The sequence below is a fragment of the Pseudophryne corroboree genome, assembly GCF_028390025.1.
Source record: "Pseudophryne corroboree isolate aPseCor3 chromosome 11 unlocalized genomic scaffold, aPseCor3.hap2 SUPER_11_unloc_2, whole genome shotgun sequence".
Taxonomy (NCBI): domain Eukaryota; kingdom Metazoa; phylum Chordata; class Amphibia; order Anura; family Myobatrachidae; genus Pseudophryne; species Pseudophryne corroboree.
In genome coordinates, this window is record NW_026967478.1 from 707,035 (window position 1) to 779,123 (window position 72,089).

The 72,089-nt window shown below is 39.3% G+C and overlaps 11 non-coding genes across 11 annotated transcripts; 2 read left to right on the plus strand and 9 right to left on the minus strand.

Moving 5' to 3' along the window:
• Window positions 1-6,230: 6,230 nt before the first annotated feature.
• TRNAN-AUU (transfer RNA asparagine (anticodon AUU)) lies at window positions 6,231-6,304 on the minus strand. Its single transcript has one exon. It is a non-coding gene; the product is annotated as a tRNA-Asn (tRNA).
• Window positions 6,305-9,737: 3,433 nt separating this feature from the next.
• Window positions 9,738-9,811, minus strand: TRNAN-AUU (transfer RNA asparagine (anticodon AUU)). The gene has a single exon. It is a non-coding gene; the product is annotated as a tRNA-Asn (tRNA).
• A 2,265-nt stretch (window positions 9,812-12,076) lies between these two features.
• TRNAN-AUU (transfer RNA asparagine (anticodon AUU)) lies at window positions 12,077-12,150 on the minus strand. Its single transcript has one exon. It is a non-coding gene; the product is annotated as a tRNA-Asn (tRNA).
• Window positions 12,151-16,754: 4,604 nt separating this feature from the next.
• Window positions 16,755-16,828, minus strand: TRNAN-AUU (transfer RNA asparagine (anticodon AUU)). Its single transcript has one exon. It is a non-coding gene; the product is annotated as a tRNA-Asn (tRNA).
• A 2,264-nt stretch (window positions 16,829-19,092) lies between these two features.
• TRNAN-AUU (transfer RNA asparagine (anticodon AUU)) lies at window positions 19,093-19,166 on the minus strand. The gene has a single exon. It is a non-coding gene; the product is annotated as a tRNA-Asn (tRNA).
• Window positions 19,167-28,451: 9,285 nt separating this feature from the next.
• On the minus strand, window positions 28,452-28,525 carry TRNAN-AUU (transfer RNA asparagine (anticodon AUU)). The gene has a single exon. It is a non-coding gene; the product is annotated as a tRNA-Asn (tRNA).
• A 3,434-nt stretch (window positions 28,526-31,959) lies between these two features.
• On the minus strand, window positions 31,960-32,033 carry TRNAN-AUU (transfer RNA asparagine (anticodon AUU)). Its single transcript has one exon. It is a non-coding gene; the product is annotated as a tRNA-Asn (tRNA).
• Window positions 32,034-34,296: 2,263 nt separating this feature from the next.
• TRNAN-AUU (transfer RNA asparagine (anticodon AUU)) lies at window positions 34,297-34,370 on the minus strand. The gene has a single exon. It is a non-coding gene; the product is annotated as a tRNA-Asn (tRNA).
• A 2,263-nt stretch (window positions 34,371-36,633) lies between these two features.
• Window positions 36,634-36,707, minus strand: TRNAN-AUU (transfer RNA asparagine (anticodon AUU)). The gene has a single exon. It is a non-coding gene; the product is annotated as a tRNA-Asn (tRNA).
• A 24,366-nt stretch (window positions 36,708-61,073) lies between these two features.
• On the plus strand, window positions 61,074-61,147 carry TRNAN-AUU (transfer RNA asparagine (anticodon AUU)). Its single transcript has one exon. It is a non-coding gene; the product is annotated as a tRNA-Asn (tRNA).
• A 2,264-nt stretch (window positions 61,148-63,411) lies between these two features.
• On the plus strand, window positions 63,412-63,485 carry TRNAN-AUU (transfer RNA asparagine (anticodon AUU)). Its single transcript has one exon. It is a non-coding gene; the product is annotated as a tRNA-Asn (tRNA).
• The last annotated feature ends 8,604 nt before the right edge of the window (window positions 63,486-72,089 follow it).

Sequence of the window (72,089 nt, forward strand, 5' to 3'; positions counted from 1 at the left end):
TAGACATTGAAATGAGGATGCATCTTGCTGCCTTTCCAATGAAGCAAGTTTAATTTAGTAATAGGTGAAAAACCATCCTTACAAAGGTGTTAATCAGAGATTTGGCTTTGTGGACACTTTTCAGAGAACAAATTTGTTAGCATAAAAAAAAAGCCAGAAAATAAAGAGCTGTTTAATCACTCAATTGGATTTTTCTGCCAGCATATTTTTTTTCTCTGCAACCCACTGCTAAATTGTGCTTCCTAGCTGTTTTTATAAAATCACTGAATCAAATCTAACTCTGATTACATCAGAGAAGGCCAGGTACCCTACACCATAACAGGGGGTTTGAAATTTTGACTTGTCTACTTAAAGATCACCAAAATCTGATAACAAGGTCAATTAGGTCCCTGGGTGGGATTGAACCACCAACCTTTTGGTTAATAGCCGTACATACTAACTGATTGCGCCACAGAGACACTTTGCAAAAGTCCATACTGACAAAGGCTAATAAGCATTCATCTAAAACGTTTCCTAGAAAAACTTTAAAAAGTCAATAATCTGGAGAGTTTTTGTAAGATGTTTCTTCCATCAACCAACGAAGAAACACATTGGTACTTTCCCATGATGAGTGAGTGCTTCAGGATCTCTTGCACTTACATGTGCAGCAGAGTACTGCAATGGAAGCATGCTGGGCCCATAACCCAGAGGTAGGCAGATTGAAACTATCCTCTGCTATATGCATTTTTTTTTGTTAATTAAAGTAATCCAAAACTGGGATTGATATTTTGGCTCTTTTATTTTTACTTAAAGTACAATAACTTTTACCATTTTAATTTGTTTTAATAGTATATTGACAGTATTGTTTTCTTTCAAAAATCCACTTCATTTTCTTTACCCTATTATTAAAATGGTAATTGACAAAAACAAACTACATTGTCACCAGAAGAGCAATACAAAATGTACAAGTGATATATTAAAATCATCTTTCCAGCTTGAATTTCAATGATGCATTGGGGCAACGATTTTGTGAGAAACATCTTCACCCTTAAATAAAGATTTTCTTAATTCCTTACCTGTGTGCTAATTAGATATCACCTTGTTTTCACATTAAACAGACTTCCACATGAGAAAGCAGCAAGGATGCAGTGGTGTTAATGTTTCCTGGTGTCAACCTGTATTATTTCAGTAGACATTGAAATGAGGATGCATCTTGCTGCCTTTCCAATGAAGCAAGTTTAATTTAGTAATAGGTGAAAAACCATCCTTACAAAGGTGTTAATCAGAGACTTGGCTTTGTGGACACTTTTCAGAGAACAAATTTGTTAGCATAAAAATAAAGCCAGAAAATAAAGAGCTGTTTAATCACTCAATTGGATTTTTCTGCCAGCATATTTTTTTTCTCTGCAACCCACTGCTAAATTGTGCTTCCTAGCTGTTTTTATAAAATCACTGAATCAAATCTAACTCTGATTACATCAGAGAAGGCCAGGTACCCTACACCATAACAGGGGGTTTGAAATTTTGACTTGTCTACCTAAAGATCACCAAAATCTGATAACAAGGTCAATTAGGTCCCTGGGTGGGATTGAACCACCAACCTTTTGGTTAATAGCCGTACATACTAACTGATTGCGCCACAGAGACACTTTGCAAAAGTCCTTACTGACAAAGGCTAATAAGCATTCATCTAAAACGTTTCCTAGAAAAACTTTAAAAAGTTTATAATCTGGAGAGTTTTTGTAAGATGTTTCTTCCATCAACCAACGAAGAAACACATTGGTACTTTCCCATGATGAGTGAGTGCTTCAGGATCTCTTGCACTTACATGTGCAGCAGAGTACTGCAATGGAAGCATGCTGGGCCCATAACCCAGAGGTAGGCAGATTGAAACTATCCTCTGCTATATGCATTTTTTTTTTGTTAATTAAAGTAATCCAAAACTGGGATTGATATTTTGTCTCTTTTATTTTTACTTAAAGTACAATAACTTTTACCATTTTAATTTGTTTTAATAGTATATTGACAGTATTGTTTCCTTTCAAAAATCCACTTCATTTTCTTTACCCTATTATTAAAATGGTAATTGACAAAAACAAACTACATTGTCACCAGAAGAGCAATAAAAAATGTACAAGTGATATATTAAAATCATATTTCCAGCTTGAATTTCAATGATGCATTGGGGCAACGATTTTGTGAGAAACATCTTCACCCTTAAATAAAGATTTTCTTAATTCCTTACCTGTGTGCTAATTAGATATCACCTTGTTTTCACATTAAACAGACTTCCACATGAGAAAGCAGCAAGGATGCAGTGGCGTTAATGTTTCCTGGTGTCAACCTGTATTATTTCAGTAGACATTGAAATGAGGATGCATCTTGCTGCCTTTCCAATGAAGCAAGTTTAATTTAGTAATAGGTGAAAAACCATCCTTACAAAGGTGTTAATCAGAGATTTGGCTTTGTGGACACTTTTCAGAGAACAAATTTGTTAGCATAAAAAAAAAGCCAGAAAATAAAGAGCTGTTTAATCACTCAATTGGATTTTTCTGCCAGCATATTTTTTTTCTCTGCAACCCACTGCTAAATTGTGCTTCCTAGCTGTTTTTATAAAATCACTGAATCAAATCTAACTCTGATTACATCAGAGAAGGCCAGGTACCCTACACCATAACAGGGGGTTTGAAATTTTGACTTGTCTACTTAAAGATCACCAAAATCTGATAACAAGGTCAATTAGGTCCCTGGGTGGGATTGAACCACCAACCTTTTGGTTAATAGCCGTACATACTAACTGATTGCGCCACAGAGACACTTTGCAAAAGTCCATACTGACAAAGGCTAATAAGCATTCATCTAAAACGTTTCCTAGAAAAACTTTAAAAAGTCAATAATCTGGAGAGTTTTTGTAAGATGTTTCTTCCATCAACCAACGAAGAAACACATTGGTACTTTCCCATGATGAGTGAGTGCTTCAGGATCTCTTGAACTTACATGTGCAGCAGAGTACTGAAATGGAAGCATGCTGGGCCCATAACCCAGAGGTAGGCAGATTGAAACTATCCTCTGCTATATGCATTTTTTTTTGTTAATTAAAGTAATCCAAAACTGGGATTGATATTTTGTCTCTTTTATTTTTACTTAAAGTACAATAACTTTTACCATTTTAATTTGTTTTAATAGTATATTGACAGTATTGTTTTCTTTCAAAAATCCACTTCATTTTCTTTACCCTATTATTAAAATGGTAATTGACAAAAACAAACTACATTGTCACCAGAAGAGCAATACAAAATGTACAAGTGATATATTAAAATCATCTTTCCAGCTTGAATTTCAATGATGCATTGGGTCAACGATTTTGTGAGAAACATCTTCACCCTTAAATAAAGATTTTCTTAATTCCTTACCTGTGTGCTAATTAGATATCACCTTGTTTTCACATTAAACAGACTTCCACATGAGAAAGCAGCAAGGATGCAGTGGCGTTAATGTTTCCTGGTGTCAACCTGTATTATTTCAGTAGACATTGAAATGAGGATGCATCTTGCTGCCTTTCCAATGAAGCAAGTTTAATTTAGTAATAGGTGAAAAACCATCCCTACAAAGGTGTTAATCAGAGACTTGGCTTTGTGGACACTTTTCAGAGAACAAATTTGTTAGCATAAAAATAAAGCCAGAAAATGAAGAGCTGTTTAATCACGCAATTTGATTTTTTTGCCAGCATATTTCTTTTTCTCTGCAACCCACTGCTAAATTGTGCTTCCTAGATGTTTTTATAAAATCACTGAATCAAATCTAACTCTGATTACATCAGAGAAGGCCAGGTACCCTACACCATAACAGGGGGTATGAAATTTGACTTGTCTACTTAAAGATCACCAAAATCTGATAACAAGGTCAATTAGGTCCCTGGGTGGGATTGAACCACCAACCTTTTGGTTAATAGCCGTACATACTAACTGATTGCACCACAGAGACACTTTGCAAAAGTTCATACTGACAAAGGCTAATAAGCGTTCATCTAAAACGTTTCCTAGAAAAACTTAAAAAAGTCAATAATCTGGAGAGTTTTTGTAAAATGTTTCTTCTATCAACCAACGAAGAAACACATTGGTACTTTCCCATGATGAGTGAGTGCTTCAGGATCTCTTGCACTTACATGTGCAGCAGAGTACAGCAATGGAAGCATGCTGGGCCCATAACCAAGAGGTAGGCAGATTGAAACTATCCTCTGCTATATGCATTTTTTTGTTTGTTAATTAAAGTAATCCAAAACTGGGATTGATATTTTGGCTCTTTTATTTTTACTTAAAGTACAATAACTTTTACCATTTTAATTTGTTTTAATAGTATATTGACAGTATTGTTTTCTTTCAAAAATCCACTTCATTTTCTTTACCCTATTATTAAAATGGTAATTGACAAAAACAAACTACATTGTCACCAGAAGAGCAATACAAAATGTACAAGTGATATATTAAAATCATCTTTCCAGCTTGAATTTCAATGATGCATTGGGGCAACGATTTTGTGAGAAACATCTTCACCCTTAAATAAAGATTTTCTTAATTCCTTACCTGTGTGCTAATTAGATATCACCTTGTTTTCACATTAAACAGACTTCCACATGAGAAAGCAGCAAGGATGCAGTGGCGTTAATGTTTCCTGGTGTCAACCTGTATTATTTCAGTAGACATTGAAATGAGGATGCATCTTGCTGCCTTTCCAATGAAGCAAGTTTAATTTAGTAATAGGTGAAAAACCATCCATACAAAGGTGTTAATCAGAGACTTGGCTTTGTGGACACTTTTCAGAGAACAAATTTGTTAGCATAAAAATAAAGCCAGAAAATAAAGAGCTGTTTAATCACTCAATTGGATTTTTCTGCCAGCATATTTTTTTTCTCTGCAACCCACTGCTAAATTGTGCTTCCTAGCTGTTTTTATAAAATCACTGAATCAAATCTAACTCTGATTACATCAGAGAAGGCCAGGTACCCTACACCATAACAGGGGGTTTGAAATTTTGACTTGTCTACTTAAAGATCACCAAAATCTGATAACAAGGTCAATTAGGTCTCTGGGTGGGATTGAACCACCAACCTTTTGGTTAATAGCCATACATACTAACTGATTGCGCCACAGAGACACTTTGCAAAAGTCCATACTGACAAAGGATAATAAGCATTCATCTAAAATGTTTCCTAGAAAAACTTTAAAAAGTCAATAATCTGTAGAGTTTTTGTAAGATGTTTCTTCCATCAACCAACGAAGAAACACATTGGTACTTTCCCATGATGAGTGAGTGCTTCAGGATCTCTTGAACTTACATGTGCAGCAGAGTACTGCAATGGAAGCATGCTGGGCCCATAACCCAGAGGTAGGCAGATTGAAACTATCCTCTGCTATATGCATTTTTTTTTTTGTTAATTAAAGTAATCCAAAACTGGGATTGATATTTTGTCTCTTTTATTTTTACTTAAAGTACAATAACTTTTACCATTTTAATTTGTTTTAATAGTATATTGACAGTATTGTTTTCTTTCAAAAATCCACTTCATTTTCTTTACCCTATTATTAAAATGGTAATTGACAAAAACAAACTACATTGTCACCAGAAGAGCAATACAAAATGTACAAGTGATATATTAAAATCATCTTTCCAGCTTGAATTTCAATGATGCATTGGGTCAACAATTTTGTGAGAAACATCTTCACCCTTAAATAAAGATTTTCTTAATTCCTTACCTGTGTGCTAATTAGATATCACCTTGTTTTCACATTAAACAGACTTCCACATGAGAAAGCAGCAAGGATGCAGTGGCGTTAATGTTTCCTGGTGTCAACTTGTATTATTTCAGTAGACATTGAAATGAGGATGCATCTTGCTGCCTTTCCAATGAAGCAAGTTTAATTTAGTAATAGGTGAAAAACCATCCTTACAAAGGTGTTAATCAGGGACTTGGCTTTGTGGACACTTTTCAGAGAACAAATTTGTTAGCATAAAAAAAAAGCCAGAAAATGAAGAGCTGTTTAATCACTCGATTGGATTTTTCTGCCAGCATATTTTTTTTCTCTGCAACCCACTGCTAAATTGTGCTTCCTAGCTGTTTTTTATAAAATCACTGAATCAAATCTAACTCTGATTACATCAGAGAAGGCCAGGTACCCTACACAATAAGAGGGGGTTTGAAATTTTGACTTGTCTACTTAAATATCACCAAAATCTGATCACAAGGTCAATTACGTCCCTGGGTGGGATTGAACCACCAACCTTTTGGTTAATAGCCAAACACACTAACCGATTGCGCCACAGAGACACTTTGCAAAAAGTACATACTGACAAAGGCTAATAAGCATACATCTAGAACGTTTCCTAGAAAAACATTAAAAAATCAATAATCTGGAGAGTTTTTGTAAGATGTTTCTTCCATCAACCAATGAATAAACACATTGGTACTTTCCCATGATGAGTGAGTGCTTCAGGATCTCTTGCACTTACATGTGCAGCAGAGTACTGCAATGGAAGCATGCTGGACCCATAACCCAGAGGTAGGCAGATTGAAACTATCCTTTGCTATATGCATTTTTTTTTGTTAATTTAAGTAATCAAAACTGGGATTGATATTTTTGCTCTTTTATTTTTACTTAAAGTACAATAACTTTTACCATTTTAATTTGTTTTAATAGTATATTGACAGTATAGTTTTCTTTCAAAAATCCACTTAATTTTCTTTACCCTATTATTAAAATGGTAATTGACAAAAAAAACTACATTGTCACCAGAAGTGCAATACAAAATGTACAAGTGATATATTAAAATCATCTTTCCAGCTTGAATTTCAATGATGCATTGGGGCAACAATTTTGTGAGAAACATCTTCACCCTTAAATAAAGATTTTCGTAATTTCTTACCTGTGTGCTAATTAGATATCACCTTGTTTTCACATTAAACAGACTTCCACATGAGAAAGCAGCAAGGATGCAGTGGCGTTAATGTTTCCTGGTGTCAACCTGTATTATTTCAGTAGACATTGAAATGAGGATGCATCTTGCTGCCTTTCCAATGAAGCAAGTTTAATTTAGTAATAGGTGAAAAACCATCCCTACAAAGGTGTTAATCAGAGACTTGGCTTTGTGGACACTTTTCAGAGAACAAATTTGTTAGCATAAAAATAAAGCCAGAAAATGAAGAGCTGTTTAATCACGCAATTTGATTTTTTTGCCAGCATATTTCTTTTTCTCTGCAACCCACTGCTAAATTGTGCTTCCTAGATGTTTTTATAAAATCACTGAATCAAATCTAACTCTGATTACATCAGAGAAGGCCAGGTACCCTACACCATAACAGGGGGTATGAAATTTGACTTGTCTACTTAAAGATCACCAAAATCTGATAACAAGGTCAATTAGGTCCCTGGGTGGGATTGAACCACCAACCTTTTGGTTAATAGCCATACATACTAACTGATTGCGCCACAGAGACACTTTGCAAAAGTTCATACTGACAAAGGCTAATAAGCATTCATCTAAAACGTTTCCTAGAAAAACTTTAAAAAGTCAATAATCTGGAGAGTTTTTGTAAAATGTTTCTTCTATCAACCAACGAAGAAACACATTGGTACTTTCCCATGATGAGTGAGTGCTTCAGGATCTCTTGCACTTACATGTGCAGCAGAGTACAGCAATTGAAGCATGCTGGGCCCATAACCCAGAGGTAGGCAGATTGAAACTATCCTCTGCTATATGCATTTTTTTGTTTGTTAATTAAAGTAATCCAAAACTGGGATTGATATTTTGGCTCTTTTATTTTTACTTAAAGTACAATAACTTTTACCATTTTAATTTGTTTTAATAGTATATTGACAGTATTGTTTTCTTTCAAAAATCCACTTCATTTTCTTTACCCTATTATTAAAATGGTAATTGACAAAAACAAACTACATTGTCACCAGAAGAGCAATACAAAATGTACAAGTGATATATTAAAATCATCTTTCCAGCTTGAATTTCAATGATGCATTGGGGCAACGATTTTGTGAGAAACATCTTCACCCTTAAATAAAGATTTTCTTAATTCCTTACCTGTGTGCTAATTAGATATCACCTTGTTTTCACATTAAACAGACTTCCACATGAGAAAGCAGCAAGGATGCAGTGGTGTTAATGTTTCCTGGTGTCAACCTGTATTATTTCAGTAGACATTGAAATGAGGATGCATCTTGCTGCCTTTCCAATGAAGCAAGTTTAATTTAGTAATAGGTGAAAAACCATCCTTACAAAGGTGTTAATCAGAGACTTGGCTTTGTGGACACTTTTCAGAGAACAAATTTGTTAGCATAAAAATAAAGCCAGAAAATAAAGAGCTGTTTAATCACTCAATTGGATTTTTCTGCCAGCATATTTTTTTTCTCTGCAACCCACTGCTAAATTGTGCTTCCTAGCTGTTTTTATAAAATCACTGAATCAAATCTAACTCTGATTACATCAGAGAAGGCCAGGTACCCTACACCATAACAGGGGGTTTGAAATTTTGACTTGTCTACTTAAAGATCACCAAAATCTGATAACAAGGTCAATTAGGTCTCTGGGTGGGATTGAACCACCAACCTTTTGGTTAATAGCCATACATACTAACTGATTGCGCCACAGAGACACTTTGCAAAAGTCCATACTGACAAAGGATAATAAGCATTCATCTAAAACGTTTCCTAGAAAAACTTTAAAAAGTCAATAATCTGGAGAGTTTTTGTAAGATGTTTCTTCCATCAACCAACGAAGAAACACATTGGTACTTTCCCATGATGAGTGAGTGCTTCAGGATCTCTTGAACTTACATGTGCAGCAGAGTACTGCAATGGAAGCATGCTGGGCCCATAACCCAGAGGTAGGCAGATTGAAACTATCCTCTGCTATATGCATTTTTTTTTTGTTAATTAAAGTAATCCAAAACTGGGATTGATATTTTGTCTCTTTTATTTTTACTTAAAGTACAATAACTTTTACCATTTTAATTTGTTTTAATAGTATATTGACAGTATTGTTTTCTTTCAAAAATCCACTTCATTTTCTTTACCCTATTATTAAAATGGTAATTGACAAAAACAAACTACATTGTCACCAGAAGAGCAATACAAAATGTACAAGTGATATATTAAAATCATCTTTCCAGCTTGAATTTCAATGATGCATTGGGTCAACAATTTTGTGAGAAACATCTTCACCCTTAAATAAAGATTTTCTTAATTCCTTACCTGTGTGCTAATTAGATATCACCTTGTTTTCACATTAAACAGACTTCCACATGAGAAAGCAGCAAGGATGCAGTGGCGTTAATGTTTCCTGGTGTCAACTTGTATTATTTCAGTAGACATTGAAATGAGGATGCATCTTGCTGCCTTTCCAATGAAGCAAGTTTAATTTAGTAATAGGTGAAAAACCATCCTTACAAAGGTGTTAATCAGAGACTTGGCTTTGTGGACACTTTTCAGAGAACAAATTTGTTAGCATAAAAAAAAAGCCAGAAAATGAAGAGCTGTTTAATCACTCGATTGGTTTTTTCTGCCAGCATATTTTTTTTCTCTGCAACCCACTGCTAAATTGTGCTTCCTAGCTGTTTTTTATAAAATCACTGAATCAAATCTAACTCTGATTACATCAGAGAAGGCCAGGTACCCTACACAATAAGAGGGGGTTTGAAATTTTGACTTGTCTACTTAAATATCACCAAAATCTGATCACAAGGTCAATTACGTCCCTGGGTGGGATTGAACCACCAACCTTTTGGTTAATAGCCAAACACACTAACCGATTGCGCCACAGAGACACTTTGCAAAAAGTACATACTGACAAAGGCTAATAAGCATACATCTAGAACGTTTCCTAGAAAAACATTAAAAAATCAATAATCTGGAGAGTTTTTGTAAGATGTTTCTTCCATCAACCAATGAATAAACACATTGGTACTTTCCCATGATGAGTGAGTGCTTCAGGATCTCTTGCACTTACATGTGCAGCAGAGTACTGCAATGGAAGCATGCTGGACCCATAACCCAGAGGTAGGCAGATTGAAACTATCCTTTGCTATATGCATTTTTTTTTGTTAATTTAAGTAATCAAAACTGGGATTGATAATTTTGCTCTTTTATTTTTACTTAAAGTACAATAACTTTTACCATTTTAATTTGTTTTAATAGTATATTGACAGTATAGTTTTCTTTCAAAAATCCACTTAATTTTCTTTACCCTATTATTAAAATGGTAATTGACAAAAAAAACTACATTGTCACCAGAAGTGCAATACAAAATGTACAAGTGATATATTAAAATCATCTTTCCAGCTTGAATTTCAATGATGCATTGGGGCAACAATTTTGTGAGAAACATCTTCACCCTTAAATAAAGATTTTCGTAATTTCTTACCTGTGTGCTAATTAGATATCACCTTGTTTTCACATTAAACAGACTTCCACATGAGAAAGCAGCAAGGATGCAGTGGCGTTAATGTTTCCTGGTGTCAACCTGTATTATTTCAGTAGACATTGAAATGAGGATGCATCTTGCTGCCTTTCCAATGAAGCAAGTTTAATTTAGTAATAGGTGAAAAACCATCCCTACAAAGGTGTTAATCAGAGACTTGGCTTTGTGGACACTTTTCAGAGAACAAATTTGTTAGCATAAAAATAAAGCCAGAAAATGAAGAGCTGTTTAATCACGCAATTTGATTTTTTTGCCAGCATATTTCTTTTTCTCTGCAACCCACTGCTAAATTGTGCTTCCTAGATGTTTTTATAAAATCACTGAATCAAATCTAACTCTGATTACATCAGAGAAGGCCAGGTACCCTACACCATAACAGGGGGTATGAAATTTGACTTGTCTACTTAAAGATCACCAAAATCTGATAACAAGGTCAATTAGGTCCCTGGGTGGGATTGAACCACCAACCTTTTGGTTAATAGCCATACATACTAACTGATTGCGCCACAGAGACACTTTGCAAAAGTTCATACTGACAAAGGCTAATAAGCATTCATCTAAAACGTTTCCTAGAAAAACTTTAAAAAGTCAATAATCTGGAGAGTTTTTGTAAGATGTTTCTTCCATCAACCAACGAAGAAACACATTGGTACTTTCCCATGATGAGTGAGTGCTTCAGGATCTCTTGCACTTACATGTGCAGCAGAGTACAGCAATGGAAGCATGCAGGGCCCATAACCCAGAGGTAGGCAGATTGAAACTATCCTCTGCTATATGCATTTTTTTTGTTGTTAAATTAAAGTAATCCAAAACTGGGATTGATATTTTGTCTCTTTTATTTTTACTTAAAGTACAATAACTTTTACCATTTTAATTTGTTTTAATAGTATATTGACAGTATTGTTTTCTTTCAAAAATCCACTTCATTTTCTTTACCCTATTATTAAAATGGTAATTGACAAAAACAAACTACATTGTCACCAGAAGAGCAATACAAAATGTACAAGTGATATATTAAAATCATCTTTCCAGCTTGAATTTCAATGATGCATTGGGTCAACAATTTTGTGAGAAACATCTTCACCCTTAAATAAAGATTTTCTTAATTCCTTACCTGTGTGCTAATTAGATATCACCTTGTTTTCACATTAAACAGACTTCCACATGAGAAAGCAGCAAGGATGCAGTGGCGTTAATGTTTCCTGGTGTCAACTTGTATTATTTCAGTAGACATTGAAATGAGGATGCATCTTGCTGCCTTTCCAATGAAGCAAGTTTAATTTAGTAATAGGTGAAAAACCATCCTTACAAAGGTGTTAATCAGAGACTTGGCTTTGTGGACACTTTTCAGAGAACAAATTTGTTAGCATAAAAAAAAAGCCAGAAAATGAAGAGCTGTTTAATCACTCGATTGGTTTTTTCTGCCAGCATATTTTTTTTCTCTGCAACCCACTGCTAAATTGTGCTTCCTAGCTGTTTTTTATAAAATCACTGAATCAAATCTAACTCTGATTACATCAGAGAAGGCCAGGTACCCTACACAATAAGAGGGGGTTTGAAATTTTGACTTGTCTACTTAAATATCACCAAAATCTGATCACAAGGTCAATTACGTCCCTGGGTGGGATTGAACCACCAACCTTTTGGTTAATAGCCAAACACACTAACCGATTGCGCCACAGAGACACTTTGCAAAAAGTACATACTGACAAAGGCTAATAAGCATACATCTAGAACGTTTCCTAGAAAAACATTAAAAAATCAATAATCTGGAGAGTTTTTGTAAGATGTTTCTTCCATCAACCAATGAATAAACACATTGGTACTTTCCCATGATGAGTGAGTGCTTCAGGATCTCTTGCACTTACATGTGCAGCAGAGTACTGCAATGGAAGCATGCTGGACCCATAACCCAGAGGTAGGCAGATTGAAACTATCCTTTGCTATATGCATTTTTTTTTGTTAATTTAAGTAATCAAAACTGGGATTGATATTTTTGCTCTTTTATTTTTACTTAAAGTACAATAACTTTTACCATTTTAATTTGTTTTAATAGTATATTGACAGTATAGTTTTCTTTCAAAAATCCACTTAATTTTCTTTACCCTATTATTAAAATGGTAATTGACAAAAAAAACTACATTGTCACCAGAAGTCCAATACAAAATGTACAAGTGATATATTAAAATCATCTTTCCAGCTTGAATTTCAATGATGCATTGGGGCAACAATTTTGTGAGAAACATCTTCACCCTTAAATAAAGATTTTCGTAATTTCTTACCTGTGTGCTAATTAGATATCACCTTGTTTTCACATTAAACAGACTTCCACATGAGAAAGCAGCAAGGATGCAGTGGCGTTAATGTTTCCTGGTGTCAACCTGTATTATTTCAGTAGACATTGAAATGAGGATGCATCTTGCTGCCTTTCCAATGAAGCAAGTTTAATTTAGTAATAGGTGAAAAACCATCCCTACAAAGGTGTTAATCAGAGACTTGGCTTTGTGGACACTTTTCAGAGAACAAATTTGTTAGCATAAAAATAAAGCCAGAAAATGAAGAGCTGTTTAATCACGCAATTTGATTTTTTTGCCAGCATATTTCTTTTTCTCTGCAACCCACTGCTAAATTGTGCTTCCTAGATGTTTTTATAAAATCACTGAATCAAATCTAACTCTGATTACATCAGAGAAGGCCAGGTACCCTACACCATAACAGGGGGTTTGAAATTTTGACTTGTCTACTTAAAGATCACCAAAATCTGATAACAAGGTCAATTAGGTCCCTGGGTGGGATTGAACCACCAACCTTTTGGTTAATAGCCGTACATACTAACTGATTGCACCACAGAGACACTTTGCAAAAGTCCATACTGACAAAGGCTAATAAGCATTCATCTAAAACGTTTCCTAGAAAAACTTTAAAAAGTCAATAATCTGGAGAGTTTTTGTAAGATGTTTCTTCCATCAACCAACGAAGAAACACATTGGTACTTTCCCATGATGAGTGAGTGCTTCAGGATCTCTTGAACTTACATGTGCAGCAGAGTACTGCAATGGAAGCATGCTGGGCTCATAACCGAGAGGTAGGCAGATTGAAACTATCCTCTGCTATATGCATTTTTTTTTTTGTTAATTAAAGTAATCCAAAACTGGGATTGATATTTTGGCTCTTTTATTTTTACTTAAAGTACAATAACTTTTACCATTTTAATTTGTTTTAATAGTATATTGACAGTATTGTTTTCTTTCAAAAATCCACTTCATTTTCTTTACCCTATTATTAAAATGGTAATTGACAAAAACAAACTACATTGTCACCAGAAGAGCAATACAAAATGTACAAGTGATATATTAAAATCATCTTTCCAGCTTGAATTTCAATGTTGCATTGGGTCAACAATTTTGTGAGAAACATCTTCACCCTTAAATAAAGATTTTCTTAATTCCTTACCTGTGTGCTAATTAGATATCACCTTGTTTTCACATTAAACAGACTTCCACATGAGAAAGCAGCAAGGATGCAGTGGCGTTAATGTTTCCTGGTGTCAACCTGTATTATTTCAGTAGACATTGAAATGAGGATGCATCTTGCTGCCTTTCCAATGAAGCAAGTTTAATTTAGTAATAGGTGAAAAACCATCCCTACAAAGGTGTTAATCAGAGACTTGGCTTTGTGGACACTTTTCAGAGAACAAATTTGTTAGCATAAAAATAAAGCCAGAAAATGAAGAGCTGTTTAATCACGCAATTTGATTTTTTTGCCAGCATATTTCTTTTTCTCTGCAACCCACTGCTAAATTGTGCTTCCTAGATGTTTTTATAAAATCACTGAATCAAATCTAACTCTGATTACATCAGAGAAGGCCAGGTACCCTACACCATAACAGGGGGTATGAAATTTGACTTGTCTACTTAAAGATCACCAAAATCTGATAACAAGGTCAATTAGGTCCCTGGGTGGGATTGAACCACCAACCTTTTGGTTAATAGCCATACATACTAACTGATTGCGCCACAGAGACACTTTGCAAAAGTTCATACTGACAAAGGCTAATAAGCATTCATCTAAAACGTTTCCTAGAAAAACTTTAAAAAGTCAATAATCTGGAGAGTTTTTGTAAAATGTTTCTTCTATCAACCAACGAAGAAACACATTGGTACTTTCCCATGATGAGTGAGTGCTTCAGGATCTCTTGCACTTACATGTGCAGCAGAGTACAGCAATTGAAGCATGCTGGGCCCATAACCCAGAGGTAGGCAGATTGAAACTATCCTCTGCTATATGCATTTTTTTGTTTGTTAATTAAAGTAATCCAAAACTGGGATTGATATTTTGGCTCTTTTATTTTTACTTAAAGTACAATAACTTTTACCATTTTAATTTGTTTTAATAGTATATTGACAGTATTGTTTTCTTTCAAAAATCCACTTCATTTTCTTTACCCTATTATTAAAATGGTAATTGACAAAAACAAACTACATTGTCACCAGAAGAGCAATACAAAATGTACAAGTGATATATTAAAATCATCTTTCCAGCTTGAATTTCAATGATGCATTGGGGCAACGATTTTGTGAGAAACATCTTCACCCTTAAATAAAGATTTTCTTAATTCCTTACCTGTGTGCTAATTAGATATCACCTTGTTTTCACATTAAACAGACTTCCACATGAGAAAGCAGCAAGGATGCAGTGGTGTTAATGTTTCCTGGTGTCAACCTGTATTATTTCAGTAGACATTGAAATGAGGATGCATCTTGCTGCCTTTCCAATGAAGCAAGTTTAATTTAGTAATAGGTGAAAAACCATCCTTACAAAGGTGTTAATCAGAGACTTGGCTTTGTGGACACTTTTCAGAGAACAAATTTGTTAGCATAAAAATAAAGCCAGAAAATAAAGAGCTGTTTAATCACTCAATTGGATTTTTCTGCCAGCATATTTTTTTTCTCTGCAACCCACTGCTAAATTGTGCTTCCTAGCTGTTTTTATAAAATCACTGAATCAAATCTAACTCTGATTACATCAGAGAAGGCCAGGTACCCTACACCATAACAGGGGGTTTGAAATTTTGACTTGTCTACTTAAAGATCACCAAAATCTGATAACAAGGTCAATTAGGTCTCTGGGTGGGATTGAACCACCAACCTTTTGGTTAATAGCCATACATACTAACTGATTGCGCCACAGAGACACTTTGCAAAAGTCCATACTGACAAAGGATAATAAGCATTCATCTAAAACGTTTCCTAGAAAAACTTTAAAAAGTCAATAATCTGGAGAGTTTTTGTAAGATGTTTCTTCCATCAACCAACGAAGAAACACATTGGTACTTTCCCATGATGAGTGAGTGCTTCAGGATCTCTTGAACTTACATGTGCAGCAGAGTACTGCAATGGAAGCATGCTGGGCCCATAACCCAGAGGTAGGCAGATTGAAACTATCCTCTGCTATATGCATTTTTTTTTTGTTAATTAAAGTAATCCAAAACTGGGATTGATATTTTGTCTCTTTTATTTTTACTTAAAGTACAATAACTTTTACCATTTTAATTTGTTTTAATAGTATATTGACAGTATTGTTTTCTTTCAAAAATCCACTTCATTTTCTTTACCCTATTATTAAAATGGTAATTGACAAAAACAAACTACATTGTCACCAGAAGAGCAATACAAAATGTACAAGTGATATATTAAAATCATCTTTCCAGCTTGAATTTCAATGATGCATTGGGTCAACAATTTTGTGAGAAACATCTTCACCCTTAAATAAAGATTTTCTTAATTCCTTACCTGTGTGCTAATTAGATATCACCTTGTTTTCACATTAAACAGACTTCCACATGAGAAAGCAGCAAGGATGCAGTGGCGTTAATGTTTCCTGGTGTCAACTTGTATTATTTCAGTAGACATTGAAATGAGGATGCATCTTGCTGCCTTTCCAATGAAGCAAGTTTAATTTAGTAATAGGTGAAAAACCATCCTTACAAAGGTGTTAATCAGAGACTTGGCTTTGTGGACACTTTTCAGAGAACAAATTTGTTAGCATAAAAAAAAAGCCAGAAAATGAAGAGCTGTTTAATCACTCGATTGGTTTTTTCTGCCAGCATATTTTTTTTCTCTGCAACCCACTGCTAAATTGTGCTTCCTAGCTGTTTTTTATAAAATCACTGAATCAAATCTAACTCTGATTACATCAGAGAAGGCCAGGTACCCTACACAATAAGAGGGGGTTTGAAATTTTTACTTGTCTACTTAAATATCACCAAAATCTGATCACAAGGTCAATTACGTCCCTGGGTGGGATTGAACCACCAACCTTTTGGTTAATAGCCAAACACACTAACCGATTGCGCCACAGAGACACTTTGCAAAAAGTACATACTGACAAAGGCTAATAAGCATACATCTAGAACGTTTCCTAGAAAAACATTAAAAAATCAATAATCTGGAGAGTTTTTGTAAGATGTTTCTTCCATCAACCAATGAATAAACACATTGGTACTTTCCCATGATGAGTGAGTGCTTCAGGATCTCTTGCACTTACATGTGCAGCAGAGTACTGCAATGGAAGCATGCTGGACCCATAACCCAGAGGTAGGCAGATTGAAACTATCCTTTGCTATATGCATTTTTTTTTGTTAATTTAAGTAATCAAAACTGGGATTGATAATTTTGCTCTTTTATTTTTACTTAAAGTACAATAACTTTTACCATTTTAATTTGTTTTAATAGTATATTGACAGTATAGTTTTCTTTCAAAAATCCACTTAATTTTCTTTACCCTATTATTAAAATGGTAATTGACAAAAAAAACTACATTGTCACCAGAAGTGCAATACAAAATGTACAAGTGATATATTAAAATCATCTTTCCAGCTTGAATTTCAATGATGCATTGGGGCAACAATTTTGTGAGAAACATCTTCACCCTTAAATAAAGATTTTCGTAATTTCTTACCTGTGTGCTAATTAGATATCACCTTGTTTTCACATTAAACAGACTTCCACATGAGAAAGCAGCAAGGATGCAGTGGCGTTAATGTTTCCTGGTGTCAACCTGTATTATTTCAGTAGACATTGAAATGAGGATGCATCTTGCTGCCTTTCCAATGAAGCAAGTTTAATTTAGTAATAGGTGAAAAACCATCCCTACAAAGGTGTTAATCAGAGACTTGGCTTTGTGGACACTTTTCAGAGAACAAATTTGTTAGCATAAAAATAAAGCCAGAAAATGAAGAGCTGTTTAATCACGCAATTTGATTTTTTTGCCAGCATATTTCTTTTTCTCTGCAACCCACTGCTAAATTGTGCTTCCTAGATGTTTTTATAAAATCACTGAATCAAATCTAACTCTGATTACATCAGAGAAGGCCAGGTACCCTACACCATAACAGGGGGTATGAAATTTGACTTGTCTACTTAAAGATCACCAAAATCTGATAACAAGGTCAATTAGGTCCCTGGGTGGGATTGAACCACCAACCTTTTGGTTAATAGCCATACATACTAACTGATTGCGCCACAGAGACACTTTGCAAAAGTTCATACTGACAAAGGCTAATAAGCATTCATCTAAAACGTTTCCTAGAAAAACTTTAAAAAGTCAATAATCTGGAGAGTTTTTGTAAGATGTTTCTTCCATCAACCAACGAAGAAACACATTGGTACTTTCCCATGATGAGTGAGTGCTTCAGGATCTCTTGCACTTACATGTGCAGCAGAGTACAGCAATGGAAGCATGCAGGGCCCATAACCCAGAGGTAGGCAGATTGAAACTATCCTCTGCTATATGCATTTTTTTTTTGTTAAATTAAAGTAATCCAAAACTGGGATTGATATTTTGTCTCTTTTATTTTTACTTAAAGTACAATAACTTTTACCATTTTAATTTGTTTTAATAGTATATTGACAGTATTGTTTTCTTTCAAAAATCCACTTCATTTTCTTTACCCTATTATTAAAATGGTAATTGACAAAAACAAACTACATTGTCACCAGAAGAGCAATACAAAATGTACAAGTGATATATTAAAATCATCTTTCCAGCTTGAATTTCAATGATGCATTGGGTCAACAATTTTGTGAGAAACATCTTCACCCTTAAATAAAGATTTTCTTAATTCCTTACCTGTGTGCTAATTAGATATCACCTTGTTTTCACATTAAACAGACTTCCACATGAGAAAGCAGCAAGGATGCAGTGGCGTTAATGTTTCCTGGTGTCAACTTGTATTATTTCAGTAGACATTGAAATGAGGATGCATCTTGCTGCCTTTCCAATGAAGCAAGTTTAATTTAGTAATAGGTGAAAAACCATCCTTACAAAGGTGTTAATCAGAGACTTGGCTTTGTGGACACTTTTCAGAGAACAAATTTGTTAGCATAAAAAAAAAGCCAGAAAATGAAGAGCTGTTTAATCACTCGATTGGTTTTTTCTGCCAGCATATTTTTTTTCTCTGCAACCCACTGCTAAATTGTGCTTCCTAGCTGTTTTTTATAAAATCACTGAATCAAATCTAACTCTGATTACATCAGAGAAGGCCAGGTACCCTACACAATAAGAGGGGGTTTGAAATTTTGACTTGTCTACTTAAATATCACCAAAATCTGATCACAAGGTCAATTACGTCCCTGGGTGGGATTGAACCACCAACCTTTTGGTTAATAGCCAAACACACTAACCGATTGCGCCACAGAGACACTTTGCAAAAAGTACATACTGACAAAGGCTAATAAGCATACATCTAGAACGTTTCCTAGAAAAACATTAAAAAATCAATAATCTGGAGAGTTTTTGTAAGATGTTTCTTCCATCAACCAATGAATAAACACATTGGTACTTTCCCATGATGAGTGAGTGCTTCAGGATCTCTTGCACTTACATGTGCAGCAGAGTACTGCAATGGAAGCATGCTGGACCCATAACCCAGAGGTAGGCAGATTGAAACTATCCTTTGCTATATGCATTTTTTTTTGTTAATTTAAGTAATCAAAACTGGGATTGATATTTTTGCTCTTTTATTTTTACTTAAAGTACAATAACTTTTACCATTTTAATTTGTTTTAATAGTATATTGACAGTATAGTTTTCTTTCAAAAATCCACTTAATTTTCTTTACCCTATTATTAAAATGGTAATTGACAAAAAAAACTACATTGTCACCAGAAGTCCAATACAAAATGTACAAGTGATATATTAAAATCATCTTTCCAGCTTGAATTTCAATGATGCATTGGGGCAACAATTTTGTGAGAAACATCTTCACCCTTAAATAAAGATTTTCGTAATTTCTTACCTGTGTGCTAATTAGATATCACCTTGTTTTCACATTAAACAGACTTCCACATGAGAAAGCAGCAAGGATGCAGTGGCGTTAATGTTTCCTGGTGTCAACCTGTATTATTTCAGTAGACATTGAAATGAGGATGCATCTTGCTGCCTTTCCAATGAAGCAAGTTTAATTTAGTAATAGGTGAAAAACCATCCCTACAAAGGTGTTAATCAGAGACTTGGCTTTGTGGACACTTTTCAGAGAACAAATTTGTTAGCATAAAAATAAAGCCAGAAAATGAAGAGCTGTTTAATCACGCAATTTGATTTTTTTGCCAGCATATTTCTTTTTCTCTGCAACCCACTGCTAAATTGTGCTTCCTAGATGTTTTTATAAAATCACTGAATCAAATCTAACTCTGATTACATCAGAGAAGGCCAGGTACCCTACACCATAACAGGGGGTTTGAAATTTTGACTTGTCTACTTAAAGATCACCAAAATCTGATAACAAGGTCAATTAGGTCCCTGGGTGGGATTGAACCACCAACCTTTTGGTTAATAGCCGTACATACTAACTGATTGCACCACAGAGACACTTTGCAAAAGTCCATACTGACAAAGGCTAATAAGCATTCATCTAAAACGTTTCCTAGAAAAACTTTAAAAAGTCAATAATCTGGAGAGTTTTTGTAAGATGTTTCTTCCATCAACCAACGAAGAAACACATTGGTACTTTCCCATGATGAGTGAGTGCTTCAGGATCTCTTGAACTTACATGTGCAGCAGAGTACTGCAATGGAAGCATGCTGGGCTCATAACCGAGAGGTAGGCAGATTGAAACTATCCTCTGCTATATGCATTTTTTTTTTTTGTTAATTAAAGTAATCCAAAACTGGGATTGATATTTTGGCTCTTTTATTTTTACTTAAAGTACAATAACTTTTACCATTTTAATTTGTTTTAATAGTATATTGACAGTATTGTTTTCTTTCAAAAATCCACTTCATTTTCTTTACCCTATTATTAAAATGGTAATTGACAAAAACAAACTACATTGTCACCAGAAGAGCAATACAAAATGTACAAGTGATATATTAAAATCATCTTTCCAGCTTGAATTTCAATGTTGCATTGGGTCAACAATTTTGTGAGAAACATCTTCACCCTTAAATAAAGATTTTCTTAATTCCTTACCTGTGTGCTAATTAGATATCACCTTGTTTTCACATTAAACAGACTTCCACATGAGAAAGCAGCAAGGATGCAGTGGCGTTAATGTTTCCTGGTGTCAACTTGTATTATTTCAGTAGACATTGAAATGAGGATGCATCTTGCTGCCTTTCCAATGAAGCAAGTTTAATTTAGTAATAGGTGAAAAACCATCCTTACAAAGGTGTTAATCAGAGACTTGGCTTTGTGGACACTTTTCAGAGAACAAATTTGTTAGCATAAAAATAAAGCCAGAAAATGAAGAGCTGTTTAATCACTCGATTGGATTTTTCTGCCAGCATATTTTTTTTCTCTGCAACCCACTGCTAAATTGTGCTTCCTAGCTGTTTTTTATAAAATCACTGAATCAAATCTAACTCTGATTACATCAGAGAAGGCCAGGTACCCTACACCATAAGAGGAGGTTTGAAATTTTGACTTGTCTACTTAAATATCACCAAAATCTGATCACAAGGTTAATTACGTCCCTTGGTGGGATTGAACCACCAACCTTTTGGTTAATAGCCAAACACACTAACCGATTGCGCCACAGAGACACTTTGCAAAAGTCCATACTGACAAAGGCTAATAAGCATTCATCTAAAACGTTTCCTAGAAAAACTTTAAAAAGTCAATAATCTGGAGAGTTTTTGTAAGATGTTTCTTCCATCAACCAACGAAGAAACACATTGGTACTTTCCCATGATGAGTGAGTGCTTCAGGATCTCTTGCACTTACATGTGCAGCAGAATACTGCAATGGAAGCATGCTGGGCCCATAACCCAGAGGTAGGCAGATTGAAACTATCCTCTGCTATATGCATTTTTTTTGTTAATTAAAGTAATCCAAAACTGGGATTGATATTTTGTCTCTTTTATTTTTACTTAAAGTACAATAACTTTTACCATTTTAATTTGTTTTAATAGTATATTGACAGTATTGTTTTCTTTCAAAAATCCACTTCGTTTTCTTTACCCTATTATTAAAATGGTAATTGACAAAAACAAACTACATTGTCACCAGAAGAGCAATACAAAATGTACAAGTGATATATTAAAATCATCTTTCCAGCTTGAATTTCAATGTTGCATTGGGTCAACAATTTTGTGAGAAACATCTTCACCCTTAAATAAAGATTTTCTTAATTCCTTACCTGTGTGCTAATTAGATATCACCTTGTTTTCACATTAAACAGACTTCCACATGAGAAAGCAGCAAGGATGCAGTGGCGTTAATGTTTCCTGGTGTCAACTTGTATTATTTCAGTAGACATTGAAATGAGGACGCATCTTGCTGCCTTTCCAATGAAGCAAGTTTAATTTAGTAATAGGTGAAAAACCATCCTTACAAAGGTGTTAATCAGAGACTTGGCTTTGTGGACACTTTTCAGAGAACAAATTTGTTAGCATAAAAATAAAGCCAGAAAATGAAGAGCTGTTTAATCACTCGATTGGATTTTTTTGCCAGCATATTTTTTTTCTCTGCAACCCACTGCTAAATTGTGCTTCCTAGCTGTTTTTTATAATATCACTGAATCAAATCTAACTCTGATTACATCAGAGAAGGCCAGGTACCCTACACCATAAGAGGAGGTTTGAAATTTTGACTTGTCTACTTAAATATCACCAAAATCTGATCACAAGGTTAATTACGTCCCTTGGTGGGATTGAACCACCAAACTTTTGGTTAATAGCCAAACACACTAACCGATTGCGCCACAGAGACACTTTGCAAAAGTCCATACTGACAAAGGCTAATAAGCATTCATCTAAAACGTTTCCTAGAAAAACTTTAAAAAGTCAATAATCTGGAGAGTTTTTGTAAGATGTTTCTTCCATCAACCAACGAAGAAACACATTGGTACTTTCCCATGATGAGTGAGTGCTTCAGGATCTCTTGCACTTACATGTGCAGCAGAATACTGCAATGGAAGCATGCTGGGCCCATAACCCAGAGGTAGGCAGATTGAAACTATCCTCTGCTATATGCATTTTTTTTGTTAATTAAAGTAATCCAAAACTGGGATTGATATTTTGTCTCTTTTATTTTTACTTAAAGTACAATAACTTTTACCATTTTAATTTGTTTTAATAGTATATTGACAGTATTGTTTTCTTTCAAAAATCCACTTCATTTTCTTTACCCTATTATTAAAATGGTAATTGACAAAAACAAACTACATTGTCACCAGAAGAGCAATACAAAATGTACAAGTGATATATTAAAATCATCTTTCCAGCTTGAATTTCAATGATGCATTGGGTCAACAATTTTGTGAGAAACATCTTCACCCTTAAATAAAGATTTTCTTAATTCCTTACCTGTGTGCTAATTAGATATCACCTTGTTTTCACATTAAACAGACTTCCATATGAGAAAGCAGCAAGGATGCAGTGGCGTTAATGTTTCCTGGTGTCAACCTGTATTATTTCAGTAGACATTGAAATGAGGATACATCTTGCTGCCTTTCCAATGAAGCAAGTTTAATTTAGTAATAGGTGAAAAACCATCCCTACAAAGGTGTTAATCAGAGACTTGGCTTTGTGGACACTTTTCAGAGAACAAATTTGTTAGCATAAAAATAAAGCCAGAAAATGAAGAGCTGTTTAATCACGCAATTTGATTTTTTTGCCAGCATATTTCTTTTTCTCTGCAACCCACTGCTAAATTGTGCTTCCTAGATGTTTTTATAAAATCACTGAATCAAATCTAACTCTGATTACATCAGAGAAGGCCAGGTACCCTACACCATAACAGGGGGTATGAAATTTGACTTGTCTACTTAAAGATCACCAAAATCTGATAACAAGGTCAATTACGTCCCTGGGTGGGATTGAACCACCAACCTTTTGGTTAATAGCCGTACACACTAACTGATTGCGCCACAGAGACACTTTGCAAAAGTACATACTGACAAATGCTAATAAGCATTCATCTAAAACGTTTCCTAGAAAAACTTAAAAAAATCAATAATCTGGAGAGTTTTTGTAAGATGTTTCTTCTATCAACCAACGAAGAAACACATTGGTACTTTCCCATGATGAGTGAGTGCTTCAGGATCTCTTGCACTTACATGTGCAGCAGAGTACAGCAATGGAAGCATGCTGGGCCCATAACCCAGAGGTAGGCAGATTGAAACTATCCTCTGCTATATGCATTTTTTTGTTTGTTAATTAAAGTAATCCAAAACTGGGATTGATATTTTGGCTCTTTTATTTTTACTTAAAGTACAATAACTTTTACCATTTTAATTTGTTTTAATAGTATATTGACAGTATTGTTTTCTTTCAAAAATCCACTTAATTTTCTTTACCCTATTATTAAAATGGTAATTGACAAAAACAAACTACATTGTCACCAGAAGAGCAATACAAAATGTACAAGTGATATATTAAAATCATCTTTCCAGCTTGAATTTCAATGATGCATTGGGGCAACGATTTTGTGAGAAACATCTTCACCCTTAAATAAAGATTTTCTTAATTCCTTACCTGTGTGCTAATTAGATATCACCTTGTTTTCACATTAAACAGACTTCCACATGAGAAAGCAGCAAGGATGCAGTGGCGTTAATGTTTCCTGGTGTCAACCTGTATTATTTCAGTAGACATTGAAATGAGGATGCATCTTGCTGCCTTTCCAATGAAGCAAGTTTAATTTAGTAATAGGTGAAAAACCATCCTTACAAAGGTGTTAATCAGAGACTTGGCTTTGTGGACACTTTTCAGAGAACAAATTTGTTAGCATAAAAATAAAGCCAGAAAATAAAGAGCTGTTTAATCACTCTATTGGATTTTTCTGGCAGCATATTTTTTTTTTCTGCAACCCACTGCTAAATTGTGCTTCCTAGCTGTTTTTATAAAATCACTGAATCAAATCTAACTCTGATTACATCAGAGAAGGCCAGGTACCCTACACCATAACAGGGGGTTTGAAATTTTGACTTGTCTACTTAAAGATCACCAAAATCTGATAACAAGGTCAATTAGGTCCCTGGGTGGGATTGAACCACCAACCTTTTGGTTAATAGCCGTACATACTAACTGATTGCGCCACAGAGACACTTTGCAAAAGTCCATACTGACAAAGGCTAATAAGCATTCATCTAAAACGTTTCCTAGAAAAACTTTAAAAAGTCAATAATCTGGAGAGTTTTTGTAAGATGTTTCTTCCATCAACCAACGAAGAAACACATTGGTACTTTCCCATGATGAGTGAGTGCTTCAGGATCTCTTGAACTTACATGTGCAGCAGAGTACTGCAATGGAAGCATGCTGGGCCCATAACCCAGAGGTAGGCAGATTAAAACTATTCTCTGCTATATGCATTTTTTTGTTTGTTAATTAAAGTAATCCAAAACTGGGATTGATATTTTGGCTCTTTTATTTTTACTTAAAGTACAATAACTTTTACCATTTTAATTTGTTTTAATAGTATATTGACAGTATTGTTTTCTTTCAAAAATCCACTTAATTTTCTTTACCCTATTATTAAAATGGTAATTGACAAAAACAAACTACATTGTCACCAGAAGAGCAATACAAAATGTACAAGTGATATATTAAAATCATCTTTCCAGCTTGAATTTCAATGATGCATTGGGGCAACGATTTTGTGAGAAACATCTTCACCCTTAAATAAAGATTTTCTTAATTCCTTACCTGTGTGCTAATTAGATATCACCTTGTTTTCACATTAAACAGACTTCCACATGAGAAAGCAGCAAGGATGCAGTGGCGTTAATGTTTCCTGGTGTCAACCTGTATTATTTCAGTAGACATTGAAATGAGGATGCATCTTGCTGCCTTTCCAATGAAGCAAGTTTAATTTAGTAATAGGTGAAAAACCATCCTTACAAAGGTGTTAATCAGAGACTTGGCTTTGTGGACACTTTTCAGAGAACAAATTTGTTAGCATAAAAATAAAGCCAGAAAATAAAGAGCTGTTTAATCACTCTATTGGATTTTTCTGGCAGCATATTTTTTTTTTCTGCAACCCACTGCTAAATTGTGCTTCCTAGCTGTTTTTATAAAATCACTGAATCAAATCTAACTCTGATTACATCAGAGAAGGCCAGGTACCCTACACCATAACAGGGGGTTTGAAATTTTGACTTGTCTACTTAAAGATCACCAAAATCTGATAACAAGGTCAATTAGGTCCCTGGGTGGGATTGAACCACCAACCTTTTGGTTAATAGCCGTACATACTAACTGATTGCGCCACAGAGACACTTTGCAAAAGTACATACTGACAAAGGCTAATAAGCATTCATCTAAAACGTTTCCTAGAAAAACTTTAAAAAGTCAATAATCTGGAGAGTTTTTGTAAGATGTTTCTTCCATCAACCAACGAAGAAACACATTGGTACTTTCCCATGATGAGTGAGTGCTTCAGGATCTCTTGAACTTACATGTGCAGCAGAGTACTGCAATGGAAGCATGCTGGGCTCATAACCGAGAGGTAGGCAGATTGAAACTATCCTCTGCTATATGCATTTTTTTTTTTTTGTTAATTAAAGTAATCCAAAACTGGGATTGATATTTTGGCTCTTTTATTTTTACTTAAAGTACAATAACTTTTACCATTTTAATTTGTTTTAATAGTATATTGACAGTATTGTTTTCTTTCAAAAATCCACTTCATTTTCTTTACCCTATTATTAAAATGGTAATTGACAAAAACAAACTACATTGTCACCAGAAGAGCAATACAAAATGTACAAGTGATATATTAAAATCATCTTTCCAGCTTGAATTTCAATGTTGCATTGGGTCAACAATTTTGTGAGAAACATCTTCACCCTTAAATAAAGATTTTCTTAATTCCTTACCTGTGTGCTAATTAGATATCACCTTGTTTTCACATTAAACAGACTTCCACATGAGAAAGCAGCAAGGATGCAGTGGCGTTAATGTTTCCTGGTGTCAACTTGTATTATTTCAGTAGACATTGAAATGAGGATGCATCTTGCTGCCTTTCCAATGAAGCAAGTTTAATTTAGTAATAGGTGAAAAACCATCCTTACAAAGGTGTTAATCAGAGACTTGGCTTTGTGGACACTTTTCAGAGAACAAATTTGTTAGCATAAAAATAAAGCCAGAAAATGAAGAGCTGTTTAATCACTCAATTGGATTTTTCTGCCAGCATATTTTTTTTCTCTGCAACCCACTGCTAAATTGTGCTTCCTAGCTGTTTTTATAAAATCACTGAATCAAATCTAACTCTGATTACATCAGAGAAGGCCAGGTACCCTACACCATAACAGGGGGTTTGAAATTTTGACTTGTCTACTTAAAGATCACCAAAATCTGATAACAAGGTCAATTAGGTCCCTGGGTGGGATTGAACCACCAACCTTTTGGTTAATAGCTGTACATACTAACTGATTGCGCCACAGAGACACTTTGCAAAAAGTACATACTGACAAATGCTAATAAGCATTCATCTAAAACGTTTCCTAGAAAAACTTAAAAAAGTCAATAATCTGGAGAGTTTTTGTAAGATGTTTCTTCTATCAACCAACGAAGGAACACATTGGTACTTTCCCATGATGAGTGAGTGCTTCAGGATCTCTTGCACTTACATGTGCAGCAGAGTACTGCAATGGAAGCATGCTGGGCCCATAACCCAGAGGTAGGCAGATTAAAACTATTCTCTGCTATATGCATTTTTTTGTTTGTTAATTAAAGTAATCCAAAACTGGGATTGATATTTTGGCTCTTTTATTTTTACTTAAAGTACAATAACTTTTACCATTTTAATTTGTTTTAATAGTATATTGACAGTATTGTTTTCTTTCAAAAATCCACTTAATTTTCTTTACCCTATTATTAAAATGGTAATTGACAAAAACAAACTACATTGTCACCAGAAGAGCAATACAAAATGTACAAGTGATATATTAAAATCATCTTTCCAGCTTGAATTTCAATGATGCATTGGGGCAACGATTTTGTGAGAAACATCTTCACCCTTAAATAAAGATTTTCTTAATTCCTTACCTGTGTGCTAATTAGATATCACCTTGTTTTCACATTAAACAGACTTCCACATGAGAAAGCAGCAAGGATGCAGTGGCGTTAATGTTTCCTGGTGTCAACCTGTATTATTTCAGTAGACATTGAAATGAGGATGCATCTTGCTGCCTTTCCAATGAAGCAAGTTTAATTTAGTAATAGGTGAAAAACCATCCTTACAAAGGTGTTAATCAGAGACTTGGCTTTGTGGACACTTTTCAGAGAACACATTTGTTAGCATAAAAATAAAGCCAGAAAATGAAGAGCTGTTTAATCACTCGATTGGATTTTTCTGCCAGCATATTTTTTTTCTCTGCAACCCACTGCTAAATTGTGCTTCCTAGCTGTTTTTTATAAAATCACTGAATCAAATCTAACTCTGATTACATCAGAGAAGGCCATGTACCCTACACCATAAGAGGAGGTTTGAAATTTTGACTTGTCTACTTAAATATCACCAAAATCTGATCACAAGGTTAATTACGTCCCTGGGTGGGATTGAACCACCAACCTTTTGGTTAATAGCCAAACACACTAACCGATTGCGCCACAGAGACACTTTGCAAAAGTCCATACTGACAAAGGCTAATAAGCATTCATCTAAAACGTTTCCTAGAAAAACTTTAAAAAGTCAATAATCTGGAGAGTTTTTGTAAGATGTTTCTTCCATCAACCAACGAAGAAACACATTGGTACTTTCCCATGATGAGTGAGTGCTTCAGGATCTCTTGCATTTACATGTGCAGCAGAGTACTGCAATGGAAGCATGCTGGGCCCATAACCCAGAGGTAGGCAGATTGAAACTATCCTCTGCTATATGCATTTTTTTTGTTAATTAAAGTAATCCAAAACTGGGATTGATATTTTGTCTCTTTTATTTTTACTTAAAGTACAATAACTTTTACCATTTTAATTTGTTTTAATAGTATATTGACAGTATTGTTTTCTTTCAAAAATCCACTTCATTTCTTTACCCTATTATTAAAATGGTAATTGACAAAAACAAACTACATTGTCACCAGAAGAGCAATACAAAATGTACAAGTGATATATTAAAATCATCTTTCCAGCTTGAATTTCAATGATGCATTGGGTCAACAATTTTGTGAGAAACATCTTCACCCTTAAATAAAGATTTTCTTAATTCCTTACCTGTGTGCTAATTAGATATCACCTTGTTTTCACATTAAACAGACTTCCACATGAGAAAGCAGCAAGGATGCAGTGGCGTTAATGTTTCCTGGTGTCAACCTGTATTATTTCAGTAGACATTGAAATGAGGATACATCTTGCTGCCTTTCCAATGAAGCAAGTTTAATTTAGTAATAGGTGAAAAACCATCCCTACAAAGGTGTTAATCAGAGACTTGGCTTTGTGGACACTTTTCAGAGAACAAATTTGTTAGCATAAAAATAAAGCCAGAAAATGAAGAGCTGTTTAATCACGCAATTTGATTTTTTTGCCAGCATATTTCTTTTTCTCTGCAACCCACTGCTAAATTGTGCTTCCTAGATGTTTTTATAAAATCACTGAATCAAATCTAACTCTGATTACATCAGAGAAGGCCAGGTACCCTACACCATAACAGGGGGTATGAAATTTGACTTGTCTACTTAAAGATCACCAAAATCTGATAACAAGGTCAATTACGTCCCTGGGTGGGATTGAACCACCAACCTTTTGGTTAATAGCCGTACACACTAACTGATTGCGCCACAGAGACACTTTGCAAAAGAACATACTGACAAATGCTAATAAGCATTCATCTAAAACGTTTCCTAGAAAAACTTAAAAAAATCAATAATCTGGAGAGTTTTTGTAAGATGTTTCTTCTATCAACCAACGAAGAAACACATTGGTACTTTCCCATGATGAGTGAGTGCTTCAGGATCTCTTGCACTTACATGTGCAGCAGAGTACAGCAATGGAAGCATGCTGGGCCCATAACCCAGAGGTAGGCAGATTAAAACTATCCTCTGCTATATGCATTTTTTTGTTTGTTAATTAAAGTAATCCAAAACTGGGATTGATATTTTGGCTCTTTTATTTTTACTTAAAGTACAATAACTTTTACCATTTTAATTTGTTTTAATAGTATATTGACAGTATTGTTTTCTTTCAAAAATCCACTTCATTTTCTTTACCCTATTATTAAAATGGTAATTGACAAAAACAAACTACATTGTCACCAGAAGAGCAATACAAAATGTACAAGTGATATATTAAAATCATCTTTCCAGCTTGAATTTCAATGATGCATTGGGTCAACAATTTTGTGAGAAACATCTTCACCCTTAAATAAAGATTTTCTTAATTCCTTACCTGTGTGCTAATTATATATCACCTTGTTTTCACATTAAACAGACTTCCACATGAGAAAGCAGCAAGGATGCAGTGGCGTTAATGTTTCCTGGTGTCAACTTGTATTATTTCAGTAGACATTGAAATGAGGATGCATCTTGCTGCCTTTCCAATGAAGCAAGTTTAATTTAGTAATAGGTGAAAAACCATCCTTACAAAGGTGTTAATCAGAGACTTGGCTTTGTGGACACTTTTCAGAGAACAAATTTGTTAGCATAAAAATAAAGCCAGAAAATAAAGAGCTGTTTAATCACTCAATTGGATTTTTCTGCCAGCATATTTTTTTTCTCTGCAACCCACTGCTAAATTGTGCTTCCTAGCTGTTTTTATAAAATCACTGAATCAAATCTAACTCTGATTACATCAGAGAAGGCCAGGTACCCTACACCATAACAGGGGGTTTGAAATTTTGACTTGTCTACTTAAAGATCACCAAAATCTGATAACAAGGTCAATTAGGTCCCTGGGTGGGATTGAACCACCAACCTTTTGGTTAATAGCTGTACATACTAACTGATTGCGCCACAGAGACACTTTGCAAAAAGTACATACTGACAAATGCTAATAAGCATTCATCTAAAACGTTTCCTAGAAAAACTTAAAAAAGTCAATAATCTGGAGAGTTTTTGTAAGATGTTTCTTCTATCAACCAACGAAGGAACACATTGGTACTTTCCCATGATGAGTGAGTGCTTCAGGATCTCTTGCACTTACATGTGCAGCAGAGTACTGCAATGGAAGCATGCTGGGCCCATAACCCAGAGGTAGGCAGATTAAAACTATTCTCTGCTATATGCATTTTTTTGTTTGTTAATTAAAGTAATCCAAAACTGGGATTGATATTTTGGCTCTTTTATTTTTACTTAAAGTACAATAACTTTTACCATTTTAATTTGTTTTAATAGTATATTGACAGTATTGTTTTCTTTCAAAAATCCACTTAATTTTCTTTACCCTATTATTAAAATGGTAATTGACAAAAACAAACTACATTGTCACCAGAAGAGCAATACAAAATGTACAAGTGATATATTAAAATCATCTTTCCAGCTTGAATTTCAATGATGCATTGGGGCAACGATTTTGTGAGAAACATCTTCACCCTTAAATAAAGATTTTCTTAATTCCTTACCTGTGTGCTAATTAGATATCACCTTGTTTTCACATTAAACAGACTTCCACATGAGAAAGCAGCAAGGATGCAGTGGCGTTAATGTTTCCTGGTGTCAACCTGTATTATTTCAGTAGACATTGAAATGAGGATGCATCTTGCTGCCTTTCCAATGAAGCAAGTTTAATTTAGTAATAGGTGAAAAACCATCCTTACAAAGGTGTTAATCAGAGACTTGGCTTTGTGGACACTTTTCAGAGAACACATTTGTTAGCATAAAAATAAAGCCAGAAAATGAAGAGCTGTTTAATCACTCGATTGGATTTTTCTGCCAGCATATTTTTTTTCTCTGCAACCCACTGCTAAATTGTGCTTCCTAGCTGTTTTTTATAAAATCACTGAATCAAATCTAACTCTGATTACATCAGAGAAGGCCATGTACCCTACACCATAAGAGGAGGTTTGAAATTTTGACTTGTCTACTTAAATATCACCAAAATCTGATCACAAGGTTAATTACGTCCCTGGGTGGGATTGAACCACCAACCTTTTGGTTAATAGCCAAACACACTAACCGATTGCGCCACAGAGACACTTTGCAAAAGTCCATACTGACAAAGGCTAATAAGCATTCATCTAAAACGTTTCCTAGAAAAACTTTAAAAAGTCAATAATCTGGAGAGTTTTTGTAAGATGTTTCTTCCATCAACCAACGAAGAAACACATTGGTACTTTCCCATGATGAGTGAGTGCTTCAGGATCTCTTGCATTTACATGTGCAGCAGAGTACTGCAATGGAAGCATGCTGGGCCCATAACCCAGAGGTAGGCAGATTGAAACTATCCTCTGCTATATGCATTTTTTTTGTTAATTAAAGTAATCCAAAACTGGGATTGATATTTTGTCTCTTTTATTTTTACTTAAAGTACAATAACTTTTACCATTTTAATTTGTTTTAATAGTATATTGACAGTATTGTTTTCTTTCAAAAATCCACTTCATTTCTTTACCCTATTATTAAAATGGTAATTGACAAAAACAAACTACATTGTCACCAGAAGAGCAATACAAAATGTACAAGTGATATATTAAAATCATCTTTCCAGCTTGAATTTCAATGATGCATTGGGTCAACAATTTTGTGAGAAACATCTTCACCCTTAAATAAAGATTTTCTTAATTCCTTACCTGTGTGCTAATTAGATATCACCTTGTTTTCACATTAAACAGACTTCCACATGAGAAAGCAGCAAGGATGCAGTGGCGTTAATGTTTCCTGGTGTCAACCTGTATTATTTCAGTAGACATTGAAATGAGGATACATCTTGCTGCCTTTCCAATGAAGCAAGTTTAATTTAGTAATAGGTGAAAAACCATCCCTACAAAGGTGTTAATCAGAGACTTGGCTTTGTGGACACTTTTCAGAGAACAAATTTGTTAGCATAAAAATAAAGCCAGAAAATGAAGAGCTGTTTAATCACGCAATTTGATTTTTTTGCCAGCATATTTCTTTTTCTCTGCAACCCACTGCTAAATTGTGCTTCCTAGATGTTTTTATAAAATCACTGAATCAAATCTAACTCTGATTACATCAGAGAAGGCCAGGTACCCTACACCATAACAGGGGGTATGAAATTTGACTTGTCTACTTAAAGATCACCAAAATCTGATAACAAGGTCAATTACGTCCCTGGGTGGGATTGAACCACCAACCTTTTGGTTAATAGCCGTACACACTAACTGATTGCGCCACAGAGACACTTTGCAAAAGAACATACTGACAAATGCTAATAAGCATTCATCTAAAACGTTTCCTAGAAAAACTTAAAAAAATCAATAATCTGGAGAGTTTTTGTAAGATGTTTCTTCTATCAACCAACGAAGAAACACATTGGTACTTTCCCATGATGAGTGAGTGCTTCAGGATCTCTTGCACTTACATGTGCAGCAGAGTACAGCAATGGAAGCATGCTGGGCCCATAACCCAGAGGTAGGCAGATTAAAACTATCCTCTGCTATATGCATTTTTTTGTTTGTTAATTAAAGTAATCCAAAACTGGGATTGATATTTTGGCTCTTTTATTTTTACTTAAAGTACAATAACTTTTACCATTTTAATTTGTTTTAATAGTATATTGACAGTATTGTTTTCTTTCAAAAATCCACTTAATTTTCTTTACCCTATTATTAAAATGGTAATTGACAAAAACAAACTACATTGTCACCAGAAGAGCAATACAAAATGTACAAGTGATATATTAAAATCATCTTTCCAGCTTGAATTTCAATGATGCATTGGGGCAACGATTTTGTGAGAAACATCTTCACCCTTAAATAAAGATTTTCTTAATTCCTTACCTGTGTGCTAATTAGATATCACCTTGTTTTCACATTAAACAGACTTCCACATGAGAAAGCAGCAAGGATGCAGTGGCGTTAATGTTTCCTGGTGTCAACCTGTATTATTTCAGTAGACATTGAAATGAGGATGCATCTTGCTGCCTTTCCAATGAAGCAAGTTTAATTTAGTAATAGGTGAAAAACCATCCTTACAAAGGTGTTAATCAGAGACTTGGCTTTGTGGACACTTTTCAGAGAACACATTTGTTAGCATAAAAATAAAGCCAGAAAATGAAGAGCTGTTTAATCACTCGATTGGATTTTTCTGCCAGCATATTTTTTTTCTCTGCAACCCACTGCTAAATTGTGCTTCCTAGCTGTTTTTTATAAAATCACTGAATCAAATCTAACTCTGATTACATCAGAGAAGGCCATGTACCCTACACCATAAGAGGAGGTTTGAAATTTTGACTTGTCTACTTAAATATCACCAAAATCTGATCACAAGGTTAATTACGTCCCTGGGTGGGATTGAACCACCAACCTTTTGGTTAATAGCCAAACACACTAACCGATTGCGCCACAGAGACACTTTGCAAAAGTCCATACTGACAAAGGCTAATAAGCATTCATCTAAAACGTTTCCTAGAAAAACTTTAAAAAGTCAATAATCTGGAGAGTTTTTGTAAGATGTTTCTTCCATCAACCAACGAAGAAACACATTGGTACTTTCCCATGATGAGTGAGTGCTTCAGGATCTCTTGCATTTACATGTGCAGCAGAGTACTGCAATGGAAGCATGCTGGGCCCATAACCCAGAGGTAGGCAGATTGAAACTATCCTCTGCTATATGCATTTTTTTTGTTAATTAAAGTAATCCAAAACTGGGATTGATATTTTGTCTCTTTTATTTTTACTTAAAGTACAATAACTTTTACCATTTTAATTTGTTTTAATAGTATATTGACAGTATTGTTTTCTTTCAAAAATCCACTTCATTTCTTTACCCTATTATTAAAATGGTAATTGACAAAAACAAACTACATTGTCACCAGAAGAGCAATACAAAATGTACAAGTGATATATTAAAATCATCTTTCCAGCTTGAATTTCAATGATGCATTGGGTCAACAATTTTGTGAGAAACATCTTCACCCTTAAATAAAGATTTTCTTAATTCCTTACCTGTGTGCTAATTAGATATCACCTTGTTTTCACATTAAACAGACTTCCACATGAGAAAGCAGCAAGGATGCAGTGGCGTTAATGTTTCCTGGTGTCAACCTGTATTATTTCAGTAGACATTGAAATGAGGATACATCTTGCTGCCTTTCCAATGAAGCAAGTTTAATTTAGTAATAGGTGAAAAACCATCCCTACAAAGGTGTTAATCAGAGACTTGGCTTTGTGGACACTTTTCAGAGAACAAATTTGTTAGCATAAAAATAAAGCCAGAAAATGAAGAGCTGTTTAATCACGCAATTTGATTTTTTTGCCAGCATATTTCTTTTTCTCTGCAACCCACTGCTAAATTGTGCTTCCTAGATGTTTTTATAAAATCACTGAATCAAATCTAACTCTGATTACATCAGAGAAGGCCAGGTACCCTACACCATAACAGGGGGTATGAAATTTGACTTGTCTACTTAAAGATCACCAAAATCTGATAACAAGGTCAATTACGTCCCTGGGTGGGATTGAACCACCAACCTTTTGGTTAATAGCCGTACACACTAACTGATTGCGCCACAGAGACACTTTGCAAAAGAACATACTGACAAATGCTAATAAGCATTCATCTAAAACGTTTCCTAGAAAAACTTAAAAAAATCAATAATCTGGAGAGTTTTTGTAAGATGTTTCTTCTATCAACCAACGAAGAAACACATTGGTACTTTCCCATGATGAGTGAGTGCTTCAGGATCTCTTGCACTTACATGTGCAGCAGAGTACAGCAATGGAAGCATGCTGGGCCCATAACCCAGAGGTAGGCAGATTAAAACTATCCTCTGCTATATGCATTTTTTTGTTTGTTAATTAAAGTAATCCAAAACTGGGATTGATATTTTGGCTCTTTTATTTTTACTTAAAGTACAATAACTTTTACCATTTTAATTTGTTTTAATAGTATATTGACAGTATTGTTTTCTTTCAAAAATCCACTTAATTTTCTTTACCCTATTATTAAAATGGTAATTGACAAAAACAAACTACATTGTCACCAGAAGAGCAATACAAAATGTACAAGTGATATATTAAAATCATCTTTCCAGCTTGAATTTCAATGATGCATTGGGGCAACGATTTTGTGAGAAACATCTTCACCCTTAAATAAAGATTTTCTTAATTCCTTACCTGTGTGCTAATTAGATATCACCTTGTTTTCACATTAAACAGACTTCCACATGAGAAAGCAGCAAGGATGCAGTGGCGTTAATGTTTCCTGGTGTCAACCTGTATTATTTCAGTAGACATTGAAATGAGGATGCATCTTGCTGCCTTTCCAATGAAGCAAGTTTAATTTAGTAATAGGTGAAAAACCATCCTTACAAAGGTGTTAATCAGAGACTTGGCTTTGTGGACACTTTTCAGAGAACAAATTTGTTAGCATAAAAATAAAGCCAGAAAATGAAGAGCTGTTTAATCACTCGATTGGATTTTTCTGCCAGCATATTTTTTTTCTCTGCAACCCACTGCTAAATTGTGCTTCCTAGCTGTTTTTTATAAAATCACTGAATCAAATCTAACTCTGATTACATCAGAGAAGGCCATGTACCCTACACCATAAGAGGAGGTTTGAAATTTTGACTTGTCTACTTAAATATCACCAAAATCTGATCACAAGGTTAATTACGTCCCTGGGTGGGATTGAACCACCAACCTTTTGGTTAATAGCCAAACACACTAACCGATTGCGCCACAGAGACACTTTGCAAAAGTCCATACTGACAAAGGCTAATAAGCATTCATCTAAAACGTTTCCTAGAAAAACTTTAAAAAGTCAATAATCTGGAGAGTTTTTGTAAGATGTTTCTTCCATCAACCAACGAAGAAACACATTGGTACTTTCCCATGATGAGTGAGTGCTTCAGGATCTCTTGCACTTACATGTGCAGCAGAGTACTGCAATGGAAGCATGCTGGGCCCATAACCCAGAGGTAGGCAGATTGAAACTATCCTCTGCTATATGCATTTTTTTTGTTAATTAAAGTAATCCAAAACTGGGATTGATATTTTGTCTCTTTTATTTTTACTTAAAGTACAATAACTTTTACCATTTTAATTTGTTTTAATAGTATATTGACAGTATTGTTTTCTTTCAAAAATCCACTTCATTTTCTTTACCCTATTATTAAAATGGTAATTGACAAAAACAAACTACATTGTCACCAGAAGAGCAATACAAAATGTACAAGTGATATATTAAAATCATCTTTCCAGCTTGAATTTCAATGATGCATTGGGTCAACAATTTTGTGAGAAACATCTTCACCCTTAAATAAAGATTTTCTTAATTCCTTACCTGTGTGCTAATTAGATATCACCTTGTTTTCACATTAAACAGACTTCCACATGAGAAAGCAGCAAGGATGCAGTGGCGTTAATGTTTCCTGGTGTCAACCTGTATTATTTCAGTAGACATTGAAATGAGGATACATCTTGCTGCCTTTCCAATGAAGCAAGTTTAATTTAGTAATAGGTGAAAAACCATCCCTACAAAGGTGTTAATCAGAGACTTGGCTTTGTGGACACTTTTCAGAGAACAAATTTGTTAGCATAAAAATAAAGCCAGAAAATGAAGAGCTGTTTAATCACGCAATTTGATTTTTTTGCCAGCATATTTCTTTTTCTCTGCAACCCACTGCTAAATTGTGCTTCCTAGATGTTTTTATAAAATCACTGAATCAAATCTAACTCTGATTACATCAGAGAAGGCCAGGTACCCTACACCATAACAGGGGGTATGCAATTTGACTTGTCTACTTAAAGATCACCAAAATCTGATAACAAGGTCAATTACGTCCCTGGGTGGGATTGAACCACCAACCTTTTGGTTAATAGCCGTACACACTAACTGATTGCGCCACAGAGACACTTTGCAAAAGTACATACTGACAAATGCTAATAAGCATTCATCTAAAACGTTTCCTAGAAAAACTTAAAAAAATCAATAATCTGGAGAGTTTTTGTAAGATGTTTCTTCTATCAACCAACGAAGAAACACATTGGTACTTTCCCATGATGAGTGAGTGCTTCAGGATCTCTTGCACTTACATGTGCAGCAGAGTACAGCAATGGAAGCATGCTGGGCCCATAACCCAGAGGTAGGCAGATTGAAACTATCCTCTGCTATATGCATTTTTTTGTTTGTTAATTAAAGTAATCCAAAACTGGGATTGATATTTTGGCTCTTTTATTTTTACTTAAAGTACAATAACTTTTACCATTTTAATTTGTTTTAATAGTATATTGACAGTATTGTTTTCTTTCAAAAATCCATGGAAAACGGCCTTCAGTACTCAGTCGGGTTACTACGAATACCTGGTGATGCCGTTCGGCCTGTCCAATGCTCCGGCAGTTTTTCAAGACCTCATTAACGATGTGCTCCGTGACTTCCTAGGGAAATTCGTGGCCGTTTACTTAGACGACATCCTGATTTTTTCTAAATCAATGGAACAACATGTTACCCAGGTGCGTCTGGTTCTTCAAAAGTTATGTGAGAATAATTTATATGCCAAGCTGGAGAAGTGTGAGTTTCATGTCACGGAAGTATCTTATTTAGGGTACATAATTTCCCCTCAGGGATTTTCCATGGAACCAAAGAAACTCCAGGCCATCCTTAGTTGGGCGCAACCCACCAATTTAAAAGCAATTAAGCGTTTTTTAGGGTTTGCGAATTATTATAGGAGGTTCATTCATTCTTTTTCTGACCTGGTTGCTCCCATTGTAGCTCTGACAAAGAAAGGAGCGGATCCCACCAACTGGTCGCGTGAAGCTGAGTTGTCCTTCCGGGCCTTGAAACAAGCCTTTGTCTCGGCTCCAGTCCTCAGACATCCTAATCCGGAATTGCCCTTTGTGGTGGAGGTTGATGCCTCGGAGGTTGGAGTGGGGGCTATCCTTTCTCAAAAGGATCCGGAGTCTCTGGAGTTACATCCTTGTGCCTTTATGTCCAGGAAATTCTCCTCCGCTGAATCCAACTATGACGTTGGTAATCGGGAGTTACTGGCGGTAAAATGGGCTTTCGAGGAGTGGAGGCATTGGCAGGAGGGAGCAAAACATACTATTTCGGTATTGACTGACCATAAGAACCTGCAATACATTGAATCGGCTAAGCGGCTTAATGCCCGGCAGGCACGTTGGGCATTATTTTTTACGCGTTTCAAATTTATAATCACTTTCAGGCCTGGTTCCAAGAATACTAAGGCTGATGCCCTGTCACATAGCTTTCTTCCGGTTCACAATAACAATCCTGTTACCCCCATACTTCCATCTTCGGTCATCTGGGCGGGCCTCACACAAGATTTATTTACCCAGTTAAAACAGCTTCAACACCAAGCTCCTAGAATTACTCCTGCTGGTCGTCTTTACGTCCCTGAGTTTTTGAGAGTTACTGTTTTAACGGAATTCCATGATAACAAAGTTTCAGGGCATCCAGGAGTCTCTAAGACATTGGAGTTAGTCTCTCGCTCAGTATGGTGGCCTGGTCTTTCTAAAGACGTCAAGGAATTTGTTTATTCATGTCAGGTTTGTGCACAGCATAAGGTTCCCCGTTCCTTGCCCATCGGGCAACTTATGCCCTTAAATGTTCCTCTCAGGCCGTGGTCTCATATTTCCATGGATTTTGTGGTTGACCTTCCCCTTTCAGCCGGATTCCGAGTCATATGGGTGGTAGTGGACCGTTTTAGTAAAATGGCTCATTGTATTGCTCTTCCCCGATTGCCTTCTGCCCAAGGGTTGGCAGTTTTGTTTCTCCGCCATGTATTCAGGCTTCATGGGTTGCCTACTGATATTGTTTCTGATCGGGGTCCACAATTCATCGCACAATTCTGGAAATGTTTTTGTGCCTCATTGAAGATGAAATTGTCGTTAACATCCGGTTACCACCCACAATCCAACGGGCAAACCGAACGAGTTAACCAATCATTGAAACAATATTTGCGCTTGTATTCAGCCAAACTCCAGAATGATTGGTCCGAGTTTCTTCCGTTGGCTGAATTTGCTTACAATAATTCTTGTCATTCCTCCACTAAAGAGTCTCCATTCTTTTCAGTTTTTGGTTTTCACCCCAGAGCTAATTCTTTTTTTCATCATTCCTCAGTCTCCTCGCTTACCTTAACCTCCCATCTCAGAGCCATTTGGAAAAAGGTGCACCTTGCTCTCAGAAAAGCGGCCTTTCGAGAGAAGAAATTTTCTGACAGGCTCCGACGTCCTTGCACTTTTAAGGTGGGAGATAGGGTGTGGTTGTCGACTCGCAACATCAGGCTTCGACAATCCTCAGCTAGACTGGGACCCAAATTTATTGGGCCATTTCTTATTATTAAAAGAGTCAACCCAGTTGCCTTTCGGTTACGTTTACCAAGATCTCTCAGGATTGGAAATACGTTTCATTGTTCCCTGTTGAAACAATATGTTTCTTCCAGTAGATTTCCTCGGAAGATCTCTCAGGGTAGATCTCCAGTGGATGTACAGGGACAACAGGAGTTCTTGGTAGAGAAGGTTCTCGATTCCAAATTGTCCCGGGATCGGCTGTATTTTCTGGTTCACTGGAAAGGCTATGGTCCGGAGGAAAGGTCTTGGGTCCTGGATAAGGATCTTCATGCCCCGAGGCTCAAGAGGGCATTTTTTCGGGAATTTCCTCAGAAACCTGGCTTTAGGGGTTCCTTGACCCCTCCTCAAGGGGGGGGTACTGTTAGGCGCCGGGGTCCGCTTGATGGTCTGCGCGGCCCGGCGCCTAGCAACTAGAGATGCCGTGCACGTACAGCCGCCGGCTCCCTAGCAACGCTAGACGCCGGGCGCGCTGAGCCGCACGGACCCTAGCAATGGGGACGCCACTGGCGGACCGCGTTCCCCGTTGCTAGGCTTTAGGAAATTAAGATATTCACCTGCTCTCTGGCCGTGCAGCAAGGCAGCTGCACGGCATTTATTCTAATCAGCCATTAGCAGCTGATTGGAGGACTCCTTGTTAAATACACTCCCAGGGCTTCTCACAGATGCCGGTAATAGCTTCCTGCATGCTGCCTTTGTTTGCTGAGAGTCTGTTTCCAGTCCTGCTGTATCCGGTCATTCCAGTCCGCAGAAGTCCGGTATTCGGGAGTTGTCATCTCATCCCAAGAGGTCATTTGGTTCCCTGGAGTCCTGACTGATCACCGTTTTATATCCAGTGGTGTTCGTGAGTTGCGGCTCTGCCGTGTGTTGCGGCTCAGCTGCTTTACCTTTTATATTTTGTGTTTGGAGCATTTGCGGAGGGTTCCGCTTCCACAAGTCCTCTCTGGTACTCGGCGGTGCCGGGTAGGAGAATTGGACAAGTGGATATTTTGGTTGTCCTTTTTCCTGGCGGTTTCTCCGCACATATTATAGTTTTGAGTTTGCTTATCCCCTGGCCTGGTTGTTTAGTTAGAGGGCCCCTTGTTATCACCCTGTCTCGGGTTTCCCTTTGTCTCTCATTAAGACCGGGGGGCATCGAAGTTGGGCAGACATAATCCGCCCTTCAAACGCGGCTGCCAAGGGCTCAAGAAACCATAGTCTCGCAGGGGATTTCTGACAACACGGGTGAGACAACAGAGTTAGGGCGCCAGGGGCTATTTTCCTGTCCTGCTCCCTTCCCCAGCATTCCGTTCCAGTGCTCCGGTCCTTGCCATAAGATCTTCTCTGACCAGAGTGCTGGAATCATAACACATACTGGACACAGAAGAGGTTTTCTTCCAGTGGAAAGGCTATGGAGATCCAGAGTCTGGTCAAACAAATTCTGAAACCAGCAAGAGTGTTAATCCATCAATGCATTCAGTTGCTGGGGAAGATGGTTGTGGCCTACGAGGCCATTCAGTTTGGCAGGTTCCATGCCAGAGTGTTCCAGTGGGACCTGTTGGACAATTGGTCCGGATCCCACCTACACATGCACCGGAGGATAATCCTGTCTTCCAAGACCAGAATCTCACTCCATTGGTGGCTGCACAGTTCTCACCTCCTAGAGGGGCGATGGTTCGGGATCCAGGACTGGATCCTAGGGACCACAGATGCAACCCTCCGAGGCTGGGGAGCAGTCATACAGGGGGAAAACGTCCAAGGAAGATGGTCAAGTCAGGAAAGTTGTCTCCACATAAATGTTCTGGAGTTAAGGGCCATTTAATAACTGCAGACACAGTACACACTGGGACGGGTGCCCAGCATCCTCAACAGACTAAGAGAAAAGGATTTACCGGTAGGTATTAAATCCTAGTTTCTCTAACGTCCTAGAGGATGCTGGGGACTCCGTAAGGACCATGGGGATAGACGGGCTCCACAGAGTTCATGATCTTCACTGAGGTAGCGTACAGCACTGCAGCTGTGCGCCATTGCTCCCATACACCTCACATACTCCGGTCACTGTAAGGGTGCAGGGCGCAGGGGGGGCGCCCTGGGCAGCAATATAAACCTCTTTTTGGCAAAAATATAACATATATACAGCTGGGCACTGTATATATGTATGAGCCCCCACCAATTTTACAGTTTAAGCGGGACAGAAGCCCGCCGCCGAGGGGGCGGGGCTTCTCCCTCAGCACTCACCAGCGCCATTTTTTCTCCACAGCACCGCTGAGAGGAAGCTCCCCGGACTCTCCCCTGCTTATACCACGGTAGAGAAGAGGGTTGAAAAGAGAGGGGGGGCACATAATTCGGCGCAAATTACATACAGCAGCGCTACTGGACAAACATTAAGTTACTGTGTTATTCCTTGGTTATATAGCGCTGGGGAGTGTGCTGGCATACTCTCTCTCTGTCTCTCCAAAGGGCCTTGTGGGGAAACTGTCTTCAGAAAAAGTATTCCCTGTGTGTGTGGTGTGTCGGTACACGTGTCTCGACATGTCTGAGGAAGAAGGCTATATTAGAGAGGAGCGGGAGCAAATGAATGTGGTGTCTCCGCTGACACCTGATTGGATGGATATGTGGAATGTTTTAAATGCTAGTGTAAACTCATTGTACAAAAGATTAGACAAGGCTGAAGCTTTGGGACAGTCAGGGACTCAACCCATGCCTGATCCTATGTTGCAGGGACTGTCAGGGTCTCATAAGCGCCCACTATCCCAGATTGTTGACACAGATACCGACACGGATTCTGACTCCAGTGTCGATTACGATGATGCAAAGTTACAGCCAAAATTGGCAAAATCCATTCGATATATGATTATGGCAATAAAAGATGTTTTGCACATCACAGAGGAACCCCCTGTCCCTGACAAGAGGGTACATATGTACAAGGGAAAGAAGCCTGAGGTAACCTTTGAGGGGGTCACACGAGCTGAACGAGTTATGTGAAAAAGCTTGGGAATCTCCAGATAAAAGACTGCAGATTTCCAAAAGGATTCTTATGGCGTATCCTATTCCATCAACGGATAGGTTACGATGGAAATCCTCCCGTAGGATGGACAAAGCATTAACACGCACAGCTACAGTTGGAAAATCAAATTTTTTACCTTATGTTCCCTCACAGCATAAGAAAGCTCCGCATTATCAAATGCAGTCCTTTCGGTCACAAAGAAACAAGAAAGTGCGAGGTGCGTCCTTTCTTGCCAGAGGTAGGGGCAGAGGAATAAAGCTGCACAACACAGCTAGTTCCCAGGAACAGAAGTCCTCCCCGGCCTCTACAAAATCTACCTCATGACGCTGGGGCTCCACTGGCAGAGTCCGGCCCATGTGATGTCATGCAGCTGCTCTGACCACGCCTCCTGTTTCTCCGTTGCCGACCCCATTTTGAAACCGTGCCCCCGCACCGCTCCATCTCCGACTTGGAAATGGAGTGTTGTTGACCCCCCTCCCCCCCCCCCTTCACCAATTCACAGGCAGAGGTGATCGCATTATCTGCGGGGTGCCGCAGAAAATGTAGGCGTATGCTCTTCGCAGTTTTTGCAGTTGGATTGCGATCCAACCTGAATCAGGCCCCATTACCTATCACAATGCACTGCGGGTAGTACAAAATGGGGTTAATATAGGAGAAAAAACCCCAGAGCTGTGCTCCTTAACTGTCCCTGGTGGCTAGTGGAGCGGCTGCCCAGTAATCAGTGTCCACGCCAGTGCGCACACGGCCCGCCCCCATCAGCGGCCTCGTGATCCCGGAGGGCGGTGTGTGTGTGTGACTGACCTTAGGAAGAAACCGGAGCCTCCGCTGCAGTGACCCAGCAACCGGGGCACGGGAGTATACTGCGCCACTGGGAGTGATGGAGCTGCAGTAAAGAGGTCTATTAGACCTAGCCTGCTGCAGCCCTTGTAGATTCTTATAAAAAAAAGTTCTTCTTTTCTTGCCAAAATTAATAGCTAAGAATAGGCTGCCTGAGGCAGCCCCCTGTTAAGTGGCCTGCTACTGAAGGCACCAACTACAAACTGAGCTCCCTGTTCATGGAAGCGAGGTTATAGAGGAGGGGGCGCTGAGCATCTTGGGAACAGTCAAAAGCTTTGAGCCTGTTGGTGCCTCAGATCAAGATCCTACTCTGGTGTACATATACAATGTGAATCCTTGTGGAGTCCAGTGTACCCCACAGAAGAAATGAATGCGTCACACCCATTGGCAGCAACATTAGAATAGCTGCTGATGGGCACAATTGAGAAAGGAAGGGGGGAAACATTTGAATCCAGCACATATATGTAATTTGAATATGTAATTTGTACCTTCCTACTTTAAAATGTAATGGATGAACCTCACCCTGTGAGAACTATCTTCATGATCAAGAGATCTCATATGCAAGATAAGTAGGTGTTGGGATAGGGCTGTGGAGGGCGGCTGCACGGGCACACCCCTGTCAAGTTAAGGAGATTCAACTGAGGAAGCACAAGGGAACTCTCATCTGGGAACAACAACTGCAAGGAGAACACATTTTCAGACGAATGTGGGAGGGCAGAAGGCTGCCTAATACTGAAGCACCCCCAAACAACAAACCAAATGCAACAACTACTGCAAGCATTCCTGGGGGAAGGCCTGCAGCAGATGGATTTGCATATAGTGATGTCATCCAAGCAGTGGGCATAGTTGGCTGCAACCCTCGTCTGCATATGAAAAGAGAAAAGGGTCACGCAGGGCATGGCGGCCTTTGTGGGGTTGCGCTTGGATGACCCCTAAATCGCTTTATACACCCCCACCCCCCATCAGTGTGGGCTCATGTTGGCCATGCCCCAGCCCCTGAAGCATTCAAGCTGATTTCTTGCAGCAGCTGGACCCAGAAACAGCTCCAGAGTTGCTTTACAAGACAAGTAAAAGGGTGTGAGCCCTGCAGCACCACCTGTAGTTTGCATACACACATATATAGGACAGCATCTCTTATATGCCCCAGGGTCAATAAAATAGTATCCTTATCTAGGGTATCCATCCCCTCAGATAAGGTATCCGTCCATGCCGCTACAGCACTACACACCCAGGCCGACGCAATTGCCGGTCTGAGTAAGGTACCTGAATGTGTATAAATGGACTTCAGGGTAATCTCCTGTTTGCGGTCAGCAGACTCTTTGAGGGTAGCCGTATACTGGGACGGGAGGGCTACCTTCTTGGATAAGCGTGTTAATGCTTTGTCCACCCTAGGGGAGGATTCCCATCGTAACCTATCCATTGATGGGAAAAGATACGCCATAAGAATCCTTTTGGAAATCTGCAGTCTTTTATCTGGAGATTCCCAAGCTTTTTCACATATCTCGTTCAGCTCGTGTGACCCCCTCAAAGGTTTCCTCAGGCTTTTTCACCTTGTACATATGTACCCTCTTGTCAGGGACAGGGGGTTCCTCTCTGATGTGCAAAACATCTTTTATTGCCATAATCATATATCGAATGGATTTTGCCAATTTTGGCTGTAACTTTGCATCATCGTAATCGACACTGGAGTCAGAATCCGTGTCTGTATCTGTGTCAACAATCTGGGATAGTGGGCGCTTATGAGACCCTGACTGTCCCTGCAACATAGGATCAGGCATGGGTTGAGACCCTGACTGTCCCAAAGCTTCAGCCTTGTCTAATCTTTTGTGCAATGAGTTTACACTAGCATTTAAAACATTCCACATATCCATCCAATCAGCTGTCGGCGGAGACACCACATTCATTTGCTCCTGCTCCTCTCTAATATAGCCTTCTTCCTCAGACATGTCGACACACGTGTACGGACACACCACACACACAGGGAATGCTTTTTCTGAAGACAGTTTCCCCACAAGGCCCTTTGGAGAGACAGAGAGAGAGTATGCCAGCACACACCCCAGCGCTATATAACCCAGGAATACACAGTAACTTAATGTTTGCCCAGTAGTACTGCTGTATGTAATTTGCGCCAAATTATGTGCCCCCCCCCTCTTTTCAACTCTCTTGTCTACCGTGGTATAAGCAGGGGAGAGTCCGGGGAGCTTCCTCTCAGCGGTGCTGTGGAGAAAAAATGGCGCTGGTGAGTGCTGAGGGAGAAGCCCCGCACCCTCGGCGGCAGGCTTCTGTCCCGCTTAAACTGTAAAATTGGCGGGGGCTCATACATATATACAGTGCCCCGCTGTATATGTGTTATATTTTTGCCAAAAAAAGGTTTATATTGCTGCCCAGGGTGCCCCCCCCCCCCCCCTGCGCCCTGCACCCTTACAGTGACCGGAGTGTGTGAGGTGTATGGGAGCAATGGCGCACAGCTGCAGTGCTGTGCGTTACTTCAGTGAAGATCATGAAGTCTTCTGCCGCCTCTGAAGTCTTCTTTTCTTCTCATACTCACCCGGCTTCTATCTTCCGGCTCTGCAAGGGGGACGGAGGCGCGGCTCTGGGACGGACGGCGAGGGTGAGATCCTGCGTACCAATCCCTCTGGAGCTAATGGTGTCCAGTAGCCTAAGAAGCTGGACCTTGCAACTCAGAGAGTAGGGCTGCTTCTCTCCCCTCAGTCCCTCGATGAGGGAGTCTGTTGCCAGCAGTGCTCCCTGAAAATTAAAAACCTAACAAAATACTTTCTGTCAGAAAGCTCAGGAGAGCTCCTGAAAAGCACCCAGTCTCCACTGGGCACAGTATCAAACTGAGGTCTGGAGGAGGGGCATAGAGGGAGGAGCCAGTGCACACCCAGAACTAAAGTCTTTCTTAAAGTACCCATGTCTCCTGCGGAGCCTATCTATCCCCATGGTCCTTACGGAGTCCCCAGCATCCTCTAGGACGTTAGAGAAAATAGGATTTTAATACCTACCGGTAAATCCTTTTCTCTTAGTCCGTAGAGGATGCTGGGCACCCGTCCCAGTGCGTACTGTGTCTGCAGTTATTAAATGGCCCTTAACTCCAGAACATTTATGTGGAGAAAACTTTCCTGACTTGACCATCTTCCTTGGATGTTTTCCCCCTGTGTGACTGCTCCCCAGCCTCGGAGGGTTGCATCCATGGTCCCTAGGATCCAGTCCTGGATCCCGAACCATCGCCCCTCTAGGAGGTGAGAACTGTGCAGCCACCAATGGAGTAAGATTCTGGTCTTGGAAGACAGGATTATCCTCCGGTGCATGTGTAGGTGGGATCCGGACCACTTGTCCAACAGGTCCCACTGGAACACTCTGGCATGGAACCTGCCAAACTGAATGGCCTCGTAGGCCGCAACCATCTTCCCCAGCAACAGAATGCATTGATGGATTAACACTCTTGCTGGTTTCAGAATTTGTTTGACCAGACTCTGGAACTCCATAGCCTTTCCACTGGAAGAAAGCCTCTTCTGTGTCCAGTATGACTCCCAGAAACAACAACCGCGTCATTGGGACCAACTGCGATTTTGGCAAGTTTAGGAGCCAACCATGTTGTTGAAGAACTGTCAGGGAGAGTAGATGTTTTGCACCAACTGGTCCCTGGATCTCGCCTTTATCAGGAGATCATCCAAGTACGGCATAATTGTGACTCCTTGCTTGCGAAGGAGAACCATCATTTCCACCATCACCCTGGTGAAAATCCTCGGAGCCGTGGACAGACCAAACGGCAACGTCTGAAATTGGTAATGACAATCCTGAATTGCAAACCTCAGGTAGCTTGATGCAGTGGCTAAACGGGAACATGTAATTAGGCATCCTTATGTCTACCAAAACCATGAAATCTCCTTCCTCCGGACTGGAGATCCCTACCCTGAGAGATTCCATCTTGAAATTGAATTTCTTTAGGTAGAAATTGAGGGATTTCAGATTTAAGATTGGTCTGACTGAGCCGTCCGGCTTCGGGAGCACGAAGAGGCTTGAATAAAAACCTTCTCCCTGCTGACTAAGGCCGATTTGAACAATCGGTGAGGGGGAACGTCTTGAAACCCCAGTTTGTACCCTTGTGACACTATTTGTAAAACCCACGAGTCCAGGTCCAAATTAATCCAGAACTGACTGAAGTGTTTTAGACGTGCCCCCACTGGTGTGGGCTCCTGCAAGAGAGCCCCAGCGTCATGCAGTGGATTTGGCAGAAGCAGAGGACGATCTCTGCTCCTGCGATCTTGAAGAGGCTACAGACCTCTTCCCTCTTCTCCTTCCTCTACCTGCAAAGAAAGGGGAATCTTAACTTCTTGCATATCTATTGGGACAAAATGACTGCGTTAGACAATGATGCGTCTTCATCCGTTGAGAGGGAACATAGGGCAAGAAGGTTGACTTACCTGCGGGAGCTGCCGAGATCAAATTAACTAGGCCGTTGCCAAACAAGGCTTCACCTTCATAGGGAAGAGACTCCCTTTCTTCTTGGAGTCAGCATCAGCATTCCCTTGGTGAATCCACAATGCCCTCCTATCCGAGACTGCCATGAAATTGGCCCGTGAACTCAAGAGTCCTATATCCCTTGCAGTCGTAAGTATGCTGCAGTGTCCTTGATATGATCCAACGTAAGGAGTATCCCATCTCTCCAAGATATCTATATCGGAAGACAAGGTATTCGACCAATTCTTGAATACTACTACTCACCCATGCGCATGTAATGGCAGGTCTAAGTAATGTAACCGTGGTTACATAACTAGAAATAATGTAGCTTCCTGCATACGATCCGCTGGATTTGTGACAGGGCCCCGTGCAGAACAGGGGGTGACTCCCACTTTATTCTGTCCGCAGCAGGAAATGAATAAACAATCGGAAACCTTTTGGGGATTTGAAACCATCTTGTCGAGCTGGCCCAGACTTTCTCAAACAGAGATGGAGGAACGTTACATCAGCTTTCATTATATATCTATATATACATACATATAGACCCCTTTGTCAGGAACAGCAGGGTCCTCAGTGATGTTAATATGTCCTTAATATCCACAATCATGTACTGAATGCTCCTTGCCAATATTGGATCTAATCAGGAAATATTATGGTCGACATAGGAATCAGTATCCGAGTCAGTATCAGTGTGTAGTAACATTTTTGCGGGCCTGAGGGAAAAGAAGCATAGCCATGAACATCACATCTATTCTCTACGTCTGTGTCTGGGACACAGATTTATCCAACCTCACTCTGATATTATTGAAACTTTCACCCAGTCAGTTATTGGTGGTGCCAACAGGGCCACCATCATATGTCTGCATTCCTAATATAGTTTCCTCTTGGGAAAAACATTCAGCCACCGACATGTTGACACACATGTACCAAGTACCCACAGACACATCGGCTTATTGGGGATAGACCTACAGTAAATCTGTCAGAGAGACAGAGAGGATTTTTTAGCTCACAACCCAGCGCCAAAAGTACACAGTCTGGGAAATAATAAACTCTATAGTGATAGACTTGTAACGCTCTATAGATGTGCTGGTGAGGTGAGGAAGAAGCCCCGCCGCTGTAATGGCACGCTTCTGTCCCGCTCAGAAACAAATAATTAATTACGCTGGCGGGGTAAGGACAGTGCCCAGGCACTAATGTCCACTTTTGCCAGCCTTTTGTGAGGAATTTATGCTGCCCAGGGTGCCCCCCCCCACCCACCCACATGCCCTGCACCCTGCAGTGCCTGTGTTTGTGTGGAAGCATGGCGCACAGCATTCCGCTCGCTGCGTGGTACCTCAGAATGCCGTCACTGGAGAAGAAGTCTTCTGTTCTTCTGCTACTCGCCTGTCTTCTGACTTCTGGCTCTGTAAGGGGGTGATGGCAGGCTACGGGAGTGGGCATCTAGGCGTACCCAGCGATCAGCACCCTCAGGAGCTAATGGTGTCCTGTCAGCCAGAAGCAGAGCCATTGAACTCACTAGAAGTTGGTCATACTTCTCTCCCCTAAGTTCCACGAAGCAGGGAGACTGTTGCCAGCAGCCTCCCTGAAAATAAGAAAAACTAACATAAGTCTTTTCAGAGAAACTCAGTAGAGCTCCCCTGTAGTGCATCCAGTCTCACTGGGCACAATTCTAAAACTGGAGTCTGGAGGAGGGACATAGAGGGAGGAGACAGTTCACACCCTTTGAAAGTCTTAAAGTGCCCATGTCTCCTGCGGATCCCGTCTATACCCCATGGTTCTTAATGTGATCCCAGCATCCTCTAGGACGTATGAGAAAACAAATAACGCACACACGAGGAGGAGAGAACAAAGGAAGCTATAAGGAGGGGAGGGGAGGGGAGGGGAGGGGGGGGGGAGGTAAGGTAGTAAAGGGATATTGGATAAACTACAACCTTATACATATTCATTAATGTACCAGTAGTTAGAAGTAGAAGAGCTCTAACAGAAACCACAAAGCTTATCTAAAGCCACACCACACTGGATATGCCCAATCTCATTTGATCTTTGAAGCAAAGCAGTATTGGACTTTGTTACTACCAAGCAGTCTCCCATCCATGTATTATCAGATTCTTTAGGTGTTTTTAAACTACCAACACCCTTTTCTTGGTACTGTACATTTAATTTTTACACATATTCTTTTATGTACCAGAAGTTAGAAGTAGAAGAGCTCTAACAGAAACCACGAGCTCATCTACAGCCACAGCACACTGGATTTGCCCAATCTCTCCTGATCATGGAAGCTGAGCAGTGTTGGTCCTGGTTTTAGTACTTGGATGGGAGACCACCAGGAAATACCAGGAGCTGTGTGTATTTTTACAATACCAACACCGTTCTCTTGATGCATTCCATTTTGAAACATTGGGGCAGATCTATTAAGCCTGGTGAACTGATAAAGTGCAAGCAGTGGCGGATCTAGACTTAACTTTTAGGGGGGGCGGTTTAAGAATTATGACTCCTCCCCCTAATCATAGCCCCTCCCACTTAGTAATGCCCTTCCCGTTCGCTTCTAAAATTTCCTATTGTTGCCATTACTAATAAAATGTTGCCAGTTAGTGGAGAGAACCCTGCGCACTGGTGATACAGACTGCCAAATCGCCATTCCTTCCATCAGGGGTGGTAGAGGATAAGACAGTAGGGCAATTTAAACATGCATGGGATAGACACAAGGATATTCTTACAAAGAAATTCAACATTGAAGCACACTGTATGAGCTGAAATTCACATTATAGCACACTGTATGAGCCAACGTTATAGCACACTGTATGAGCCAAAATTCACTTTACACAACACTGTATGAGCCAAAATTCACTTTATAGCACACTGTATGAGCCAAAATTCACTTTATAGCACACTGTATGAGCCAACGTTATAGCACACTGTATGAGCCAATGTTATAGCACACTGTATGAGCCGAAGTGCACATTATAGCACACTGTATGAGCCAAAATTCACTTTATAGCACACTGTATGAGCCAAAATTCACTTTATAGCACACTGTATGAGCCAAAATTCACTTTATAGCACACTGTATGAGCCAACGTTATAGCACACTGTATGAGCCAACGTTATAGCACACTGTATGAGCCAACGTTATAGCACACTGTATGAGCCAACGTTATAGCCAGAGGCGTAACTAGGGTTTTTGGAGCCCAGGGCAAGATCAATAATGGCGCCCCCCCCCCCAAAAAAATTTTTTTTTCTTAATAAAAATAATAAATTAATAAAATGATAATAAAAAAAAAAATACAAAAGGAAAGTATGTGCAGACGCCACCGGTGTCACTGCATATAAAGATGTCAGGGTGTGTGTGTATGTATGTGTATGTAGGTGCGGTGGTCGAAGTTGAATTTTTGAAGGTGGAATGAAAGAGTGCAGATAGCAATTATGCGCGCGCCGAAGGCGCGCGCGCTCCGGAAAAGGGGTGTGGTCACTCAAAAGGGGCGTGTCATTCAGTGTAGTAGGACCCCTTATACTATCTAGTACTGGTGCCCCTTTCACATTATAGCACACGGTATGAGCCGAAATTCACATTATAGCACACAGTATGAGCCGAAATTCACATTGCCCCACACGGCATGAGCCGAAATTCACATTATAGCACACAGTATGAGCCGAAATTCACATTACCCCACATGGTATGAGCCAAAATTCACATTATAGCACACGGTATGAGCCGAAATTCACATTATAGCACACGGTATGAGCCAAAATTCACATTACTCCACATGGTATGAGCCAAAATTCACATTTCCCCACATGGTATGAGCAGAAATTCACATTACAGCACACGGTATGAGCCGAAATTCACATTACAGCACACGGAATGAGCCAAAATTCACATTACCCCACATAGTATGAGCCGAAATTCACATTATAGCACACGGTATTAGCCAAAATTCACGTTACAGCACATGATATGAGCCAAAATTCCCATTATAGAGTTAGGGGATCCTACCCCCCAGAATTAACATGGCCTGTGGGGCACTATGATGAGGGGAGCCCACCCCCTTAATAGACTAATTGCAGAGTTTAGCAGCGGAAGGGCTGCAGCGGTTTCTCACCCCAAGCTGCGGCGCTTCTGCCACCTCCGACACTCCACATCTTCGGCACCACCGGGGATGCAGAGCACCGCACCGGGTATGCACCCTTTTCAGTGTGGCCTGCTGCGCTCCGAAGGGGTTCTTGTTTCATGCTGCAGGATCCCGATGTGCGCCTTCCTCCCCGCTGTTACTGTCACGGTAAGCATTAGTATCGTTTACCGCAGAGGCCATTTTCTGAGGCATATGTGTTAAACCTCAGGAACTGAGATGCCCTTCTCACCATACAGCTGTGTGGCCGAGCCGGGCGGGGGGACAGCCAGCAGCAGCATGCCGGATATCAGCAGCAGAGGGTGCGGGCTGTACATACTTGAGGCAGCTGGATATTCAACAGTGCTGAAAGCCTCCGGAGCCCGCACCCCCGGAGCTGCAGTACACCGGCAGAGGACACCCATCCCCCGAACCCTGCGTAGCCCAAAGCCGGAGATCAGCAGCATGTTGAACGTGGAAGCAGAAGCTGCTTATTGCCGGTCAGCATGCTGCTGATCTCCGGCTTTGGGCTCCGCATGTGCATTACAGCCCCCACCCTCGGCTGCTGATATCCGGCATGCTGCCCCTGCTGCTGGCTTTCCACCTGCCCGGCTCGCCCACCCAGCTGGATGGTGAGTGAGAAGGGCATCTCAGTGCCCGTGGTTTAATACATATCTCTCTTCGGTAAATGGCCATTAGTACATCCCACACACACTGATTACACACACACAGACTGGCCACCCCCAAATCCTACACACACCCACTCAGACTACACACACACACACATTCTCATACTTTCCTCTCCCCCACACACACACTGGACTGCAAAAATTTACACACACTGACACTGTTCCACACACACACAATTAACACACACTCACACTGTCCCACACACACAATTAACACACACGCACACTGTCCCACACACCAGTGGCGTGCGGTGAGGTCAGTGGCATGCGGTGAGGCACTACAGCCATAATGTCCACCGAATCCTGTCGATGAACCCTACCGCCACCGAGCCAATGCCCACCACTGCCTCTGAGCCGATGCCCGCTGCCACCACCAATGGCTTACAAACTCGCCCACCATCAACTGACCCAGCCCTCCGCCACTAATTTGCAACTCAGTCCAAAGTCGCCAATGCCCGCTGCATGCCTGCTCATCATACTTATGATATATTGTACATTTTTATAGAAAAAAATAATAATCAGTGTTTGGGACTGGGAAGGGAGCGGGAGGAGGACATGAATGCAATTTTGTTGTCCAGGGTTTCCATTAACTTAATGGAGAAGGGTCTGAATGGGTTAAAAATGTAAAAAAAAACTGCGTGAGGTCCCCCTCCTAAGTATAACCAGCCTCGGGCTCTTTGAGCCGGTCCTGGTTGTTTAAATACTGGGAAAAAATTGGACAGGGGTTCCCCGTATTTAGACAACCAGCATCGGGCTCTTAGTCCAGTCCTGGTTCCAAAAATACGGGGGACAAAAGATGTAGGGGTCCCCCCGTATTTTTAAAACCAGCACCGGGCTCCACTAGCCAGGGACATAATGCCACAGCCAGGGGACACATTTATGTAGGTCCCTGCGGCCGTGGCATTACCCCCCCAACTAGTCACCACTGGCCGGGGTTCCCTGGAGGAGTGGGGACCCCTTAAATCAAGGGGTCACCCCCCCTCCAGGCACCCAAGGGCCAGGGGTGAAGCCCGAGGCTGTCCCCCCCATCCGTGGGCTGTGGATGGGAGGCTGATAGTCATGTAAGTAAAAAAAGAATATTGTTTTTTGTTGTGGAACTACAAGGCTCAGAAAGCCTCCCCGCTTGCTGGTACTTGGAGAACCTCAAGTACCAACATGCAGGGAAATAACGGGCCCGCCGGTACCTGTAGTTCTACAACAGAAAAAATACCCAAATAAAAACACAACTCACACACCGTGACAGTAAAAATTTATTAAAGCACACTGACACACTCACACATACTTACCTATATCCCACGCCGGTCACGTCCACTTGTCCAGTAGAATCCAATAGGGGTACCTGTAAAAATGAGAGACAGATTACTTACCTACATCCCACGCCGGTCACGTCCACTTGTCCAGTAGAATCCAATAGCGTTACCTGTAAAAATGAGAGACAGATTACTTACCTACATCCCACGCCGGTCACGTCCACTTGTCCAGTAGAATCCAGTAGGGGTACCTGTAAAAATGAGAGACAGATTACTTACCTACATCCCACGCTGGTCACGTCCACTTGTCCAGTAGAATTTAATAGGGGTACCTCTAAAAATGAGAGACAGATTACTTACCTACATCCCACGCCGGTCACGTCCACTTGTCCAGTAGAATCCAATAGGGGTACCTGTGAAAATGAGAGAGAGATTACTTACCTACATCCCACGCCGATCACGTCCACTTGTCCAGTAGAATCCAATAGGGGTACCTGTAAAAATGAGAGACAGATTACTTACCTATATCCCACGCTGGTAATGTCCACTTGTCCAGTAGAATCCAGTAGGGGAATCTGTAAAAATGAGAGACAGATTACTTACCTACATCCCACGCCGGTCACGTCCACTTGTCCAGTAGAATCCAATAGGGGTACCTGTGAAAATGAGAGAGAGATTACTTACCTACATCCCATGCAGATCACGTCCACTTGTCCAGTAGAATCCAATAGGGGTACCTGTAAAAATGAGAGACAGATTACTTACCTACATCCCACGCCGGTCACGTCCACTTGTCCAGTAGAATCCAATAGCGTTACCTGTAAAAATGAGAGACAGATTACTTACCTACATCCCACGCCGGTCACGTCCACTTGTCCAGTAGAATTCAGTAGGGGTACCTGTAAAAATGAGAGACAGATTACTTACCTACATCCCACGCCGGTCACGTCCACTTGTCCAGTAGAATCCAATAGGGGTACCTGTAAAAATGAGAGACAGATTACTTACCTACATCCCACGCCGGTCACGTCCACTTGTCCAGTAGAATCCAATAGCGTTACCTGTAAAAATGAGAGACAGATTACTTACCTACATCCCACGCCGGTCACGTCCACTTGTCCAGTAGAATCCAGAAGGGGTACCTGTAAAAATGAGAGACAGATTACTTACCTACATCCCACGCCGGTCACGTCCACTTGTCCAGTAGAATCCAATAGGGGTACCTGTAAAAATGAGAGACAGATTACTTACCTACATCCCACGCCGGTCACGTCCACTTGTCCAGTAGAATCCAATAGCGTTACCTGTAAAAATGAGAGACAGATTACTTACCTACATCCCACGCCGGTCACGTCCACTTGTCCAGTAGAATCCAATAGGGGTACCTGTGAAAATGAGAGAGAGATTACTTACCTACATCCCACGCCGGTCACGTCCACTTGTCCAGTAGAATCCAATAGGGGTACCTGTGAAAATGAGAGAGAGATTACTTACCTACATCCCACGCCGATCACGTCCACTTGTCCAGTAGAATCCAATAGGGGTACCTGTAAAAATGAGAGACAGATTACTTACCTATATCCCACGCTGGTAATGTCCACTTGTCCAGTAGAATCCAGTAGGGGAATCTGTAAAAATGAGAGACAGATTACTTACCTACATCCCACGCCGGTCACGTCCACTTGTTCAGTAGAATCCAATAGGGGTACCTGTGAAAATGAGAGAGAGATTACTTACCTACATCCCACGCAGATCACGTCCACTTGTCCAGTAGAATCCAATAGGGGTACCTGTAAAAATGAGAGACAGATTACTTACCTACATCCCACGCCGGTCACGTCCACTTGTCCAGTAGAATCCAATAGCGTTACCTGTAAAAATGAGAGACAGATTACTTACCTACATCCCACGCCGGTCACGTCCACTTGTCCAGTAGAATCCAGTAGGGGTACCTGTAAAAATGAGAGACAGATTACTTACCTACATCCCACGCTGGTCACGTCCACTTGTCCAGTAGAATTTAATAGGGGTACCTGTAAAAATGAGAGACAGATTACTTACCTACATCCCACGCCGGTCACGTCCACTTGTCCAGTAGAATCCAATAGGGGTACCTGTGAAAATGAGAGAGAGATTACTTACCTACATCCCACGCCGATCACGTCCACTTGTCCAGTAGAATCCAATAGGGGTACCTGTAAAAATGAGAGACAGATTACTTACCTATATCCCACGCTGGTCACGTCCACTTGTCCAGTAGAATCCAGTAGGGGAATCTGTAAAAATGAGAGACAGATTACTTACATACATCCCACGCCGGTCACGTCCACTTGTCCAGTAGAATCCAATAGGGGTACCTGTGAAAATGAGAGAGAGATTACTTACCTACATCCCACGCCGATCACGTCCACTTGTCCAGTAGAATCCAATAGGGGTACCTGTAAAAATAAGAGACAGATTACTTACCTACATCCCACGCCGATCACGTCCACTTGTCCAGTAGAATTCAATAGGGGTACCTGTAAAAATTAAAATGATACTTACAAACTGCAATCCACAGGAGGAGAGAGAGAGAGAGAGAGAGAGAGAGAGAGAGAGAGAGAGGGGGGGGGGAGAGACTAACCTGCTGCTGCTGCTGGGGAGACCGGCACACACTGCAGGGCCACGACGGGAGGACGGAGCCGGCGGAGGAGGGGGAGAGCCGCACACCGCCGCTCCTGTCAGCGGCAGCGGAGGAGGATGGGGCGCACACTACAGACGCCAATAACCGCCGGGACAATTAACACACACACAATTAAAACGCACACTGTCCCACACAAAAACTCTCCAGATTATTGACTTGTTAAAGTTTTTCTAGGAAACGTTTTAGATGAATGCTTATTAGCCTTTGTCAGTATGGACTTTTGCAAAGTGTCTCTGTGGCGCAATCGGTTAGTATGTACAGCTATTAACCATAAGGTTGGTGGTTCAATCCCACCCAGGGACCTAATTGACCTTGTTATCAGATTTTGGTGATCTTTAAGTAGACAAGTCAAAATTTCAAACCCCCTGTTATGGTGTAGGGTACCTGGCCTTCTCTGATGTAATCAGAGTTAGATTTGATTCAGTGATTTTATAAAAACAGCTAGGAAGCACAATTTAGCAGTGGGTTGCAGAAAAAAAAAATATGCTGGCAGAAAAATCCAATTGAGTGATTAAACAGCTCTTCATTTTCTGGCTTTATTTTTATGCTAACAAATTTGTTCTCTGAAAAGTGTCCACAAAGCCAAGTCTCTGATTAACACCTTTGTAAGGATGGTTTTTCACCTATTACTAAATTAAACTTGCTTCATTGGAAAGGCAGCAAGATGCATCCTCATTTCAATGTCTACTAAAATAATACAAGTTGACACCAGGAAACATTAACGCCACTGCATCCTTGCTGCTTTCTCATGTGGAAGTCTATTTAATATGAAAACAAGGTGATATCTAATTAGCACACAGGTAAGGAATTAAGAAAATCTTTATTTAAGGGTGAAGATGTTTCTCACAAAATCGTTGCCCCAATGCATCATTGAAATTCAAGCTGGAAATATGATTTTAATATATCACTTGTACATTTTGTATTGCTCTTCTGGTGACAATGTAGTTTGTTTTTGTCAATTACCATTTTAATAATAGGGTAAAGAAAATGAAGTGGATTTTTGAAAGAAAACAATACTGTCAATATACTATTAAAACAAATTAAAATGGTAAAAGTTATTGTACTTTAAGTAAAAATAAAAGAGACAAAATATCAATCCCAGTTTTGGATTACTTTAATTAACAAAAAAAAAATGCATATAGCAGAGGATAGTTTCAATCTGCCTACCTCTGGGTTATGGGCCCAGCATGCTTCCATTGCAGTACTCTGCTGCACATGTAAGTTCAAGAGATCCTGAAGCACTCACTCATCATGGGAAAGTACCAATGTGTTTCTTCGTTGGTTGATGGAAGAAACATCTTACAAAAACTCTCCAGATTATTGACTTTTTAAAGTTTTTCTAGGAAACGTTTTAGTTAAATGCTTATTAGCCTTTGTCAGTATGGACTTTTGTAAAGTGTCTCTGTGGCGCAATCAGTTAGTATGTACGGCTATTAACCAAAGGGTTGGTGGTTCAATCCCACCCAGGGACCTAATTGACCTTGTTATCAGATTTTGGTGATCTTTAAGTAGACAAGTCAAAATTTCAAACCCCCTGTTATGGTGTAGGGTACCTGGCCTTCTCTGATGTAATCAGAGTTAGATTTGATTCAGTGATTTTATAAAAACAGCTAGGAAGCACAATTTAGCAGTGGGTTGCAGAGAGAAAAAATATGCTGGCAGAAAAATCCAATTGAGTGATTAAACAGCTCTTTATTTTCTGGCTTTATTTTTATGCTAACAAATTTGTTCTCTGAAAAGTGTCCACAAAACCAAGTCTCTGATTAACACCTTTGTAAGGATGGTTTTTCACCTATTACTAAATTAAACTTGCTTCATTGGAAAGGCAGCAAGATGCATCCTCATTTCAATGTCTACTGAAATAATACAAGTTGACACCAGGAAACATTAATGCCACTGCATCCTTGCTGCTTTCTCATGTGGAAGTCTGTTTAATGTGAAAACAAGGTGATATCTAATTAGCACACAGGTAAGGAATTAAGAAAATCTTTATTTAAGGGAGAAGATGTTTCTCACAAAATTGTTGACCCAATGCATCATTGAAATTCAAGCTGGAAAGATGATTTTAATATATCACTTGTACATTTTGTATTGCTCTTCTGGTGACAATGTAGTTTGTTTTTGTCAATTACCATTTTAATAATAGGGTAAAGAAAATGAAGTGGATTTTTGAAAGAAAACAATACTGTCAATATACTATTAAAACAAATTAAAATGGTAAAAGTTATTGTACTTTAAGTAAAAATAAAAGAGACAAAATATCAATCCCAGTTTTGGATTACTTTAATTAACAAAAAAAATGCATATAGCAGAGGATAGTTTCAATCTGCCTACCTCTGGGTTATGGGCCCAGCATGCTTCCATTGCAGTACTCTGCTGCACATGTAAGTTCAAGAGATCCTGAAGCACTCACTCATCATGGGAAAGTACCAATGTGTTTCTTCGTTGGTTAATGGAAGAAACATCTTACAAAAACTCTCCAGATTATTGACTTTTTTACGTTTTTCTAGGAAACGTTTTAGAAGAATGCTTATTAGCATTTGTCAGTATGTACTTTTGCAAAGTGTCTCTGTGGCGCAATCAGTTAGTGTGTACGGCTATTAACCAAAAGGTTGGTGGTTCAATCCCACCCAGGGACGTAATTGACCTTGTTATCAGATTTTGGTGATCTTTAAGTAGACAAGTCAAATTTCATACCCCCTGTTATGGTGTAGGGTACCTGGCCTTCTCTGATGTAATCAGAGTTAGATTTGATTCAGTGATTTTATAAAAACATCTAGGAAGCACAATTTAGCATTGGGTTGCAGAGAAAAAGAAATATGCTGGCAAAAAAATCAAATTGCGTGATTAAACAGCTCTTCATTTTCTGGCTTTATTTTTATGCTAACAAATTTGTTCTCTGAAAAGTGTCCACAAAGCCAAGTCTCTGATTAACACCTTTGTAGGGATGGTTTTTCACCTATTACTAAATTAAACTTGCTTCATTGGAAAGGCAGCAAGATGTATCCTCATTTCAATGTCTACTGAAATAATACAGGTTGACACCAGGAAACATTAACGCCACTGCATCCTTGCTGCTTTCTCATGTGGAAGTCTGTTTAATGTGAAAACAAGGTGATATCTAATTAGCACACAGGTAAGGAATTAAGAAAATCTTTATTTAAGGGTGAAGATGTTTCTCACAAAATTGTTGACCCAATGCATCATTGAAATTCAAGCTGGAAAGATGATTTTAATATATCACTTGTACATTTTGTATTGCTCTTCTGGTGACAATGTAGTTTGTTTTTGTCAATTACCATTTTAATAATAGGGTAAAGAAAATGAAGTGGATTTTTGAAAGAAAACAATACTGTCAATATACTATTAAAACAAATTAAAATGGTAAAAGTTATTGTACTTTAAGTAAAAATAAAAGAGACAAAATATCAATCCCAGTTTTGGATTACTTTAATTAACAAAAAAAATGCATATAGCAGAGGATAGTTTCAATCTGCCTACCTCTGGGTTATGGGCCCAGCATGCTTCCATTGCAGTACTCTGCTGCACATGTAAGTGCAAGAGATCCTGAAGCACTCACTCATCATGGGAAAGTACCAATGTGTTTCTTCGTTGGTTGATGGAAGAAACATCTTACAAAAACTCTCCAGATTATTGACTTTTTAAAGTTTTTCTAGGAAACGTTTTAGATGAATGCTTATTAGCCTTTGTCAGTATGGACTTTTGCAAAGTGTCTCTGTGGCGCAATCGGTTAGTGTGTTTGGCTATTAACCAAAAGGTTGGTGGTTCAATCCCACCCAGGGACGTAATTAACCTTGTGATCAGATTTTGGTGATATTTAAGTAGACAAGTCAAAATTTCAAACCTCCTCTTATGGTGTAGGGTACATGGCCTTCTTTGATGTAATCAGAGTTAGATTTGATTCAGTGATTTTATAAAAAACAGCTAGGAAGCACAATTTAGCAGTGGGTTGCAGAGAAAAAGAAATATGCTGGCAAAAAAATCTAATTGAGTGATTAAACAGCTCTTCATTTTCTGGCTTTATTTTTATGCTAACAAATTTGTTCTCTGAAAAGTGTCCACAAAGCCAAGTCTCTGATTAACACCTTTGTAAGGATGGTTTTTCACCTATTACTAAATTAAACTTGCTTCATTGGAAAGGCAGCAAGATGCATCCTCATTTCAATGTGTACTGAAATAATACAAGTTGACACCAGGAAACATTAACGCCACTGCATCCTTGCTGCTTTCTCATGTGGAAGTCTGTTTAATGTGAAAACAAGGTGATATCTAATTAGCACACAGGTAAGGAATTAAGAAAATCTTTATTTAAGGGTGAAGATGTTTCTCACAAAATTGTTGACCCAATGCAACATTGAAATTCAAGCTGGAAAGATGATTTTAATATATCACTTGTACATTTTGTATTGCTCTTCTGGTGACAATGTAGTTTGTTTTTGTCAATTACCATTTTAATAATAGGGTAAAGAAAATGAAGTGGATTTTTGAAAGAAAACAATACTGTCAATATACTATTAAAACAAATTAAAATGGTAAAAGTTATTGTACTTTAAGTAAAAATAAAAGAGACAAAATATCAATCCCAGTTTTGGATTACTTTAATTAACAAAAAAAAAATGCATATAGCAGAGGATAGTTTCAATCTGCCTACCTCTCGGTTATGAGCCCAGCATGCTTCCATTGCAGTACTCTGCTGCACATGTAAGTTCAAGAGATCCTGAAGCACTCACTCATCATGGGAAAGTACCAATGTGTTTCTTCGTTGGTTGATGGAAGAAACATCTTACAAAAACTCTCCAGATTATTGACTTTTTAAAGTTTTTCTAGGAAACGTTTTAGATGAATGCTTATTAGCCTTTGTCAGTATGGACTTTTGCAAAGTGTCTCTGTGGTGCAATCAGTTAGTATGTACGGCTATTAACCAAAAGGTTGGTGGTTCAATCCCACCCAGGGACCTAATTGACCTTGTTATCAGATTTTGGTGATCTTTAAGTAGACAAGTCAAATTTCATACCCCCTGTTATGGTGTAGGGTACCTGGCCTTCTCTGATGTAATCAGAGTTAGATTTGATTCAGTGATTTTATAAAAACATCTAGGAAGCACAATTTAGCATTGGGTTGCAGAGAAAAAGAAATATGCTGGCAAAAAAATCAAATTGCGTGATTAAACAGCTCTTCATTTTCTGGCTTTATTTTTATGCTAACAAATTTGTTCTCTGAAAAGTGTCCACAAAGCCAAGTCTCTGATTAACACCTTTGTAGGGATGGTTTTTCACCTATTACTAAATTAAACTTGCTTCATTGGAAAGGCAGCAAGATGTATCCTCATTTCAATGTCTACTGAAATAATACAGGTTGACACCAGGAAACATTAACGCCACTGCATCCTTGCTGCTTTCTCATGTGGAAGTCTGTTTAATGTGAAAACAAGGTGATATCTAATTAGCACACAGGTAAGGAATTAAGAAAATCTTTATTTAAGGGTGAAGATGTTTCTCACAAAATTGTTGACCCAATGCATCATTGAAATTCAAGCTGGAAAGATGATTTTAATATATCACTTGTACATTTTGTATTGCTCTTCTGGTGACAATGTAGTTTGTTTTTGTCAATTACCATTTTAATAATAGGGTAAAGAAAATGAAGTGGATTTTTGAAAGAAAACAATACTGTCAATATACTATTAAAACAAATTAAAATGGTAAAAGTTATTGTACTTTAAGTAAAAATAAAAGAGACAAAATATCAATCCCAGTTTTGGATTACTTTAATTAACAAAAAAAATGCATATAGCAGAGGATAGTTTCAATCTGCCTACCTCTGGGTTATGGGCCCAGCATGCTTCCATTGCAGTACTCTGCTGCACATGTAAGTGCAAGAGATCCTGAAGCACTCACTCATCATGGGAAAGTACCAATGTGTTTCTTCGTTGGTTGATGGAAGAAACATCTTACAAAAACTCTCCAGATTATTGACTTTTTAAAGTTTTTCTAGGAAACGTTTTAGATGAATGCTTATTAGCCTTTGTCAGTATGGACTTTTGCAAAGTGTCTCTGTGGCGCAATCGGTTAGTGTGTTTGGCTATTAACCAAAAGGTTGGTGGTTCAATCCCACCCAGGGACGTAATTAACCTTGTGATCAGATTTTGGTGATATTTAAGTAGACAAGTCAAAATTTCAAACCTCCTCTTATGGTGTAGGGTACATGGCCTTCTTTGATGTAATCAGAGTTAGATTTGATTCAGTGATTTTATAAAAAACAGCTAGGAAGCACAATTTAGCAGTGGGTTGCAGAGAAAAAGAAATATGCTGGCAAAAAAATCCAATTGAGTGATTAAACAGCTCTTCATTTTCTGGCTTTATTTTTATGCTAACAAATTTGTTCTCTGAAAAGTGTCCACAAAGCCAAGTCTCTGATTAACACCTTTGTAAGGATGGTTTTTCACCTATTACTAAATTAAACTTGCTTCATTGGAAAGGCAGCAAGATGCATCCTCATTTCAATGTGTACTGAAATAATACAAGTTGACACCAGGAAACATTAACGCCACTGCATCCTTGCTGCTTTCTCATGTGGAAGTCTGTTTAATGTGAAAACAAGGTGATATCTAATTAGCACACAGGTAAGGAATTAAGAAAATCTTTATTTAAGGGTGAAGATGTTTCTCACAAAATTGTTGACCCAATGCAACATTGAAATTCAAGCTGGAAAGATGATTTTAATATATCACTTGTACATTTTGTATTGCTCTTCTGGTGACAATGTAGTTTGTTTTTGTCAATTACCATTTTAATAATAGGGTAAAGAAAATGAAGTGGATTTTTGAAAGAAAACAATACTGTCAATATACTATTAAAACAAATTAAAATGGTAAAAGTTATTGTACTTTAAGTAAAAATAAAAGAGACAAAATATCAATCCCAGTTTTGGATTACTTTAATTAACAAAAAAAAAATGCATATAGCAGAGGATAGTTTCAATCTGCCTACCTCTCGGTTATGAGCCCAGCATGCTTCCATTGCAGTACTCTGCTGCACATGTAAGTTCAAGAGATCCTGAAGCACTCACTCATCATGGGAAAGTACCAATGTGTTTCTTCGTTGGTTGATGGAAGAAACATCTTACAAAAACTCTCCAGATTATTGACTTTTTAAAGTTTTTCTAGGAAACGTTTTAGATGAATGCTTATTAGCCTTTGTCAGTATGGACTTTTGCAAAGTGTCTCTGTGGTGCAATCAGTTAGTATGTATGGCTATTAACCAAAAGGTTGGTGGTTCAATCCCACCCAGGGACCTAATTGACCTTGTTATCAGATTTTGGTGATCTTTAAGTAGACAAGTCAAAATTTCAAACCCCCTGTTATGGTGTAGGGTACCTGGCCTTCTCTGATGTAATCAGAGTTAGATTTGATTCAGTGATTTTATAAAAACAGCTAGGAAGCACAATTTAGCAGTGGGTTGCAGAGAAAAAAAATATGCTGGCAGAAAAATCCAATTGAGTGATTAAACAGCTCTTTATTTTCTGGCTTTATTTTTATGCTAACAAATTTGTTCTCTGAAAAGTGTCCACAAAGCCAAGTCTCTGATCAACACCTTTGTAAGGATGGTTTTTCACCTATTACTAAATTAAACTTGCTTCATTGGAAAGGCAGCAAGATGCATCCTCATTTCAATGTCTACTGAAATAATACAGGTTGACACCTGGAAACATTAACGCCACTGCATCCTTGCTGCTTTCTCATGTGGAAGTCTGTTTAATGTGAAAACAAGGTGATATCTAATTAGCACACAGGTAAGGAATTAAGAAAATCTTTATTTAAGGGTGAAGATGTTTCTCACAAAATCGTTGCCCCAATGCATCATTGAAATTCAAGCTGGAAAGATGATTTTAATATATCACTTGTACATTTTGTATTGCTCTTCTGGTGACAATGTAGTTTGTTTTTGTCAATTACCATTTTAATAATAGGGTAAAGAAAATGAAGTGGATTTTTGAAAGAAAACAATACTGTCAATATACTATTAAAACAAATTAAAATGGTAAAAGTTATTGTACTTTAAGTAAAAATAAAAGAGACAAAATATCAATCCCAGTTTTGGATTACTTTAATTAACAAAAAAAAAATGCATATAGCAGAGGATAGTTTCAATCTGCCTACCTCTGGGTTATGGGCCCAGCATGCTTCCATTGCAGTACTCTGCTGCACATGTAAGTGCAAGAGATCCTGAAGCACTCACTCATCATGGGAAAGTACCAATGTGTTTCTTCGTTGGTTGATGGAAGAAACATTTTACAAAAACTCTCCAGATTATTGACTTTTTAAAGTTTTTCTAGGAAACGTTTTAGATGAATGCTTATTAGCCTTTGTCAGTATGGACTTTTGCAAAGTGTCTCTGTGGCGCAATCAGTTAGTATGTACGGCTATTAACCATACGGTTGGTGGTTCAATCCCACCCAGGGACCTAATTGACCTTGTTATCAGATTTTGGTGATCTTTAAGTAGACAAGTCAAAATTTCAAATCCCCTGTTATGGGGGTTGAGGAGCCAGCACCACTCACACACTAGTCCCCAGGTGCAGCACTCAACCCCCGGGATACCCGGAGCAACAAAATGGAGATTCAGGCCAACAGGCCACACCCCTACCTATGAGACCATGCCTCCATTTTACCATTGCGCTGCTTATCTGCGCGCACTGCATTACAATCTCCCTCGCTGCCTCTCTGGGTGTCACCAATGATAGTGACACCTTTGCCATGCTTGTAGCAGCTGGTCCTAAGATCTACGCCTCCAGCCCTGAGTGTTTGCCCTTGTGACTTGTTGATCATCATAGCGAAGCAGATTCTTACAGAAAACTGCAGGGGCTTAGATTGAAAAGAAAAACATTGACGAACCCATCATTTCAGCAACAGGGTCTGCCACACGGCTGACTGAAATGACTGGTTGGTTTGGACCCCCACCAAAAAAGAAGCAATCAATCTCTCCTTGCACAAACTGGCTCTACAGAGGCAAGATGTCCACCTCATCATCCTCCGATTCCTCACCCCTTTCACTGTGTACATCGCCCTCCTCACAGATTATTAATTCGTCCCCACTGGAATCCACCATCTCAGATCCCTGTGTACTTTCTGGAGGCAATTGCTGGTGAATGTCTCCACGGAGGAATTGATTATAATTCATTTTGATGATCATCATCTTCTCCACATTTTCTGGAAGTAACCTCGTACGCCGATTGCTGACAAGGTGAGTGGCTGCACTAAACACTCTTTTGGAGTACACACTGGAGGGAGGGCAACTTAGGTAGAATAAAGCCAGTTTGTGCAAGGGCCTCCAAATTGCCTCTTTTTCCTGCCAGTATACATACGGACTGTCTGACGTGCCTACCTGGATGCGGTCACTCATATAATCCTCCACCATTCTTTCAAAGGTGACAGAATCATATGCAGTGACAGTAGACAACATGTCAGTAATCGTTGCCAGGTCTTCAGTCCGGACCAGATGTCAGCACTCACTCCAGACTGCCCTGCATCACCGCCAGCGGGTGGGCTCGGAATTCTTAGCCTTTTCCTCGCACCCCCAGTTGCGGGAGAATGTGAAGGAGGAGCTGTTGACGGGTCACGTTCGACTTGACAATTTTCTCACCAGCAGGTCTTTGAACCTCTGCAGACTTGTGTCTGCAGGAAAGAGAGATACAATGTAGGTTTTAAATCTAGGATCGAGCACGGTGGCCAAAATTTATTGCTCTGATTTCAACAGATTGAATCCTGGTTAAGCGAATTAAGGGCTCCATCCACAAGTCCCACATGCCTAGCGGAATCGCTCTGTTTTAGCTCCTCCTTCAATGTCTCCAGCTTCTTCTGCAAAAGCCTGATGAGGGGAATGACCTGACTCAGGCTGGCAGTGTCTGAACTGACTTCACGTGTGGCAAGTTCAAAGGATTGCAGAACCTTGCACAACGTTGAAATTATTCTCCACTGCGCTTGAGTCAGGTGCATTCCCCCTCCTTTGCCTATATCGTGGGTAGATGTATAGGCTTGAATGGCCTTTTGCTGCTCCTCCATCCTCTGAAGCATATAGAGGGTTGAATTCCACCTCGTTACCACCTCTTGCGTCAGAGGATGGCAGGGCAGGTTCAGGAATGTTTGGTGGTGCTTCAGTCTTCGGCACGCGGTGGCTGAATGCAGAAAGTGGCCCGCAATTCTTCGGGCCACCGACAGCATCTCTTGCACGCCCCTGTCGTTTTTTAAATAATTCTGCACCACCAAATTCAATGTATGTGCAAAACATGGGACGTGCTGGAATTTGCCCAGATGTAATGCACGCACAATATTGGTGGCGTTGTCCGATGTCACAAATCCCCAGGAGAGTCAAATTGGGGTAAGCCATTCTGCGATGATGTTCCTCAGTTTCCGTAAGAGGTTGTCAGCTGTGTGCCTCTTATGGAAAGCGGTGATACAAAGCGTAGCCTGCCTAGGAACGAGTTGGCATTTGCGAGATGCTGCTACTGGTGCCGCCGCTGCTGTTCTTGCTGCGGGAGGCAATACATCTACCCAGTGGGCTGTCACAGTCATATAGTCCTGAGTCTGCCCTGCTCCACTTAACCACGGACATGTGGACTAGTGGACATTGGGTACAACTGCATTTTTTAGGACACTGGTGACTCTTTTTCTGAGGTCTGTGTACATTTTCGGTATCGCCTGCCTAGAGAAATGGAACCTAGATGGCATTTGGTACCGGGGACACAGTACCTCAATCAAGTCTCTAGTTGCCTCTGAATTAACGATGGATACCGGAACCACGTTTCTCACCACCCAGGCTGACAAGACCTGAGTTATCCGCTTTGCAGCAGGATGACTGCTGTGATATTTCATCTTCCTCGCAAAGGACTGTTGGACAGTCAATTGCCTACTGGAAGTAGTACAAGTGGTCTTCCGACTTCCCCTCTGGGATGACGATCGACTCCCAGCAGCAACAACAGCAGCGCCAGCAGCAGTAGGCGTTACACTCAAGGATGCATCGGAGAAATCCCAGGCAGGAGAGGACTCGTCAGACTTGCCAGTGACATGGCCTGCAGGACTATTGGCTCTCCTGTCTAAGGAGGAAATTGACACTGAGGGAGTTGGTGGTGTGGTTTGCAGGAGCTTGGTTACAAAAGGAAGGGATTTAGTGGTCAGTGGACTGCTTCCGCTGTCATCCAAAGTTTTTGAACTTGTCACTGACTTATGATTAATGCGCTGCAGGTGACGTATAAGGGAGGATGTTCTGAGGTGGTTAACGTCCTTACCCCTACTTATTACAGCTTGACAAAGGCAACACATGGCTTGACACCTGTTGTCCGCATTTGTGTACAGGATGCATACCTTCATGTCCAAATTTATCCATCTCATCAGTCGTACCTCAGATTTGCGGTACAGGACTGTCATTGCCAATTTCAGACGTTGCTGTTTGGTCTCTCCACGGCCCAGAGAATTTTCACCAAGGTAATGGTGGAAATGATGGTTCTCCTGCGCAAGCAATGTGTCACAATTATCCCGTACTTGAGCGATCTCATAAAAGCGAGATCAAGAGAGCAGTTGCTGAACAGCGTATCACTTTCACTGAAAGTGTTACAGCAACACGGCTGGATTTTCAATATCCCAAAGTCGCAGTTGGTTCCTACGACTCGTCTGTCTTTATTGGGCATGATTCTGGACACAGACCAGAAGAGGGTTTATCTCCCGATAGAAAAGGCCCAGGAACTCATGACTCTTGTCAGTAACCTATTGAAACCAAAACTTGTGTCAGTGCATCACTGCACTCGAGTCCTGGGAAAGATGGTGGCATCATACAAAGCCATTCCATTCGGCAGGTTCCATGCGAGGACTTTCCAATGGGACCTACTGGACAAGTGGTCTGGGTCACATTTACAGATGCATTGGTTGATCACCCTGTCCCCCAGGGTCAGGGTATCACTCCTGTGGTGGCTGCAGAGTGCTCACCTTCTCGAGTGACGCAGATTCGGCATTCAGGACTGGATCCTGGTGACCACAGATGCAAGCCTCCAAGGTTGGGGAGCAGTCACACAGGGAAGAAATTTCCAAGGTCTTTGGTCAAGTCAAGAGACTTGTCTTCACATCAACATCCTGAAACTAGGGGCCATATACAATGCCCTACGTCAAGCGGAGACCTTACTTTGCGACCAACCGGTTCTGATCCAGTCAGACAACGTCACCGCAGTGGCTCATGTAAACCGCCAAGGCGGCACAAGGAGCAGAGTGGCGATGGCACAAGCTACCTTTGCATTTTTCTCCCAAACGAAGGACACTAGAATGAAAATTTTAAAGCCTCCTGTTAGTGCTTTATCTACACGGTATAGCCCTGAATTTTCCAATGCGTAGCTCTTTGCAAAAGAGAGATATTGGCAAGGAAAAGCTGTCTTGTACCTTTGCATTTTTCTCCCAAACGAAGGACACTAGAAAGAAAATTTTAAAGCCTCCTGTTAGGCCATCATCTACACGGCATAGCCCTGAATTTTCCAATGCGTAGCTCTTTGCAAAAGAGAGATATTGGCAAGGAAAAGCTGTCTTGTACCTTTGCATTTTTCTCCCAAACGAAGGACACTAGAAAGAAAATGTTAAAGCCTCCTGTTAGGCCATCATCTACACGGCATAGCCCTGAATTTTCCAATGTGCAGCTCTTTGCAAAAGAGAGATATTGGCAAGGAAAAGCTGTCTTGTACCTTTGCATTTTTCTCCCAAACGAAGGAAACTAGAATGAAAATTTTAAAGCCTCCTGTTAGTGCTTCATCTACACGGTATAGCCCTGAATTTTCCAATGCGTAGCTCTTTGCAAAAGAGAGATATTGGCAAGGAAAAGCTGTCTTTCAACTCTTCCACAACTGAAAAACAGATAGTGTTCCCAAGCCTTCCATCCTGTAATATCTTCAGTCTCTCGTCAATGAAGAAAACAATCCCTCCAGCAGACTCTTCAACCACGATACAAGATCACAGCCAAAAGGGCGAGAAGCAACTACACTTGCGTTTAACCAAAATGGCTAAAATTTAGTGGAGGAAAGTGCAGTGCACCAAAACATAAGCTGACACAATCATGGAGAATGCGCCAGCATATATGCTCTTCTATCTATATTTTGCAAACCTGCTCTTGTCCCCTCCAGCTGCTCCATGTAGATTTGACGCCTGGCAAGGTGCATAACCCACTGACAAGCAGGCACACTCCTGCATGAGTTTTCACTCTCACTAGCAGGATGATACACATTCATTTGCATGTGCTCCACCTCTGACACACCGCCCACCCAACCACCCAGTCACCAGAGCCACCCACAAGCCAACTGGCTCCGTGATTTAATTTGCACAGTGCAGTCATCCAGGCAGCATGTCCTTCTCAATGGAATAATCTCTGGTTCCATGGAATCTTCCGCATTGGAATGCTGCGGAACAAAAAGGATTTAAACATTCAGCTTGCTAGCATTCAATGTACCTGCGGCTTGGCTCTAGCACATGGGTCTTCATCCTGTGGCCCTCCAGCTGCTGTGAAACTACACATCCCAGCATGCCCTGCCACAGTTTTGCTATTAAGGTATGCTAAAACTGAGGCAGGGCATGCTGGTATATGTAGTTCCACAGCAGCTGGAGGGTCGCAGGTTGAAGACCCATATTCTAGCATGCCTGTTCTATGATGCATGTTCCGTGATGTCACAATCAGCTTGGAATGGGGTGTCTAGCATGCATTTGCTGACAGCCACTTGAGGGAGACACACATCAGGAGATGCAGCATATCGGAGGTCTTCGATGCCTTTCCAGCAAATGCACACCACCAGCTGCTGGTCTGGACACAAAACAATACCCACAATTGAAGGCTCAAAATGCCCAACTACAGGATTAATGTAAGTAGTGAATTTAGGAATGAATTTAGAAGTAGGAAATTAAGTTAGTTCACAAGTACATTCAAATTCCGATCTAAAGTCTAGGTAGGCCTCACGTCCTGGCAGCCCCCAGCATTTAAAAATGCCTTGATTAGAGGTAGGGAATTAAATGTAGATAAGAAGTAGACACAAAATAACACTCCACAGAGCAATTATCAGGTGTCTTTATCAATTGTTGCATTTAAAAAATCAAGCAATTAGGGAACACAATGTTGCGACAATGTAACCCTATTTGCAAAATAGTACTAAATAAGTTTGTCGATGTAAGACATTTGCAAAGGCGCAAACAAAACACGCTGGAAAATGCAACTGAATCTGTTTTTGGAGGTTAGAATAGATGCAGGATCAAGTAGCTCAATGGGTAGGGTGTTTGATTAGAATTCAACAGGTTATAGATTTGAATCCTGGGTATGATAGTTTGAGGTGTTATTTAATAAAGTATGTTTATATATTAGTCACACATGGCTTACTTTTACAAATGGCATGTCACCAGTTAGTGCTGACTGCTGATATGCCATTTGCACAAACACCCCATGTGTGACTGTATATGCATTTAAGGAGGGCACCCCGGCAATACCACAAACCATTGAGTGTCAAGTATACTAGATATATCTTCATATCTCATGTGCTTTCTCTGAGACCAATCTTGTTATGCCCCTTCCCCACAAGGCATGCGCCTTTTGTCCATATTGCAAAAATGGGGAGGGGAGGGGGGGGGGGCATATAATTCTCTGTCACAGGGCACCAAAAAGTCTAGTTATGGCTCTGGTATGCATTATGTAATCTGGCAGACCATATCTCCAACACT